Source organism: Xenopus laevis, chromosome 3S, assembly GCF_017654675.1.
Source record: "Xenopus laevis strain J_2021 chromosome 3S, Xenopus_laevis_v10.1, whole genome shotgun sequence".
NCBI lineage: Eukaryota > Metazoa > Chordata > Amphibia > Anura > Pipidae > Xenopus > Xenopus laevis.
Window position 1 is genome coordinate 99,033,412 of NC_054376.1, and position 63,074 is coordinate 99,096,485.

Sequence of the window (63,074 nt, forward strand, 5' to 3'; positions counted from 1 at the left end):
TTAGTTCTCCTTTAAAAGAGCCTATGACTAAGTGTCCCTGGTAGACATGAAACTTGTCAGGCCTGGTTCTTAATTATGGAAAATAAAATGTAAGCTTTTTTAACTCTTTTACAATCTGAGTCCGGCTTCACTACTTCGTGGGTTCAGGCTTGTGCCAGACTCTTTTGAGATTTCCTGGTATTTGCTCCCCTTGCTGAAGGTCTGGGGCGTGTGCACCTGGGTCCACCGTATACAGTGGTAAGCTCAAACAATGCATCTAAACTTAGCATATGCTTGTTACATAATTGTATGCTTTGTACTCCTTTAAAGGGGAAGGAAACCTAGTCGGCGCAAACCCAAGGGGAAGGAAACCTAGTCGGCGCGATCTTCTTCCTGCTGTGAACGGCGCATGTGCAGTAGGATCATTTCGCCGGTACGATCTACTGCGCGTGACTTTTGGCGCATACGCAGTAGATCCGTACCGGCGAAATGATCCTACTGCGCATGCGCCAAAACGCCGTTCACAGCGGGAAGATCGCGTGGAAGAAGATGTAGTCTGTGAACTCCCTGGACTGGACCTGCGCAGAAGGGTAAGTAACAAGTTAGGGGCATTTGCCCAGCGGGACGGGTAGGCCAGGGGGGAGGAGGGGCAACAAACGAGTGGGGGGTTTGCGCCGGCTAGGGTTCCTTCCCCTTTAAGAGAAACCAGATTCTAGCAAGCTCTGCATAAGATGGAACATGTTGTTAGTCTGACAAACCCTTTGTGTGGCTTCTAGCATCCCACCCATATGATGTTAGAAAAGGGTATTTAGGCTGATTCTTGCTTACACAGACAGCTTGCATAACTCCATATGGCATGTTGTGGTTGGAACTCGCAAAGTCTTGATGGGGATGGTAAACTTAAATAGTATCTGGCTGTATGATATAACTAAAAATGGAGTTCTTATCCCTACCATTATCTTAGCCATAACACATCATTATTTTGAATCTTTTAAAGTGATACGAACACTAAAAATTTTCTTTTCAAAATATTAATCTACATTAAAATTTTAATGTTGACTGTTTTTTGCTGATAGCTCTGTAAGTAATTGTTAGTTGCAGTTCCTAAACCTGACTGTTTTGCTGACCTGACTGTTTTCCTTCTCAACCTGTCAGAGTTTCTAACGGACTCCTGCTGCACAAATATGGCAGCCCCCTCATAGAGGAACACGGGGGAAAGAAAGGTAATTTAAAAACATCAGGCAAATACTTTTATGGCAACATTATAAATAGCATTCAAAGACAATGTTATGATAGATATAAAAAAAGGGTTATTTTCTGATCTCAGTATCTCATTAAAGGGGGCCGTGTCCCCAGAAAAAAAAATTCTTCCAAATCCTATTTTATTACGATAGTCAAGCAAAATGAACTTTAATTACACTATATAAATTATGTGAATTTAGTTTCCTTCGGTCTGGGAACTCAATTATAACAAGAAGGCAGGAGCCATTTTGTGGACAGTGTTATTAAGGCAAGCCTTGCATCATCTCAGGATCTTGTTTGTGCACCAGAACGGGGGACCGGATGTCCATCCCCATGCACTGGTTACACTATTAGATGGTAAAGAGAGAGGGGGGGTGGAGTGCAGTGACATCTAGTAAGTGCTGAATGGAAAGTGAAAGTAGTTGCCTGCCCCACCTCTAGAGGAGGGGCAGACAATATTTGATTGACAGCTGAGATTTCTAACTTAGTTTACAACAGCTATGAATACTTTAATAAAAAATAAAAAAAAAAGAATTTGGATTTCATGTTTAATTTGAAAAGGACTTTAATTATATAGCTTTGGGTGACAGGTCCCCTTTAAATGGCATTTTTTGAAATATCGCAACGAAACCAAAAGAGAAGTGTGGTACAGTTAAATTAACAGTGGGACATCAGTCTTGGAAGAAGAAACTGTTTTGCCACATCTATTATGCTCCTTCTCTTATACAAATTAGAGGCTTGTTTGAACGAACATCACATTTAAAGGGGTTGTTCCCCTTTGGGTTAACTTTTAATATGATGTAGAGAGGGATATTCTGAGACAATTTTCAACTGGTTTTCATTTTTTATTATATGTGGCTTTTGAGTTATTTAGCTTTTTATTCAGAAACTCTCCAGTTTGCAGCAGGTCCAAATTACCCTAGCAACCATGCATTGGGGACTGGAATATGAATAGGAGAGGCCTGAATAGAAGGATCAGTAATAAAAAGTAGCAATAACAATACATTTCTAGCCTTACAGAGCATTTGTTTTTAGATGGGGTTAGTGACCCCCATTTGAAGGCTGGAAAGAGTCAGAAGAAGGCGAATAAAAGTTGCTTAGAATTACCCATTCTATAACAAACTTAAAGTTAACTTAAAAGGTGAACCACCCCTTTAAGGGTTTTTGTTGTCAGATGAGAAAAATGCCCAAACTGCCATTTGTTCCTGTGCATGCAGTCAGTGACATGAATAGCCATCCGCCTGTCAATAGAGTTTCTCTGCTGGCAGTGATACCACATTAGCCTTACTGAATTTAAAATACATGAATAAATGTACAAATATATCAAACAAATGATCATCTTCGAAAATAAATGACAGGACAATTATTTGTTAAAAGCAGAGTATTAAGAACTAGCCCCTGTTAAAGGTTTTCATGGCTTCAATGCACTGATAACAATTTAGTACTTACAAACCTAAAATGAACAGGCCGCATTCTTTACCCTGCTTCTAGCACCTCAATCACAGTGCCTTTATGGCATCTCCAGCTGCACACAACCTGCATTTAAAGGACCAGTAACCTCATAAAGTTAAACATTTTTTACCAGGGGAGGCCCATTTTTCAAAGGTTGAATTTCTAATTTTAAAACGCCCATGAACTTAAAATTCGAACAATCATACTGTCCCCACCCACCTTTTTCCTCTTCTGTACCCCTGAATTTACTTTACAAAATTGATAAAAAAAATTATTTACTAAGAAATTCGAACAATCTAAATGTATTATTAAAATCAAATTTTTCAGAAACTCGGGTGTATAGGATCGATCCGAAAACTCGAATCCCTGGACGTCTCCCATTGACTTAAACAGCGATTGGGCAGGTTTTAATTGGTGAATAGTTGAATTCGAGTTCTTAAAGGGCCAGGGTATGATAAATCTCGAAAATCTAATTTTTTTGAAAAACTTGAATCGAATTCCCTGGTCGAATTTGACAGTTTTGACCATAAAAAAAAAACCTAGAAAATTAAAATTTCTAATTTTCAATTTGAAACTTGATAAATCTGCCCCTTAAAGTCTGCATCTGCCCATCCAGCACCTACAAATAATTATTCATTCTACAGTTCTGTAGAAACCCATGAATGGCATTTATTTACCTTCTTGTAATCGGCTGATTTCATACATGCCAAGCAGATAAATGCCCAATGCTGCCTGTTCAGACTGCCATTGATTTTAATGGCAATCTCATTAACACACAGACCACTCAAAAAAGCATCTTTAGACCAGAATCCACCTATATGCACAGATATAGCTGGTTTTCCATAAGTCAACTACAGTCTGCACAGGCGGTATCTGTATCTACAGTGTGTGACATTACTAAGAACTTAAAACCATTGTATTCTACACAGTTTATCTGCTATGTAAAAAGAGTGCTTTACAGACCTATGTCAACTTGAATGGCTGCCCCTTGGCTACATAGTAGCATATTTAGATAAACTGCAGTAGTGCTTGTAAAGCAAATACACAGTTTTAATTAGTGCAAAGTAACAGTAAATTATATTGAAATTCATAGAAAACCTTTAACTTTTTTTGTGTTACTGATCCTTTAATATATACAACACAGACATGTTCCTGAGAGACAAACAAAAGAGAGAAGTTGAAAGAATGAAGGGTTAGATTTAACAGATGTGGAATACTTTACTGTGAGGTTCAGTGCAGTCAAAATTATCTACTCTATGCAGAACTCTAGTGAATACACAGACAAAGGAGACAATAAGGAGGTGGTTGAATCCCCCTTTTCACTGGCCACCAAATGGGGGGGGAGGAGCAATAAGCCACACAATCCTACAACAACAGAAAGTTTTTTTGTTCTGTAATCAGAATCAATTGGTGAATATCTGGGTTTCCTATAGAACACTGGTTCAGCTTCAATGCTAAATGGTAATTTGTCATGGGGCCTTTTCTGAATATAAAGCATCAGCCTTGTGCACAAAAAAATACATTGCCTCGTTTGTTTGTTTACATTTTTCCCTCAACAGTCACAATTTCTAAAATGAGAAGACACAATCACAAGCAAACATTTGCATGTGAACCACCATCCCATAAGGTCAGCGCATCTTTCCAAAAGCCATCAATACAAAAATAAATCAATCCCACAGCACCCTTTGTGTAAAGTTCTGTAACTCATTTTAAGAGGTGGTTGTCAGCTCCAGCTCTTAGTCTAGGGAAAGGAGAAATGTACTTGGTGGTACAGATGACCCAGCCCCAGTATTTTCTTTAAGAAAAAATAAATAAATAATACACAGCTTTTTTTTTTTTTTTTTACCCTCCTCCCCTACACAATTCCTATCTGTCATGAAGGTCAGTAGAATGCTCTTTGAGCATGTCTCAGTTGGCCACCAGCAAGCATCCAAACACTCTCCACCAGACATCCCCTTTAGTATTAGATATCCATTTAAAGACTGAAGTTTCCTGAGAGTGCTAATTCTCCTCGATTAAATTTAAATCCAGGTCTGCGAAGTCATGCTGGAAGAGCATTGCCTGGGGACAGGAAGCGTGATCTCTCCGGCCTCTCTCTTCGTCTCTAAGTGCCAGTGTGCATGTAGGAACAGGACTCCCAGAAGTGCAAGGAGACTCCCGATGACAAGCCGTAAGTGAAGAGGAGCTGCCTTCATCTAAGTTGTCCAAAAAACACATAGCACCAGCATTCTGAAAAACAAAACCAAAAACAGTTTTATTATAAGGAGGGAAGTCATTTCACACTTGGTGGTGCCAAATGTTAGGCACCCCCAAATTAATGTATTTATTCACAGAAAACTGCACCGGCCTGGGGTTATTCCAGCAAGCACCATGGACCGATCCTCTTCCAGCTTCTTCTAATTTCCTGGAGCAGACGCATGCGCTACAGAATGATATAGCCGGCTTTGTAGTTAAAGTTCTGCTTTTCACTCTAATGGGCAGCTTTAAGAAGAAGCCAGGAGAGGAACGCTCCGTGGTATGCACTGGAATAACCACGGGCCGGTGCTGTTTTCTGCTGATAGGAGCACCGGCCCGGGGTTTCAGGTAAGTAGATACATTCACTTGAAGGTGCTTAACATTTGGCACCCCCAAGTGCAGGATGACTTTCCTTCTCCCTTCAGGGGGAACTATCTCGAAAATGAGAATTTAATACAAGTTTCCTCATACTGAAGTAAGAAACTTTCTAAATACAATGAATTAAACATTCTGCATTGGTTCTGAAATAATCAAGTTTATGTTCACTATTCCTCTCTCAGCATCTGTTTCTCCTCATTCTGTCTTCAGGAGTTGGCTGTCAGATGAATGATCCAATATATCTTATAGGGGGGGGGCTTCCTTTACTAGCAGATGAATTAGAACTCACTCAAATAACTAATTCCAATTCTAACGAAATAGCTGCCTTTTTGCACAAATTCTGCATGTAGAGAGACATGATGTCTGGCGATTTTAATAGACTGAGCTCTAATAAATCTTCTAGGCAAAAGTAGCCCCCTATAAGATATATTGGACCATTTATCTGACACCCAACTCCTGAATGAAGACAGAATGAGGAGAAACAGATGCTGAGAGAGTGATAGTGAAGATGAACTTGATTTCAGAAACGACACAGAATTTTTAATTAACTTTATTTAGAAAGTTTCTAATTTCGGTATGCTGAAGCTTATATTAAATTTAAATTTTCGCGATAGTTCCCCTTTAACATGCAAACACATTTGGAATGCTAGAGCCAATTCTCTACTATGCACTTTACCTGGTTCATCTTGTAGAAATCCAAAGAAGGACGGTGCCATCGTGTATCCTCTTCATGCCTCCTTTTAATTCCGCACTTTCTGGTATCCAAGTCACAAGGTTGTGATTGGCTGCGTGGCAGACACTGCTGCCGCCATACCATCTCTGGTGTTGACGGTGGAGAGCTGCTGGTTGAAGGAAGGAACCGTCCTGCCTCTTTGATGAGTACAGGTGAAAGTGAAAACCGACGCTGCAATGGGAAGCAGCTTGGCCCTTCTGAGTTCTCCCAAAATACACTGGTTGGTGAAAGGGTATATGGGCCTGGTGACTCTCGGCATAATGCCAGGCTGAAGAAGGGGGGGCTGTTGGCTTGGATGCAGCGTATAGAGGCACTGGGGTCATGTTGAAACCTGAGACTGGAGACCCCTTGGGATGGGCTTTGAGTCTGCACTGCCAGAACTGCTCCAACACCACCACTGTTACATCTCCTCTTGACAGGAGTCCAAACCTTAGAGCCACTAGGCCGCCAAACAGGCCTCCAGCGAGATAAGTCCTCTGGCACAGAAAGAGATCTACAGTGTCTTTTGGTAGGTGGAGCTGGAGGAGCAGCTGAATTGCCAGCCTCGGGTATATGGGAAGGGCTTCTACGGTGCGGTGAGTTTTCCCTGCTTAAAACAGGAAAATGAAGGCTCAAACTGGAATGGTGATGGCAACCAAGTCGGATTCCGTCTTCAAGTTCAATTCTTGGACAATGACTAATAAGTCCCCAAGAACGATCTTCTGCAAAATAAGACAGATTTATTAGCACTAGCCTCTTGTAATCAGTGTGCAATATATTATATTAAATGATACTAACAGTTGCAAGTTATTTTGGTCTTCCTGGCCCTGCTACTTATAAATGACTCTCCTTGCTCCTTGAGTTGATTGTAAAACATAAACAGACTTTTTCAATTGCTTTCTATCTTTTATTTTTTACGGTTTTGACAAACTTTAAGTTTAAAGTTTGTGTCTCAATTTGGCAGCTCAGTGATCCAGGAAAATTCTGAACTGTTACTGTTGGATTACGTGTGGTTTTTGAGTTATTTAGCTTTCTATTCAGCAGCTCTCCAGTTTGCAATTTCAGCAATCTGGTTGCTAGGGTCCAAATTACCCTACCAACCATGCATTAATTTGAAGAAGAGACTGGAATATGAATAGCAGTGGCCCTGAATAGGAAGATGTAAAAAAAAAAAAGTAGCAAGGACAATAAATTTGTAGCCTTACAAAGCATTTGTTTTTAGATGGGTCAGTGACAGTGAAGAAGGGAAATAATTCAAAAACTATATAAAAGAAAAAATGAAGGCTGATTGAAAAGTTGCTTATAATTGGCCATTCTTAGCATACTAAAAGTTAACTGAAATGGAGCCACCCCTTATATTATTTACCAGTTGCATTTACCTCACTGTTGTTCAGGTTAGTTGGATTAAGTTCGCTCATCTCTATTTTCGAAGTTTCTCAGATTCACAGAAGGATTTATCAGTGCATTTAGATCAGCGCTTTAAATAGGACGTTTCTAAAATATTTAATTGTTTGCCCTAGAGCAGGGGTGTCCAAACTTTTTGCAACGAGGGCCAGATTTGGTGAGGTGAAAATGTGTGGGGGCCGACCATTCAGCCTGACATCCATTCAGAGGTAGCTATCTTGCGATCAGGATCATTCACTCCTGGAGATGGACACGTACACGGCGAGTGGAGTCTGTTTTGGACTTATTCTCCGCTCCTCATTTAAACAAGATATTGCATAGCCGTAATATTTGGGCACATGATTAGTGAAATGATGTGCCACTTGGTCTATACTGCTGCCCGTGTGCTGAAGGTGTTAGCAATAGACACATACTGGCACGTAGTGACGCACCGCACTCGCATACGTCTTTAGTTTACTGCACTGGCACATCAGTACTTCTATTGCACCTTCAGCCCTAAAGCAGTATGCAAGAGCGGCGCGTCACTACCTGCCAGTATGTGTCTATTGCTAACACCTTCAGCACACAGGCAGCAGTATAGACCAAGTGGCAGATCATTTCACTAATCATGTGCCAAAATATTACGGCTACGGCTATGCAATTACTGATTGCATCATGCTGGGGGGCCACATTATTATTAATTTCATGATGGAGGCTGAGGGCCGATGTAAATTTGAAAACGGGCTGCAATTGGCCCCTGGGCCTGACTTTGGACATGCCTGCCCTAGAGCCACTCCATTGTTACATTTGCCTTTTTCTGCAGAATGAAACAATCTACCTTGTAGTATTTAACTGTATTTTGCATCACCACAACGTTTCATGGTAAGTATGCTGTGTGCTATGAGGGCAGTGTTAAATTTGCACAACACTTTATTTTCAAGTCTCATTTCACCACAAAATATTTAGGGGGTTATTTATCAAGGTCCAAATTTATCGCAGTATAATATAAAACTTTGAACAACTCTGAATTCCCGAATGGACCATGCTTATGAAGACAAAAGCCGAAAAAATAGGGTCGGGCAAACTTTGTAGCTTTCACTGAAAACTCCAAATTGTTCGGAGTTTTGAGCAAAAACTACTTTTTTCTGAGTTTTTTGCACAGAAACCACAAAATTATCAGCTATCAGTACGGACATCAACGCAGACACTGGAACCTTCCCCATTGATTTATACCACTGCCGGGGTTTCGGATTAAGAGTTTTTAGACCATTGGACTTTAATAAATCTCGAAAAATTTGTAGTTTTTTTTTTGCTCCAAAAACTAAGAATTATTCGAGTTTCGGATATTCGGAGTTGATAAGTAACCCCCTTAATAACTTAAGTAGCTTCCTGCTGTTAGCGTGCATAAGAGATCTAATCCAATTGGTGCACAAGCACCATGTGATCAGTCTAGAGCAAACATGACTAGAAGAATAGCTAAATTCAGCTACAAATAGTGTTTTTTTTAAAAATTTGAATAGAATTTTGACTATTCCCTAGTCGAAGTACACACAAAATAGCTCGAAATTCTAATTTTTTTCATTTGAAAATCCACCTCAACCTTTGATAAATCTGCCCCTCAGTGTAACAGAATACCAAGCCACAAACTATATATCAATGTTGTCTAGTCAAGAAAGGAGGCTTCCACCAGAAAAAGGATTCAGCTGAATTCAAAGGCAATATATTTTATATCGATTTGTATTTTTTTTCTGCATCTTCTCATTAAGAGAAATTAAGTTCAGCATAGAATGTGTAGACATTATACACCATCTATTTTGCACTTTTGTACCAGTTCAGTGCCACCACAACTCTTAAGAGTCAGTAGTTTCCCATATTATTTTCTGCTGATTCACATAAGATGCACTGGGTTGTTGTTCCGAGATACCCGAGATTTGGGACTGACTTACAATATACAGTATATATGCAATGTCAAATTCATGATAGCAGTTAACATTAGGAATTAATTCAGATCCACATTACATGGCAGCATGGCAGTGCAATCTGTCATAACAGTGCAATCTGTCAGTTCCCCTTTTGGTCTATCAAATTTCTGGTTGGCTAAGCCAGGTCTTAAAGGAACAGTAAGATCAAACAATAAAAGTGGTTTCAAGTAATACAAATAGAATGCAGTGTTGCCCTGCACTGGTAAAACGGCTGTGTTTGCTTCAGAAACACTGCTATTGTTTATATAAATAAGCTGCTGTGTAGCAATGGGAGCAGCCATTCAAAGTAGAAACGGCTCAGGTTACACAGCAAATAGCAGATAAGCTCCATAGAACACAATGGTGTTATCTTGTATCCAGTGTTGGACTGGCCCACCAGGAAAACTCACGGTGGGCCCAGGTATCAGTGGATCCTCATGCTGCTAAACATTTAGCTTATTTCATGGCCATTCCCTATTTCTATGAGTACAAAAGGCCAAATAGATGGAAAATATAGATTATAGTATTTAAAGAAAAAAAAGACTAGGAGAATAGAGGTTGAGTGAGGAGAGAACGAATAACAGTTCTGAGAGGGGCCTCTGATCTAAGGTTTTTGGGCTAGCCCCTGGTGTCCCAGTCCGACACTGCTTGTATCCACTATTTAACCTGTGCCATATAGCCTTTTTTCAATTGCTACACAGAGGCTTGTTTATAAGAACTATAGTAGTGTTTCTGAAGCAAACAGAACAATTTTACCAGTGCAAGGCAACACTACATGATATTTTGAATACTTTAAAACATTTTTTTTTTGTGTTACTGTTGCTTTAGCAGTAGATAGAATAATAGCAAACCAGTACCATTGCTTGGGCTGCAGGAGCTTAAAACAGCAGCCTCAGAGGGGAAAAAAAGGACATTTTGTTGGGGTGAAAGAATGTAGGGACACAAGAAAAGCAGAATGCAAGAAAGTGAATGAAGGTTTGCAGAGAAATTAAAGTCCACATGAAAGTGGAAATACATACAAATATGAAGTGGAATGGAGAGCACAAAAATTGGAAAAAGTAGAGTTAGGAAGGACACAAGAAGGCAAAGGGTAAGGGAAGAAGAATAAGAAATGGGAAACAAGATAAAAGAGCAGTAGGGAAACTGAGAATATAGAAAGTAGAACCTCTCGTTATATAATGCGCTAGGGGTGCCGATCCACTGCTTCTTGATGTCATTCTTTTTTTTCATTGAAAGTGTATGTCTGGCAGTGGTTAAGTATTAGGATATACTACATGTCAACAGTGGCCCGAAACAATGGGTGGGTGGCCACGAAGTTTAGAACATAAAGTCCTAATATATAGATACTGTCATGGGAAAAAATGTTTTTTTTTTTTTTTAAAATGCATCAGTTAATGGTGCTGCTCCAGCAGAATTCTGCACTGAAATCCGTTTCTCAAAAGAGCAAACAGATTTTTGTTATATTTAATTTTGACATCTGACATTGGGCTAGACATATTGTCAGTTTACCAGCTGCCCCCAGTCATGTGACTTGTGCTCTGATAAACTTCAGTCACGCTTTACTGCAAGTTGGAGTGATATCACCCCCCCCCCCACCTACAAACAGCATAAAAACAGAACATTGGGAAGGTAACAGATCCTTAACACAAGATAAAAGCTGCCTGGTAGATATAAGAACAGCACTCAATAGTAAAATACAGGTCCCACTGCAACACGTTCAGTTATATTGAATAGGAGAAACAACAGCCTGTGAGAAAGCAGTTCCATCCTAAAGTGCTGGATCTTTCGGAAAGCACATGACCAGGCAAAATGACCTAAGATGGCTGCCTACACACCAATATTACAACTAAAAAAAATACATGCGCTGGTTCAGGAATTAAATTTTATATGGTAGAGTGAATTATTTGGTGTAAATAGTGTAATTTAGAAATAAAAACGACATCATAAAAATCATGACAGAATCCCTTTTAAAAACAAGGATGCACCAAGGCGGAACCCAGGATTTGGTTCAGGATTCTACAAAGTCCTACCACCTTCTCCAGGATTAAGGTATCCAAAGTGTTCAGCTGAACCATATCCAAAACTTCTGGAATACTTCTTTTAATATGACAACTTTTGTTCACAATTGCAAATTGGGGTTCAGATTCAACATGGGGCAAATCTTTTATAAAGGATTCAATATTCGGTAAATGCAAAAGAATATGGTTTAGGTGCATCCCTTCTAAAAAAAAAAATAAAAAATACTAAAGTCACAAACACTTTGCATGCATAATATCAACACGAAGCATGCAAAATGTCAATAGAATTGTTTACAAGCTGCAGGTTGTCACTTGACTTCTAAAAAGTGTGTACAACCCCCTCCCCCAAACATTCTTCACTTTTTGTTTGGTTTGATGAAGAGCCTATATTTTACCTGACACAAAGTGGTAAGGGCTGCTGCACCCTTCAGGATCTTGATGGTCAGGCAATGGCTGAGAAAGTACAAGAGAGAAAAAGAAAGACATCAGAGTTGCAAGAAAGATAACATAAGACATTATTTACCTTGCATTGGCAGTGTTGGGCTGAGTTAATGGGACAGAGACAGGATGGTCTGGGACTAGAACCTCTCCATTGTCTAATTGTGCCAGGCATGCAAGTAGAAAAGGACATAAACTAGACCAAAGCAAGTTGTGGGTGCACAAACATGCTATGGCTATTTAAAAAGGGTAAACTAACTTTGAAATATTTTAACATTCAAATACAGTGATGTCATGTTTGTAATGAAAGGAATGCGTTAAGAAGACCCTTGTCATGCTTCCAACATTTTCATACATACTGTACATCTGTTTATACTAATTAGAACTATGAATACCCTAAGAGCAAGGCCAGACATGGCGTATTTGCGGCGTTTTTACGTTGTGTTTTTATAAAAGAACAGCCAGGCATAAATAATCATAAACTGCACTACCACTGAAACTAATGGAAAACGCACTGTTTCAATTCACACAGGGAGCTTGCAAACTGAAATCCGCCACAGGACGCCAGTATTGGCGGGGGGGATTTTTTTTAGCAGAAACGAGAATACTTCAAGAAACTACCAAATCAATAGACTCGATGGGATCTGCATGTTTGAAACCACACTTTGCTTAAATACGCAGCGTATTTTAAATATGGCGTCCAAATTCTCAATGAGAAGTGCATGTTGGTAAAAGAATCCTACGTGCTGAAAAACACATGTTGGTTTCAGTGACGTATTTACACCTGACTTTTTTTTTTTATAAAAAACGCAACGTAAAAACGACGTCTGGCCTTGCCCTAAGTAGATTAAAATAAACAGAATACCAACTCTGCCTAGAACTATTACGTCCTGTATACATAAATGAGTGAGCGCTACCATAGAAAGCCCTCTTCAGGGGTAAGCTAACCACAAAATCAAAATTTTCCTAATAAAAAAAATATAATTGAGTAAAATTCCAATATATGCTTATTAACCCTTTGCCAGCCAAGCACTTACGCGCATGTGCTGGCAGGCAAGGGCTTTAAGTGCTAAGAACGTACCTTGTATGTTCTTGGCAAAATCAACGCTGTACTCTGCATTGGCAGCTTTAGCTGATTCTGCAGAGCCTTCGCAGCATTAACAGCACCCTGGGCAACGAGGCTGGGGGGCTGTCATGTCGGTCCTGCGATAGGATTGTCTTGTCGCAGGGCTGACCTAAAGGAAGCAGACGCATCAAATTGTGCATCTGTTTGCTCATCTGCTTCCTCCTTCTTACCTCGTGTTCCTGCCCGCGCACTTCCCGTTTGCCGAGACTCTGCAGACACGCTTCTCCAGGACCCCTCCAGCCATCAGATCGTCCAGGAACGGTAATCGGCCTTTATTTACACACACTTACATACATTTATACACTCTTACACACATATTTTAGTAAATATTCTTTTTGCAGTTTTTATTTTGCATTTATATACACTTATATGCACATATATACACACTTACACACGGTCACACAACTTTTGGAAGTGTATTATCCAGTAACTGCAGTACTCTGATAATTATGATGATTATTCCATATTATAATTTTATTGGCTCATTAGCTCATGTAGACAAAAAATGGCAACGTTTCGGGCCTCACAGGGCCCTTTATCAAGCCTCAACTTTTGGAAGTGTACACACATTTTATTTTTTTTACATTTCATTTTACCAATTTGTGGTTTTTTTACCCCTAAAAACTGTTTATTTTGGCAGTGTGACTATTGGGTAATCTATTTTGGCCATTATTTTGTTATTTCATTGATTTACACAATTTTTGTGGTTTTATTGCAATTGTATCCCTGCATTGTTGTTCCTTATGTATCTTTAGTATAGTTTTGCTGTTTGGTGCTTTGGTATAGAAAGATTTATTTAACTTTGTTTGATCCGTCAGAATATGTACTCCAAAAATATTTATAGTTTGGGGGTCTTACAACACTAACGCATAATCGGGGCTCTGTTTTCAGCAGCTGAGTTGGCCAGCGTGAAAATTCATATGAACGTTTTTCATTTGGACATTGAACTATTCAGTAGACCTCTGATGTCCATATTCAGGGTGATCTTTGGACGCAAAACATTGTGTTCTATAAATGAGGCAAACTACAACATTTTTAGGTGATTTTCAGAAATGTTGTAAAAACCTCTACGTTTAGAAAAGCTTTGCAGTTTGGTGTAGAAAGAGGTTTTTATCTATGTTGGATGTCAGAATGTGTACTTTCCAAAAATATATGGTTTTGGGGGGGGTCATTGTGCTGTTAGGGTCTTGTGGCACATAATACACAGTCACGGGTCTTTGTTTACAGAAAGCGAATCGGCAGCAGAGAAAATTCATATGCACTATTTTTATTTGGGGTCCGTACATGCCAGCTGCTTTGGTAAGAAAAGGGAGGTGCAACTGTGAACTTCTCTGGTTCCAAAAAGAGCAATTTCCCAACAATGAATTGTTGACTGAAATTGCCATCATTATTTTCCCAAAACAGTAGCAGAAAAAAACATTTACTAGCCTTAATTGAGATTGCTAATTTTGAAAAACATTCATGGAGAAATAGAGACTAATCTGGCAATGAAATTCTTATCTAAATCATTTGTGCACCTGCTATAGTGGAATTTCTAAACTAAGCATGACAGTGTTGATGGTTACTCTCTACCAGCTCCATTGATTCTAGCCATAGCTCCAGCAATGCTGGGTCAAGCACCACCTGCTATGCAGCATGCAAAACCATTATAGTATTAGAACTGCTAAAGTATGACAGTGGAAGGGGATATGGAGAATTATGGTTATGGATCTAAAGCCAAGAGAGAAATCTGCAGATCCTTAAAACTGGAGTTAAACTGATAGATTCGTATGAGATTCAAACTTGCCATACACACAGCTTGCCAAATTGCACACACCGGCCACCTTATCAGATCGCAGATATATAAGTTGCAATATAATTGCAAACAGGGTCTGTTGGGTTTTTTTTTTTTGTTGCCTGGGGGTTCTACACAAATGGGTGGAGTGTGAAGCAAGTCCAAAATTGAATAGATTAATGAACAGGACAATCTCCTGCTCACCTTTATTAAAGGAACAGTTCAGTGCACAAATAAATACTGGGTAAATAGATGGGCTGTGCAAAATTATAAATGTTTCTAATATAGTTATGTCAGCCAAAAATGTTATCTATAAAGGCTGGAGTGATCTGATGTCTAACATAACAGAACCCAACTTTCTGCTTTTCAACTCTCTAACTCCGCAACTTTAAGGGGGGCCACATGTTTAGTGAGTTAGTAATTGATCCTTAGCATTCAGCTCAGATTCAAAAGCAACAGTTATGGCTAGTGATGGGCGAATTTATTCGCAGGCGCGAATTTGCCGCCAGCGAATAAATTAGCAATATTGACGTGAAAATTTATTGGCAAAAATTCGCCAGCGTAGAAAAAAAATAAATGTGATGCCGGCGCTGGCTTTGACGCTGCCGTCAATAAACGGATGCCCATTGACTTGAATTGTCGCAGGAGTCAAAATTGCTGATTTGTGTTTTTTTCGCCAGTTTCACGAATTTAGCGGGAAATTTGCAAAATTCGTGTAGAAGTGAAACAGGACAAATTCGCCCATCACTACTTATGGCCCATGTGGACTAAAAGATTGAAGCTCTAAAAGGAGTTGTTTTGGTTCAGCAGCCACAAACATAAAATAAATGCCTTCACTCATAACTGCTTAGGTTAATTTATTTTTGCATTATTTTAAGCAACACTAATTTAAGCACAATTTAAGGTCATCAGGCACATATAGGAATGCATGATTTGCATAAGGCAAACAGATTCTACATGCTGGAAAACTGGACAGACACATATATAACCCTGCAAATCTAGAATGGCCACAATTAACACAGCAAAATCAGGCCACGGATTTACGGATTTTATTCATACCAAATACCGCTACTACTTGTTGGTGGTTTTTGCTCCAGAGGACATGTGTCAGCACACTTTTGTAGATTAACATGACACTGACATTCATTTAATAATCTCTCTGAAATCACCACACCCTTTCTCTTAATGGTAAAGAAAAGCATAATTTCAAGCAACTTTGCATAATACATCAATTAAAAAATATGCAGACTTTTCATCATTTTTAATTGTTTGGAGAAGTTCCCTAAGCCTGGCCCTCCTGCTCTCCTGATCTCTCCGACTACTTTGCTGAGCTGGCTGACTACTGTTGCTTTGTATCAGCAGCCATCTGTCTTTAGCCTGCATCCTCCAAACCCCACAGTACAATGGAACATCACAGTGCAATGCATCAGAGTTTAGTCCCTCCTTCCCTGCCAGAATTTCAAATGATGCAGAAAGAGAAGAACTGTTAAACAGCTGGATTTCAGCATAGAAAATGGCATTTATTCATACTTTTTGAAAAAACAGGTAACTATGATGGGTATATTAGGGGTTTCTGTGTTATGTGTGCCTCTTTATCAAATTTTGGTTTGGAAGCCGGAGTTCCCCTTAAAAAAATTAACACTGCGGCATACTAAGTACTCCAGTCTATTGGTAACATTTACTTAGCTTTAAAGGAGAAGTAAAGCCTAAAAAATAGATGACTAGAAACTGTGTATTTTCTTTATTCAGCTTACTGTACCAGTTCAGAGGTTCAGAAGCATTATAATATTAATACATACTGACCCTCAGAGCAGCTGACTGTCTTTGATGTTGTTAGGGCATTTTTTGCAAGTCCGTGGGTAAAAGTGGCCATAGACACAAATATCCGTTCGTTTGGCAATTCGCCAAACAAACGGATCTTTCCCTGATATTCCATTGACGAGCATGGCTATATCGGGGGGTGTAATCTGAACGTTCGGCCGTATGCGCAATGGGCTCCGGCGGGATCGGCTGGAGGAAAGATGCCAGCACTCTACACACACGATCTGAAAATCGTACGAATCGTCGATTCGTACAATAGGATCTGTGTGTCTATGGCCAGCTTTAGCCCAGACTTCTTGTTTTTTGAGCTACTGCTAAAAAGCTAAGCTTAGGTGGTCATCAAAAAGTATCAGAATAAATAATAGTATACTTATATTGTGTATTGTGAGTCAGTCCCTTACTTAAGTAACAGACATTAGTCCAGAGAGCATTCACTATGAAGCACCAGAAAAGAAGAAGAGGTACTGGGGCATATTTAGAGGCACAGATCTTCACTGCTAAAGGGTTGTGGTGATCTTGGGTTGATTCAGAAGTCCAAAACAGAAGGTGTAACATGTCTAGACATTCCTGTGACGAAAAGTCACATGATTTTAAGCATTAAGATTCGGTTTGGCCGAATACCAAACTGAATCCTGGATTCGGTGCATCACTAATAAAGATATTTGTCAACCCCAATAAAAACAGCAAGTATGAAAACACTTCACTGTGTACTACACTGGAAAATTCAGAGGGTTGGTACAGTAAACATTTGGAAATATTGCAGAAATGTTCAAACTTATGACTAGCTTAAACAAGTTGTTTTATCAAACTGATTTTTGTTGGAGTTCCTTTAGTGTACTGGCAGTAGTGGAGATGTGTCTAAAGTTGTAAATCTGCATTACCTTGGGCAAGATATCTCCCAAAAATGCCTTCCCCTTGCCTAACAGCAAGTAAAACATATTTGTGGTGATCCATATTAAATGGGTTGTGCACCTTTGAGTTAACTTTTAGTATGATGTAGAAAGTGATATTCTGAGACAATTTGCAATTGGTTTTCATTATTTGTTTTTTTTTTTAATGTATTTAGCTATTTATTCAGTAGCTTGCCAGTTTGCAATTTCAGCAGTCTGGTTGCTAGGGTCCCAATTACCCTAGCAACCAGGCAATGATTTACATAAGAGACTGGAGTATGTATAGGAAAGGGCATTAATAGAAAGAATAACAATACATTTGTAGCCTTACAGGGCATTCATTTTTTTAGATAGGGGTCAGTGACCCCCACTTGAAAAAAAAGGCAAAATAATGACAAAACTATAAAAAAAACAATTAAGACCAATTGAAAAGTTGCTTAGAAACTGCTATATCATACTAAAAGTTTATTTAAAGGTGAACCACACCTTTAAAATGCCAGAAAATGCCTTGTCTGCCAGTACCCCAAAGCTCACCATAGACGTTAAGATTTTTCTTTCCTTAACGACCGATTTTAGTGCGATCCGACAAATCTGTCAAATTAATGTGAGGTTAGCGGGCACTGAACGATTGTGCATGTAGCGATTTTTTGTCCGACATTGGTCAGGAAATTGATCGGGCAGGTTAGAAGATTTTCATCGGTCACAGTGAAATGTATCCATTGTCCAATTGTTTGCTGGGTCAAGCAGTCAGCTACCCACGGTTTTCCTGGCTTCAACTAGACAATATTGCTTGAAATTGTCTTGTACATTTAAACAAAGTTTCAAGATAAGCCACTTTAAAGAGGCTATAGTGCAAGGAGCACTGATTAGGTATAGCCAGGGCCATCAGGGTGGGACAGAGGGAGAGTGCCACGGGGGAAGAGTTGGTTCAATTTTCTCCCCACTTTCCTTATTTGACAGGGTCCACTGCCCAGAGGGCCATGGTAGGTGGTGGGCCCTCTGCAAGTGGTGTGGGGCCCCAGGATTTTTGATGGCAGTCCTATTATAGTACAAAGCTTATGCTAAACTGCAACTGTGATAAAAACACTCCATTCAACACCGCTACTGAGTGAGTGGGATGAGCAGTTTTCTGAGATAACTGGTAAAAACATAATATACATTTTTACTTATGGTGAGACTAATCCTACAAAGACACCAGAGTGCAAAAATAGAGAACAATACTCTTGGGTTTGTTGTCTATAAATCTGGCACAAAGTTAAAAAAAAGTTACTTAACACCTCTGATTCCCATATATAAACAAAGGAACCATTTACATGACCCTGTTAAGTCACCTACATATAAAAAGCTGTATCATGAACGTCCTTAAATTAAACATGGAACTGAAATTTTTTTCATTTTTATTTAAACACCCATACCGGTTATAAAGGTGTTTAAATATCCGAGCTGTCAATCAAATATTACGTGCCCCACCCCTTATGCCTGAGGCACAATGCTGCTCTATTACAAATTCCAACAATCTGCAGCATTTTATCATGATGTTAATGCGTGATGAGAGGTGTAGTCCAACAATCATAAGAGGTTTAATTCTTAAAGCAACACCGCACAATAAAATGTCTTGTTAGCACCAGCAGCCCTTATGCATCAAGAAGATCCTACAATGAGAAATGTGCCCTCTCTGTTTACAACTGACTTCGCTTTCTTTTGTAGTTTTTTCCGTAGTGTCTTTAGCTTTATACTGAAGCAGCAATTTTGAGGCAGCAGCAACCTGACCACCAGAATATTTTCATGACATCAGTCACAACGAATGGACTGGTTCTGGGGCTTATTGCAACTAGACATGGTGCTGTAAAAGAAACTAGATTATGGAATTCACATTACTGAATTTAGATCACACCAATCATTTTATTACTAAGTTTATGAGTTTTATATAAAGGCACCATAACTGGTAGCAAAGCGATAATATTTCTAAACCTACAGAGCAATACTCAAAGCTTACAAAAGCAAAAGTTTCCAATTTAGGTTTATGTCCTATATAGGGGAATGATGGTTGAGATAAACTGAACATAAGGTATAATTTCTGAATCTGGGTTTCCTTTTAAACTTTGATTTTAAACACTGCATTTAGCACTTTCCACAAGGATAGTGTGCATAAATGTATAGAAATTCCTTGACTTCATCTTATTGCTTTCCTCAAGTCAGAACATGAAGTATGGATATGGTATGGAAGAATGGAAGACTGACAGAACACCTTACCAGACTTATACTGAAAGACTTGCATTTTAGATCCTCCAGACTTTGTTTCTGCAATTGTTCTGTAATCATTGAGATCATGATGGCCAGGTCTGGCTGCTCATTTGTCGTTTTAGTAACGGTTATAGCACATGATGGCCCCTTAAGTGCCAGGATCTACTGGGCCTGACCCAAGAGGAAGCTCAAATCGACCCCATCACTCCATCCTGCATGAGCCAAATACACATACATATCAGTAAACAGCCTTACAATTCTGCACATTTAAGATAAGTAGCAACAAGTGACATTCCTGGGATGATGCAAGAGTTTTATTTTCGTAAGTTAGTCCAGAAACTGGAGAGGACTGATGATTAAGAAGTCTACTTTACCTAAAGGTAATATCTGGACAGTAAACCAGCAGATCAGGAATGTCCAATTTATATCCTGAATTCTATTTCCTAGCATCACCAGAGATATCTGGCTGTTATTATATATTATGAATTCACTATTGTAGTAAAACATGAATTCAAAGACTGCAACATTGACACCTTTCCAATATATATTTTTATGACACTGCTAGTGTGGACGTCTGTCTTAAAAAAGGGACCTCATTTCCTAACAATAAACAAATTGGTTTATTAATGACTTCATTTATTCATGCATATTACTAACAAACTACCTATTGCCAAAACACAGTTCTGTTTCTGGTCTCTGTACCTTTGCTATGCTTTCAGATAGCAGAACTGGAAATTGTTTAAAACTGCAATGTGTTAAAAAAAATGATGATGGTGATTTTAGATTGTAAGCTCTGTTGAGACGGGTCCTCCATACCTCCCACACAGATCAGTTTTTGTATGCAATCTGTATATTTCATGTATACACCCAGTTAACTGTACAGCCCTACTGAATACAGTGGCACTTTAAAGGGATACTGTCATGGGAAAAAAATGTTTTTTCAAAATGAATCAGTTAATAGTGTTGCTCCAGCAGAATTCTGCATTGAAATCCATTTCTCTAAAAAGCAAACATATTTTTTTTTTTATATTCAATTTTGAAATCTGACATATTGTCAATTTCCCAGCTGCCCCAAGTCATGTGACTTGTGCTCTGATAAACTTCAATCACTCTTTACTGCAAGTTGGAGTGATATCACCCCCATCCCTTTTCCCCCCCAGCAGCCAAACAAAAGAACAATGGGAAGGTAACCAGATAGCAGCTCTCTAACACAAGATAACAGCTGCCTGGTAGATCTAAAAACAACACTCAATAGTAAAAACCCATGTCCCACTGAGACACATTCAGTTACATTGAGAAGGAAAAACAGCAGCCTGCCAGAAAGCATTTCTCTCCTAAAGCGCCGGCACAAGTCACATGAACAGGGGCAGCTGGGAAATTGACAAAATGTCCAGCCCCATGATTTGAAAATTGAATATAAAAAAAATCTGTTTGCTCTTTTGAGAAATGGATTTCAGTGCAGAAGTCTGCTGGAGTAGCACTATTAACTGATTCATTTTGAAAAAAACATGTTTTCTGATGACAGGATCCCTTTAAAAATACATGTTAATAACCATTCAAATTTCTATGTTTAATATATATATATATGATCACAACATGACATAGGCCTCAGAGGCCAGGCAAAAATAGAATGGCAGAACAGGAGCTAAATTGTATGTTTTGCAATGGGTGCACTGTACATATTAGTAAATAACACCAGCAGCAGCTTTATTTATCTGCCAACTATATGAAAGCTCTAGAAAGCTGACGTTGTGTTTGAAGGAGGATGGGGAAATGTATATGTCACCCATTCACGTCAAGGTAGTTGTGCTGTCTGATAGTAACATATTAATGTGCAAAAACCAAACTGCTACGCTGAGGGCAACAGTGGGGCCCGCTGTCCTGTGACTGCATCTCTAATGTGGGAAATAAAGAGTTAACGGTGTGTTTATCTACCTCTTCAGGAGATGGCCTGATCAGCGCCTACAATGGGGCCGCATACCTTACCGCCCGCTTTTCAGAGGCCTCGCGCTTCTGACAACCTCCCCTTCACCTCCAGTCCCCATCTGATCTTTTTCAATTACCTGTTTCAGCAACGACGCTCCCAGCGACCCGGAGTAGCTCTGAGCCAGCAGCGGCCCTGCAGCGCCCTTAAATACCACCCAGAATGTACCACTAAAATAGGGGATGCTAGTTTTTCACAGTACTACAGGTTTAGAGGCGAAATCCACAATACCGGCTTACTATACGATCATTGATTTATAAATATTTCCTAGTTCCCCAATATTCCGAGATACAAGCAGGGTGATTGAGGTCAAGAAAATCGAGGCAACCCTGAGTCGGCCCGATATCCCTGTCAGATGAATGAGCTGCCCCGTCCCCATTGTGGGAAAAACCATCAAGCTTCATAGACGGGGCAAATAGCGGTATACCTACCGACTACCGGTGAGGCGGATGAGCTGTGAGCATCAGCATCAGATCCGCCAAAGGTAATATTGTGTGCAAAACGCCTAATCACACCTTGCGGCCAGAGGCGCTTTAAGCGTGGGCGGTTCGCCGTAGCCACTCTTTCGCTCACCCCCACGCCGGAGAGCTTATGCGAAAGCAAAGGTTGCTGGGATATGTAGTTCCTCGACATTAGAATAGTGCAGCGTATTATGCGTTTTTCCACTTGCACGCTGGCTGGGTTATGCGTGGCCCTGCAGCTCAGTATTCAGAGAACATTCACCCCCAGAGCCAACCTCGTTTGTATGGTGCCTGTTTATGCGTTATTATTTATTTTTATTAGGCAACTTATGGACGCTTGGGTAAGTAGGGGGGGATAATGACGGCTCTAATAATTGGAACATTGCATTGGAATTAAAAAAAAAAAAAATAGCCAAAGCCCTCTGAACTATCTCCAAACACTTAAAAATATTCTTAATATGATCACAGTATGCTTTATAGTAGAATGCCATCACTCACCTGAAAATTAAAATAGAGCTACCTAGGGCTTTTTTTACAACTGTAAAAGTTTTATAGAGCTGGTAAGATCCTCCTGTTTACATTAGAAAAATGAGACATTGCCTAGCAAGGCTAGGCTCTAAAGGAGGGGTTAAACCACCAAAACCAGTTTTGCACTGTGCTGATCTTGACATATTTAAAGGGGGTGGTTCTCCTTTAAGTTAACTTTTAGCATGTTGTAGACTGTCTTATTCTAAATAACCTTTCAATTGGCCTTCATTTTTTTATTTTTAATCGATTTTGAATTGTTTGCCTTTTACTTACTCTTTCCAGCTTTCAAATGGAGGGGGTCACTGACCCCATCTTAAAAACAAATGCCCTGTACGGCTACAGATGTATTGTAATTGCTGCTTTTTATTACTCTTCTTTCTATTCAGGTCCTCTCCTATTTCAGTTTCTTATTTAAATCAATGCATGGTTACTATGGTAATTTGGACCCTAGCAACCACATTGCTGAACTTGCAAACTAACAAAAATTGAAAACCTATTGCAAATAGTCTCAGAATATCACTCTCTACATCGTACTAAAAGTTAATTTAAAGGTGAACAACCCCTTTAAGCCACCATCAGCCTTGCAGCAACTGAGAGTTTTCATTCATACCATCATTATAAAGTATTTAGTTTAGTGTACATCAAAAGTTTGCAGAGTACTATTGGTAAACACTTGTTTAGAATTTTAACCTGTTCTGACAGCACTAGTTAACATTTTGCAGCTAAAGCATTGTTTGCTCCTGCCCCACTACTGCTACTTAGGGTTGCCATCTGGCCGGTAAAAATTATGGTTGATACCAATGTTATTAATAGGGGAAAAAAATAGAAATATAGTAAGGCTGGTTTTTTTCCCCCCCCAAAAAAGATTAAAAAAAAAGCAGCCTACTTTTACTGGACTACACCCCCCCCAAATGTTTTCTAGTAGCACCCAGTATAACCAGATGTAGATTTTTATAAATGTTACACTAGTTATATTGTGCAGCAGCTTCCAGCCCTATTGAATGTAGAGATTGATAAAGAGTACATTACTGTATTTAAAAAATGTATAGACAAATTAAATTGCCAACACCTTATACATTAAAAATTTGATTGTGGGAAGTTCTCACTCAACACAATAGTGATGGTGTATCTCTATTTACCAAATACAAAGATAAATGTAATAAGCAAAAGACAGGAACACCAAACACCTGCTCACTGCTGGACAGCAATCCTCAAGCCATTTGTTGTCGTGCATCTAGTGCAAGTTAAGCACATCATAGTGCTAAGTTAGTCAGTTATTAAAATGATAGCACTTCTATTGCCTAGGTAATAGTTTAACCCCAAATGAGAATACTGACACAACACTTTGAGTTCAGTCATTTATAGACATTTATAATACCAGTTAAGAATAATGCACCAAGCCATTTATTTGTTGGAAGGAGACAAACTTCAGCGGAAAAGGTTTGCAGACAAACTAGAAAGACCCTGTCTTCCAGGATGCTCTTTTAGAGCATGTGGCTTTTAACGTGTTCAAAAATTAAGTGTCGCAATTAAAGTACTGAGCACAGAAATAGTTGATATTCAGAAAAGAGGAGTCATCTCAATGTATCGTGGTCTTGTCTATAAACCTATCCAGTGTGGGTAGGTGTAGTCATTTGTGTGACCACGAAACTGCAGCCAATCAAAAGAATTTTGAATCTGATCTTCACTGTACCCCAAGTTCTGTAGAGAAGAGAGCTGTGGGAGAGAAGACATAAAAAAGTAACCCATGTCACAGTATTCAGATACATTTGTCTGTAAGAAGAAGTTGGACATACCTGCTAAATGTCCTACCAAGGAGGTAGGACTTTGAGATTTTGGGGTAGACTAAGCATGATTTAAATCACTTGCAGCTATTGGCTGCAAATGCTGGCACACAAGTAAGCAAGGACTGCCAGGGATAATCAGTGCTGTTTAAAGGTGTACAACCCCCCCAAAAAAATAAAAATAAAAACCCTTTACAGAAACACAATGGTCCAGTCCTTAATACAGTCTACTACTTGAAACAGAGGGAAAGATATAGAATGCAAGCTCAGTTAATACTTATCACATGCAGAGGAATGGCTATAGCCAATAGTACTCATGTGTGTTTTAAAATACCTGTAAACCAAGCCAGTCCATGTCTGGGTTTTGCAAAGAATTGCTTTCCTGTAGCCAAGATTCCAGTAGTCTCTGCGTTTGCTTAAAGGAATGATCCTCCCTGTATGGTAAATGGTCATAAAGATAAGTCTGTAAATACTACATAATTTCAAATAAAATGCTGCACAGACTGCAGACCTACCCATCAATATTCCCTAAAAGCATTGGATGGGGGGGGGGGGTTGGGCTCTTAAAATTAACTGCATGGAGCAAAACATAAGCCCATATTTGCAGGTACCATATGCCATTTTAAAAAGTTCAGTAGTATAAAAAGATTTTACTTACTAGTCACTATGCAAAAGGAAATTTTGAATTAAAAAAAAAAAAAAAAGTTTCATAAAATTGGAAGACACAAGATACTTACTGAAACGAGTTTTGTGAAGGGGGATCCCAAGCATGTAAATCACGTCTCCAAAGTTTTATCTGCATGTCCCAGGAGCGGCGGCTGTATTTCTTAGATTTGTTGGGGGTGCGGGGGTGAACCCCTGACTTCCTTTCAGTCCTATTTATGAACACAAAAGATAAAAAAAAAAAAAGTAACTACAAAAGCACAAAATCAGTTGCAAACCCCATTTTTTGCCCGCTGTGTCCCCCCCCCCCAAAAAAAAAATCTGCATCAATTGCTGCCATCTGCCAAGTAGCACCTACTACAAATTGGTGTAAACATTGGTAAACTGCATTCAAGTTGCATTTGATAGCATCAATATGGGTGTGAATCGTGTGGATGCTTTAAGCATAAACCTGCATTAGCATAAAATTAGTTTGAACCAAGTTAGCTGCACGTGTAGCCTAACAAGTGTTAAATCTTAGAGCTGCTAGCATTCTATAAAAGGAAAAAGGTAAGCATAAAACAGTTTATTTTTAAAGGGGCACATTTATCAAGGGTCAAATAGGAAATTCAAATTTGATTGGTCAAAACGTACCAATTCGAATTGGGTATAATTGAAGCTATTTTGAATTTCGAGATTTCTCAAACCTTTTCCCTGGGAATAATTTGAATTCAGCTATTCACCACCTTTAACCTGCAGAGTTTATGTATTATGTCAATGGGAGAGGTCCAGTGACCCATTTGAATAAGTTATTAGCCTTTACGGACAATTTTTCCCCCAGAGGTAAAAAAACCCAAAAATTTTGACTCAAGTTTTCTGGTCTTTAATATTAGTTCGAGTTTGATTTTTTTTTAGTAAATAACCTTCCAATCGAATTTAGAGTATATTCAAATTGGAGTTAAAAAAAATTCAGACAAATTCGCCCTTTGATACATGGGTCTCCCAAGTGCTTTATATGCATCTGTGGAATGTTGCATCAGATACTGTATCAAGTATAACAGCTGCCTTAAATCTCAGTGATAATGCTCAGCAGTGCCAAAGGTGTCAACTATTGTATTAAGTTTAAAGTCAGCAACCCCCTTCCTAAGAAGAGGTTTAAAAGGTCTTCAATATTCGACAAGAATAAGATAAGACTTATTTAAAAAAAAAAAAAAAAAAATCCTTATTTCTGGTATACCATCTGAAGAAAAAAAAAAAAACAAACTTTTCCTGCCACCAGCATAGGTCTAGAGCTATTCTTTCACCTCAAACAAGATCTATAGCCATAGGAGTATTACATAAGCACTGAAAATATTATAGTGTATAGCAAAGTTGGCTGCACTTCTTTAAGGAACCTGGGTGGGTTATCAGTGTGAGATAATCAATATTGTATAATTTAGTTATAGTTCCATTACCCACTAATCTGCCATTTGTATGGTTTTGAACTTAAAGCAGGCAAAATAATTCTATTCACACAGCACACACATATATAAAATGCTCACTTGGGCACCTGTTGAAGGTAGCACTGATAACCAACTGTATTCTTCCCATAGTCTATTTGTTTCTGCCGTCTGTGCAGAGTGGCTTCATCTGTCTCATATCCGACAGCATCAGGAGATGTAGCCATTCTAGAGAAGATGGGAAAAAAACAAAAAACAAAACCACCACAACAATGGGGGGGGGGGGGGAATGTTAGAATCCAGAACAAGTAATTGTTTTGCAGAGCTCTTTTCCTAAACCAGTGAATACATTTCAAAATTCTCAGCATTACCAGTAATGTGTGTGAATAGTATAAATGACTGCACAATGCTAATCAATATACCACCGCATTTGTACTCACAAGTTAGGAAAGTTAATTTTACAACATTTTCAACACTGATCATGGGAGAGCAGATATTCTTTATACATTTCTAGTAGGGGGTACATTATGCATATAATCTACATTGTGGCGGGGGTCAAGAGTCAAAATTCTGGTCGCCAATTTGGGCGCGACGGCGTCAAATTCAAAGGCCTGGGGCCTGTTATAAATGGCGCGTTCTGACATCAGAACGAGGCATTTATACACATACAATTTACAGTCTGCTCCCATAGGGAAATGAACAGACTGTAGAATATATATCTACAGGTACTCCTATAATTCTTTTAAGACTAACTTCAGTTCCCTGACAAAGAAAATTCAAGTGACAGGAAAAATTAAGCGCTGCACGTGTTCTCACCAGTGATTTACATTGCCAACGTGAAAGCACTTAGCGGGAAAACTATATAACTAGTCCTATAATGACAGGCCTGTTTAGGGACATTAGGAATTTATTCCCAAGACCACTGCACCCAATCAAGTAACAGAACGACAAATTACATTTCCTTGATTCCTCAAAGTGCCACAGATTACTTATAGCTTCCTACAGAAGCTTGACATGTTTGCTTAATAAAAAAAAAATTTAAATAAATAAAAACCTGAAATCTGAGCGGCCAAATTCCAGAAGGTCAAGTTCTGTATCAACACCAACACTGACTGTATTTGCACCATACGTTTGCTCAGTGCAGGAGATAGATTCAGCAAACTCAGACCTGCAAAAGAATTTAAATGTCTCACCAAAATGAATGATATACTGCAAGTTTGATGACCCTAAGTGCAAACACTAAAGTTTAGCACAACACGCCAGGGCGACTAGCATACGTCATTCTAACAAGTCTTCTGCATACTGTATGTAATGTACCTCAATTCATTCCCAGATAAGTTCAGAGGGCACTCTTCCTTTGACAATAACCCAGGAGCACTAAGAAAACGGGATCTGGAAGGAACACTAGTAAAAGACGTAAAGTTTATATATCATTTACACATTATATACAGTATTTCTAACATAATAGTGAAGTGAGAAATATATACCTGTTGAAGTTAAAAAAATCAGAAGTGCTGGCTCTGGAGGTGAATCAAAGCAAAGTACAAAGCAATCAGTAATGAAATTCTACCACCAAAGGATATGATTACTTTTATAATAAAGTTTTTGTTAAATAGTGACCTTTTCTAAGCAGCAAGTGCAGTGTTGCAATTAAACCCAACCCACCAGTGCAAATATATAGTAGTGCAGACCTGGGGATTGAATGTCATTATGACTGGTCCTAGATCCTCACTGGGCCCCCTTCCATTGTTGTGTGGTCTGTTAGCCCTACTGTATCAAGGGTTAATTGAAATCCTTCGACTTCGAATATCGAAGTTGCAGGATTTACCGCAATTTTTCTTCGACTAAAAAATACTTAGAAAGCCTATGGGGACCTTCCCCATAGTCTAACATTGACTTTGGTAGGTTTTAGTTGGCGAACTATGGGGGGGGTCGAATTTTTTTTTTTTTTTTTTAAAGAGACAGTACTTCGACTATCGAATGGTCGAATAGTCAAAGGAGCCCATTCGATGGTTGAAGTAGCCAAAAAAAATTCGAAATGCGAAGATTTTTTTCCTCTATTCCTTCACTTGAGCCAAGTAAATGGGCCCCTTTATATTTAATCTTTAATAGATCAAGGGAGAGCATGATGCAAATGTATAAAAATAAAAAGACAAATAATATTTCCATTATAATCGAAGAACTGCAGTTTAGTGGGTTGCATATATCTTGGACATTGTCTTCATGTAGACAAAAGTTACATATGGCAAGTAGCCAAATAACACCACCAGTTTAATTACCCAAATAAATCTTCCATGGCAGTATTGCCATTTATCAGCATCCAGGGTTCTGGGAGCAGAGTCTGTGGCATGCCATAGAGGGACTCTTGGGAATGGCTCACAGGAGGCACACATACTTCCAGTTGGGGCACAAGCCTACAAAGAAAAATAAGTGGTATTTAGTAATAGGACGCCTCAGATATAGGGCAAACAAGTTAAAAAGTTTACACCAAGTTAAAGCGATCCCATTTCTGAAAACCAGTAATCCAGAAATCTGCAAATAACAGGAAGAACGTTTCGTCAGAATCAACTTTACACAAATAATTATGTCCTATTTTCCTGTGACAAGACAGTACCTTGTAGTTGATGGTAACGAAGCTGCATGAATACATATTGGCGGCAAACAATTCTATTGGGTTTATTTAAAGAGATTGCTTAACTTTAAATTAAGTATGATGTAGAGCAGGGGTCCCCAACCTTTTTTCACCCATGAGCCTCATTTAATTATAAATTCAAATATCATTTAAATTCAATTATCGGAGAGCAACAAATGAATGGAAAAAAAGTTGCTGGGGGTTCCAACTAGGATTGTGATTGAGAATTGGAAGCTCCTATGTGGACTGGCAGCCTATGGCTCAGTTTGGCAGTACACCTATTTACTATGCAACCAAAGCTTGTTGACAAGCCACTGATTCAAAATAGATAGGCACAGCATTGGTAGGTTGAAGTGCATCAACTTCTCTCTGCTAAAACTCAGACAAAGTGAAAGCAGTGGAGTGTGTCATTAGCTTTTTTCTTGCAAATGACACTTTACTACTATGGCCAGTGGTGTCACATCCCCACAGGTTATGACAACTTGCCATACTTTAATTGCCAACTCTATGAAGTGATTATATGATACATATATGCTCAGATGAGCATATTTGTACCACCGATATCTCAGTTTGTCAATTTGACATGTTGGAAAACGTCCTCTGCCAACAGTTCTGGTCACTCAAGCAATTGGCCAAAAAACAGAATGGGGTATTACTATATATGGCCATATGCACTGTATCCATCCAGCAAGCTCAGTCGAATACTATACAGTGTTGACCAGAAGTCACATTTCCAGTCCCTACATCACTACCTGGTAGTCAATAAGGTCAGTGCTACAGTGCAAGTGGATGATTGCGGTCTGTGCATGTGCCCTACCGCATAGCAGTGTTGAAGCTCTTAAAGGAAAACTATAACCCCTCAAACAACGTAGGTCTCTAAAAATATATTGTATAAAACAGCACCTATGTAAACAAGCCATTTTAATATTTTTTTTAGTAGTATGTGCCATTGGGTAATCAAATAGAAAACTGCCTATATATATATATATATATATATATATATATATATATATATATATATATATATATATATATATATATATATATATATATATATATATATATATATATATATATATATATATATATATATATATTAAGAACAGCCCCCTGGGATCCTAGGATTCACAAACATACCAAAACAAACTATACATGTTAGGTCACATGACCTAACAGACAGAGTTTTGTCTTTTGCTTAAACACTTCTTCCTGTTACAGTTATAGTAATTTCTGGTCAGGTGATGGGGGCTCATGGCAAGATGTAAAGGGGATTTTTTATATATATTCCAGTTTGACAAGATTCTTTAGTACGCTTTGATAAACCCTCTAGTTTTCATTTTGGGGGTATAGTTTTCCTTTAACCTCCACAGAAATTAACAGTTTGCACAAAAATAGGTCTTTAAATTTTTTTTTTTTAACCGATAAAGGGCATCGGTTGACCAGCTTCTGTTTGTTGGCTCCTTTTGACCCTCTAACACTTTCAATTTTAGAAAATTTGTTGTTATCTCAAAGTTTGATTTAAAAAAAAAAAAAAAAAAAGGCTACAAAAGAAAGCTATAACAATGGTGCCTGGACTCACTACTGGCAGTATGAGGATCACATTCATAAGTTATAAATGTGCAAGTCATTCTACCTGTGCATATATGATTGATTTTTGGGGCTGGGGGGGAGGAAGAATTAATTTTTAGGTTGGGTGGGGGGGGGGGGAAGGAAAATTTGCACAATGTATGTATAACATACCTTAAAGGAATTGTTCAGTGTAAAAATAAAAACTGAGTAAATAGATACGCTGTGCAAATAAAAAATGTTTCTAATATAGTTAGCCAAAAATGTAATGTATAAAGGCTGGAGTGATTTGATGTATGACATGTCAGTCAGAACACTACTTCCTGCTTTTCAGCTCTCTTGGTTTACTCTTGGTGCTGACTAGCTCAGAGTTAGAGAGCTGAAAAGCAGGAAGTAGTGTTCTGGCTATTATGTTACACATCCAGTCACTCCAGTCTTTATACATTACATTTTTGGCTAACTATATTAGAAACATTTTTTTATTTTGCAAAGCCTATTTACACAGTTTTTATTTTCACGCTGAACTATTCCTTTTAATACTTCCTATGCTGTCCTGCAATCTCAAAATTAAGTGGGTTGTTCACCTTTGAGAGTTCATTTTTAGTATGACGTAGAAAGCGATAGTCAAACAAAAATTTTTTTTTTTTTTAAGTTATTTAGCGGCTCTCTGGTTTTGCAATTTCAATTTGTTGCTAGGGTCCAAGTTGTCTTAGCAACCATGCATGGATATTAAGACACTGGAATATGAATGGGAAGTAAATTTGTAGATTTACAGAGCATTTGAAGAGCAGTTGAAAAGTTGCCTATAAGCCATTCTATAACAAAACAAAAAAGTTAACTTAAAATAATTGTCATGATTTCCATTTCTAAATCACACACTTGATATTGGGGTTTATTCTTACTAGAGAGCTGTGCTTATATCTACCAGGGTTCGGTGATCCAGTTAGATCCCATTGTTCTGGGCTGATGGGCTACAGGAGGGTGAAATCACTCCAACAGCAGTACATCAGTAAAAAGTGACTGAAGTTTATCAGAGCACAAGACACATGATTGGGCGCACTTGGGAACTGACAATATATCTAGCCCCATGTCAGATTCAAAGTCTTTTGGGAAAAAAAAAAAATGGATATCAGTGCAGAAGTCTACTGGTCTGATGCATGGGGGGGGGGTTTCCCATCACAGTATCCCTTTAAAAGGCAACCCACCCCTTTAAGAACTGTACAGAAGATTGTGGCGGTGGAGAAAGGGTAAAAGCAGCTGCACAAAGGGCTGGAGGCAATTAACTATGCAGGTACTTCACTAATTGGACATTTCGCTTATAGTGTGCATTCTGCCACTTAGCATTTCTACAGTGTTACCAAACAGAGAAATGCCATGGAGAATAGATAAGCCCAGGCAAATTCAGACAGTGAATTTATGATAACATTTTAGAGCAAAGGACCCTTAGCAGCATACACAATCCAGCACTGAAAACCAAGGCCTAAATTAGGCCCTTTGTTGACATGATCCATTTGTTTAGCCAAGGGCTAGACTGAAAGTAACTAAAAGCAGGAGGAATCTCTTACCATTCTGGACTTGTTAAAGGGGTGGTTCACCTTTAAGTTAACTTTTAGTATGTTATAGAATGGTCAATTCTAAGCAACTTTTAAATTGGTTTCCAATATTTGTTATAGTTTGTTTGCTTTTTTTCTTTCGACTAGTTACAGCTTTCAAATGGGGGTCACTGACCACATGCTCTGTAAGACTACACATGTATGGTTATTGCTACTTTTTATTCCTCATCTTGCTATTCAGGCCTCTCCTATTCAAGTCTCTTCTACAAATCAAATCAATGCATGGTTGTCAGGGTCATTTGGACCCTAGCAACCAGATGGAAGAAATTGCAAACTGGAGAACTGCTGAATAAAAACCAATTGCAAATGGTCTCAGAATATCACTCTCTACATCATACTAAAAGTTAAATGAAAGGTGGACAACCCCTTTAAGGTCTCCGCCTTTCACAATGCTGCAAAAAAAATAAATAAAAAAGTCTCAATTTCATACAGTTTTCATAATGTGAAAGTGAATGCATTTGCAGCCATATTAATAAGTGTAAATCTGATAAAATGTTAATTTCATAGACCAAACAGAATTAGGGGGAAAAAAAACTAATCTTAAAGGGGTTGTTCACCTTTAGATTAACTTTTAGTATGAAGTAGAGAGTGATAGTCTGAGACAATTTGCAATTGGTTTTCAATTTTATTACTTGACCTCACTTTTTTATTCAGCAACTCTTCAATTTGCATTTTCAGCTCTGGTTGCTAGGGTGCAAATTCCCCTAGCAACCATGCATGGATCTGAATAAGAGACTGGAATATGAATAGGAGAGGGGCTGATTAGAAAGATGAAGTACCAAGTAGCAATACATTTGTAGCCTTACAGAGCATGTTTTTTTAGAAGGGGGTCAGCGACGCCCATTTGAAAGCTGTAAAGTGTCAGAAAAAAAGGCAACTTATAAAAAAAAAAAAATGAAATCCAATTTAAGAGTTGCTTAGAATTGGCCATTCTAGAACACACTAAAAGTTACCTTCAAACAAAACAATGACCAGCATTTCCACCGTTTAAATATAACATTGTCCAACCTCAAAGCTCAGTATCTCTGATGGCTGCCAGAGTGCCAGCAGCTACCAAAATTAAAAACCCATAGGTCTCTAAACCACCAAGAAAACACAAAGAATTAACAAAACCACTTAATAAACAGTGAAAAGCTACAGAATGGGGGGCGCCAGCAACTCCCAGTTCACATGCCTACTATAAAAAAAAAATACCAACTCCGAATACATTTCATTTCATCCCATTACCGCTGCATGGCTCAGACAACAGCTGATTAAAACCATCACGGCCATTGCTCTTTAAATGCACCGCTAACGCAAAGTGGGCGCGGCCCACACGTATCAAAAGCCCAATTGGAACCCGGAAGAGCGTGGAAACATCTAAACCAATGAGAAGCTGCACTGTCGGTGACGCGCGATTATCAGCCAATTATCATAGAGATCTGTTTCAAACAGCCCGCTCTGCAACCTATACCAACGGAGCTCCCTCTACTAGTGTCTTTCTGGGTGACCCGGATGCTGTCTTGTGATTGGTTACTAGATTAGAGCGGAAGATTCTAATTTTGTGTTGAAAGAAAAGAGAACACAGATGTCGTAGAGATAGATGGAAAGGGCTGTGGACACATCACATGCAGAGACTTGGCATGAAGAGTCGACTTGAATGATTAAGGAGCGTGTAACACCCCCGTATGTGAGCTGATCTGGTTACATTTGTACTCACTTTTGTCATGTGTGGGTTTAGTGAAATACACTGCCTTGGTGATGTCAAATGGAGACGTGTGAATAGTTCTGTGTAGTGGGTGAGATTCTTTGAGGTACTCGAGTAGAACATAAGTCATATATCTGTACTTTGTGCATTACAAGTCACAACACATAACATTCACTGCTGACATATAACAAGGGACATTGTGTTAAGGTTGCCACCTTTGCTGATGGCTAAAGCTGAACACGGGGGGGGCAGTGATGTAGGAACAGGTATGATGACGTCAGAGGTGGTCACAATGATGCTGGTGGTGTTATGACACCAGGGCAAGGTTATTGCATCACTACGATGCAACTGGCTGGATTTCTATCCAGTATTCTCAATGTTTTAAAGTGTCGATGCCCAGTTCAAAACCACACAGGTGGCAACCCTATCTCTAGCTATATTCTGCTTTAATTATAGGTATGCGATACATTATACAGAAGTCGGTTATCCAGAAAGCTCAGAAATACAGTAATGTTAATTTAGAAAAAAACAGTCTTATTTTTGATTGATTTGCTTTTTTTTTTCTGTGCATCTGTAATAATAAGAAATAAACTGTACTTGAGAGTAACTAAGCCATGTTGAGGTGAGTATTTCCATATTTAAATGCTTTTCATGTATTGGCCAGATTATTGTTTGCGTTTCATAAGGCTGAAAACTGAACAGATTTCATAAGGCTGAAAACTGAACAGAAAGTTCAGACCCGAACAGGCCTTCCAAAAACCAAACTGTTCTGGTCAAAACCGAACAGGTGGCAACCCTACATTGTGTTGTGTTTAATGTTGCATTTAACAGACCAGTAACATAATTTTAAAAAAAAAAATAAAAAAAAAATTCCTTTCTACTTAACGGGGAAAAAAAGCAGTTAAGGCAGTTTTAACTTTCTATTCGCAAAGTCTTTTTTTAAGAAATTACATACCGATTCTCTGTTTGCGCTCGTCTTCAGAAAGGGCGACCATCCTTCGTGCAAATCTCAATTTCTCCTCCCTGCCTTCGATAGGAGATAGCCAGGGAGGAGAAATTGATGCTCAGATAGACTAACAGGATGGTTTAAAGTGGTGTTTTATTACATTAAGTTATAGAATGGTATTGGGGATGACACGTTTTAAATGGTAGAATATAGCAATCATTGATGCTTGGTTTTTAAATATATTATCGTTTAGCCACCTAGATGTATGGGTATCTGGGATAAATAGCATTACTAATCATTGAACACAGTCCTGTAGTTACCAGAGGGGGATGGGCCAAAATCCAGGGATCTCTCATGCTCCGGACATACAATAATAAGGGATAAGGATGGTGTTTCACCATTTTCAATACAGGGATTACCTCTGAACCTGGTCAGATGCTATGCTGCCCCCGTTGCAGGCCAGTATCTGCTTTCTGCTGGCTGGGAGAAAATTAGGCAAGGCGCGTGTCTGTCTACTGGGCCCTGCAGCACAGTTAACGTTTTTTTTAAACAAAATAAAAACAAATTGACATCCCCATGGGCCGCTCAGCACTGAGGGCCCCTAAGCTATAGCCTAGGTTAGCCTATGCATTAATCTGCCTATTATATATATATATATATATATATATATATATATATATATATATATATATATATATATATATATATATATATATATCTATATATATATCTATATATATATCTATATATATCTACTACAAGTAGGTCCGCACTCTCAGGACTTATAAAAATCATAATATTTATTATAAATGACTAACGTTTCGACTAGGTCCCTAGCCTTTCTCAAAGTAACAAACTGAACATTAAACCGCCTTAAGTATGCACTGTGGCGAGAACAAACAGCTGGTAAAAGTCATATGATCAGTAATTCAAATACTATTAGTACATTCACTTTAAATACTTAAATTATCTAAAATCCATAGTATAAATCAAAACTAGACAATATATATCCCCTAGTTTATTTCAATTACAGTTAAAAACAAGACATTTGTAACCACTGATGTTTAACTATTTAGTTACTTTAACATGAAACAGATTAAAATATTGTTACAATAATGTCCAAAACTCAGAGTATATTTTGCACTATGTATCAATCTACCAAACTATCATGGGCTATTGCATCCATAGTTAATTTAATTGAATCCTATTATAAAAATTCTATTTCCCCATTCTTTGGGAGCTCTCTATATGATAAGGTGTCAATGGTTGGACTATTACATATCCTTATTTATTTTGGCAATACTGGTCTTGCCAGTCGGTATGTGCAGCAAGCCATAGCTTCACTTCACGTTATCAGTTTGGGCTTGTAGCAGCCTAGTGTATTTTGCTGAGGTGTCAGTTAAAGGAGAAGTAAAGCATGACTAAAGAAGTAAAGTATAACTAAAGAAGTAGGGCAGAAATGTTGTACATTATGTTTTGGGCCTTTCTGCCAGCCCAAGGCAATCACAGCCCATTTAGCAGTAAAGATCTGTGTCTCCAAAGATGCCCCAGTAGCTCCCCATCTTCTATTCTGACGATTCACTGTACATGCTCCGTGCTGCTGCCACTTACTGAGCTTAGGGACTGGCCCTCAAGCTACAAAATATATATCATATAAACATCACAGTGTAAGGCTGGGACTTTGTAAATAAATATTGGTACAAGGCAGCTCAGAAACCTGCACACTTGGCATAAGAATTTAATAATATGCCCTGTAGCATCAGCTTATATGACAGGTAAACCTCATTTTCTGCTTGTAGATTTGTGACGACCCCTAAGCTTAGCTTCTCAACAGCTGCTCAGAGCCCACTGAGCATGTACATATTGCTGACGCTTCTAACAAAATCCACGATGGAGAGCTCCTGTGACAACTTTGAAGGCCTGGAGCATTACTACTATACAGATGCTGAACCGTCCAGCTAGTGCAATAAGTTTAGTATATAAAATATGGCATTTCTAGACATATTCATTTTTAGGGTTTAGTCCTCTTTAATAAACGACAGTTTTGATTCCTGCAGCTTGCTTTCATTCTAGGGCAGAGCGAGTTATGGTTATGGCTGCACATGATGTGCTTTTAAACCGCTTTCCTTCATTGTTTCATAGAGTATATGAAAGTTAAACATGTTAATGAGCTTTGTATAAAATACATGTTTTCAGATCTTTTGTTTTCTTTTGCACTGTAACTATATATTCTATTTGCACCAAATTTTTAGGTTCCAGGCAAGTGGAGGTTCTGGTGTAGTCATGGCAGAGAGTCACATAATGTCATCAGAAGCACCCCCAAAGTCCAACCCAGGCCTGAATATCCGTACTAACTGCCGAATGATTTTGAACCTGCTGCGTGAAAAAGATTGCTCTGTTACATTTTCACCGGAACAGCCTTTGACACCTGTGACTGACCTTGCTGTTGGATTTAGTAACCTAAGTACTTTCAGTGGGTAAATATCACCTTGGTCACCCATGAACAGAAATTTGCTTGAAATTACCCCCCATTGCCTGCAATGGTGACCTAAAAACTGTTGTTGCAGAAGATTCTAAAGGGGATTTCTCAAAAATGTTGGTAATGGAAAATGTCATGAAAATTTTGTTTTGCAAAGACTTGTTCACTGACCAATTTTCCAACAGCAATTTTCCAGAAATGTTGGTAAAAGTTGGCATGGCTATTTTTGTGTCCTATGTAAGACATTTTTAAGAAGTAGTTGTCCCCACAACATTTTTACAGACTTTTTTTACCCAAAATGATTTTGCCATAATGAAAATGTCTGTTAAAAATGTTGATAGTTTAATCTGGCTTAAGCCTGTATAGAGATTTATTTTTTTTTGCCATGTAAACAACATTTTCACAGCACAATAATTGCAGTTTTTACTGTGTATATGACACTTTTTAAAATGTGGTGGCATTACAAAAATCCATAAAACGAGAAGATTCTTTCTGTATATATGTTTTGCTTACAACGTTTTTACAGTTTGACGACTGAAGCTTTAAGAACGTTGTACAATTATCGGATCTGTTATCCAGAAAGCTGCGAATTACAGAAAGACCATCTCCCATAGACTCCATTATAATGAAATAATTCCTATTTTTAAAAATGATTTCCTTTTTCTCTGTAATTATAAAACAGTAGTTTGTACTTGAACCTAACTAACATATAATTTATCCTTATCGGAACCAGCCTATTGGGTTTATTTAATGTTTACATGATTTTCTAGTAAACTTAAGGTATGAAGATCCAAATTACGGAAAGATCTGTTATCCAGAAAACCTCTGGTCCTGACCATTCTGGATAACAGGTCCCATACCTGTACTTACTGACACTTTTGTGAAACCCTCCCCCCCTAAGAAGCAGACAGAAATTTAATGATTTTCCTTTGATTTGGATTGATCAGTGATCATAATACAGGTTAAAGCATCATTACTCTTTGGGCATTTCTATTTTGTTTTTTGCTTTTATTTTGCCCTGCTTCTTTTTAAGCCTCTAGAGACGAAAGGTCTTTTGAGGGCCCCATACACAGGCCAATAAGCTGGAGCGCTAGAGACAGCTTTTCCAAGCCCACGTACAGCCATCTTAAGCTCAACCTTAACTTAAAGGTGACATATAGGATAAATAAAACATTTTGTAGGCAATAATGAATACTTTGATGCTGGTTTTACTTTTGGCTTAAAATGAATATTATCTTTAAAAATGTCCCCATTATTGAAGCTTTCTATAGATCTGCTATGGTCCCTTTTTCAAATGATGGGTGGGCATGTCCTAATGGTGCCGGCCAGCAGCTCCATAGGTGGGGGATAATAGCCAATTGCAGCCCTGCAGTAACACAAGCAAAGACAGGTCAGCCTAGTTGATGAATTGGTTCCTATCCTACAGTGCAATGAGCTGAGTGGGGTTTTTAAATTTTATTTTAAATGAACTTGAAACAATACTTTTTAAAGCACATTTCTATTTAAAATAGTATAATGTACTGGCACACTCTTGTTTTTCACATATGTCTCATTTAAACAAAGAAGATCGATAACAAGAGAGGATAATGGAGATATCACTATAAATGGTGATTGCTAAACTGCAGTTAGGGAGCAGGAATGCTTGGATCCTGGGATCTTCATGATAGTGATGATATGTTTTGTAAAGCACAGGAGAGATTAAATTGCCTGTGTAGGGAGAATATGAATTCTACAGGAGCAATCCTTGTGCTCCTCTGTTCTCATTGTCCTGGCCTCCATTCACTGTGTTTATAGCATGGTTTTGATTGTACTGGAAGATACAAGAACAAACTTTAGTATTTTGCGCACTTATGTTTTTTTTTCTCCACTATTAGTGAAACTCCCAAACGCTGCCTTGACTTGTCCAACCTTGGTGATGAGACTGCACCATTGCCAACAGAGTCTCCTGATAGAATGTCATCAGGTATGTATTTTTTCAGTTTCTGATTAAATAAATAGGGAAAAGTTTTATATATATATATATATATATATATATATATATATATATATATATATATATATATATATATATATATATATATATATATATATATATATATATATATATATATATATATATATATATATATATATATATATATATATATATATATATAAATTTCACATAGAGCCGCACACCAATTTCTTCTTCATAAATCAAGTGATATTTATTTGCATAGATTTGTTTTCCAATGCAAATAAATATCACTTGATTTATGAAGAAGAAATTGGTGTGCGGCTCTATGTGAAATTTGTACATAATATTTGAACCAGCACCCACAATTGCAAAATCCGGATCCGAGTGCGGCTGCCTGCAGAAAATTTTATATATATATATATATATATATATATATATATATATATATATATATATATATATATATATATATATTAGTTTTATGGCCTAGGGCTGCTGTGACACCCATGGTTATTAACCCTATGACTGATTTCACTGGTTTGGAAAGCTTCACATTCATTTTTTTTATTCCCGGGGTGGGGTGATCGTTATTGCATTTTCCATTTTAGAAGGGGATGCTTAGTAATTCAAAAACTAGGGATCCAGGATTATTAGGTATCCTAAATGAATCACAAAGCACAATTGCATCCAAAATAGCACAATGCATAGCTTAGTATTGGGAAATACCAAAAAGAGTAGCAACTGGTAGAGACTTGCCGTAACTAATGATTACTGGCAAATTGGTCTAGTCTTGGGTAGAAAGTTCCCAATTCATCAACCAGACGGGGGTTACCTGGTTGTCCCACCTCCGGATTGATGTCCCTTCCAGTGGACCCCGGGTTGGGTGATAAGTAAACCCTTGTGGGTTCAGGATGGATAGCGGGTCTACATAGGGTGTATAGAGGGGTGGGGGTCAGGTTGTAGGTCAGCGGGTCTGGGTTGGGAATAGGTCTGCCCAACCAGACCTGTGCAGGATTGTAGCAACTGGTACAGTGCACCGTTTCTAAGTACTCCAGCCATTGTTGTGGATTTTTGCAGTGAGTTTTCCACTGTAATCATTGTGTTCCTTATGCAAGTGATTCTCAATTTACAGGTAAGCTGGAGTCTCCAAAGACACAATTTGTCCAGTTTGATGGCCTGTAAGTAAACAAAACTTTGCCACTAGATTTTTTTTTTTTTTAATGTGATTTGTCACTCCACAGACATGATTTTCTCTCAACAATGACATTTTGGATAGCAATAAAGGTCACAATTAAACACACAATCGTGTGATTACACAATTCGTTATCCATGTTAGGATCAAAATTAATTAAAACACCATCCATAAATTAGCTACCCAAATTCATTGCGTGATTAAATATGTGAGGTAAATGCCTTGAGTAAAACTAATTCATGGTATATTTCATGAGCCCCAAGCTAGCAGTACATTTTATCTATATGTAAATTTTGTGTTCTGCAGGGGGCTTTCAGTGGTTAGTGACTTGTACTAGTAAAATAGTTCCTTCCCTTCAAACCCAAGCTACACAGAGTATTGTATCCTTAGGGAGGTATCTAGCTGCAATTTGAAAGTATTTCTATTTTCTTCTGTTTGACTTTGTACAGATTTACACCTGATCTCGCATGGAAAGCAAAGTAAGTATAAAATTTGTGATCGTTTTACTTTACCGGCCTTTTTATTCCTATTTGGCTTAAAATAATAATAATAAACTATTTAGTCATTATTGCCTTTTCCCTTTGTAGAATGGTAGGGGGAATGAGGCTGGTGGTGGTGAAAATATAATGAATTTGCTTAAGTGCACAGTATCTGTGCATCTTGTTTCATTCAAGTTTTTTTGTGTGTGCCCCCCCCCCCCATTTTGGCATTTTAATGCAATGATGAATATCTAATTACTGCAATTCATGTTGAATTCAAATGATGTAATTGCTTTAACCCAGGAGCAACAAAGAAATTATCTGCAGTGTTTCAGCACTCATTCCAGCCTCCAACCCAGATACTCGTACATAAGCCTTTGTGCAGCTCCTCTTTTCCTGGAAATAGATTATGCAGAGTATCAACAAATCACATATTTGCTCATCCCACTCTTTCTCTGTTATGGCAACTTACATCTAGAGACTTGGGTATCTATCTACTTCTTCATATGAACAACTAACACTTCTTTCCTACAGGAAGTGTCCAAAGAGAAACATGAATTCTGTTCTGGTGAGTGGCCTTCTATAGTGTAATTCCTTAAATTTTTGTCAAAGCTGTTTGTATCTTCATACTGGTATATTTATCTCCTTTTTAGAGGTTTTTTTAGAGGTTCTTCCAGTTGTCTTGTAATCATTTAAGTTTCTTCCACTTTCTTTCTTGCACAAACGGTAACTATTTAAATCACCTCCAGACAGAATGGAGAAATATTTGGGCTTCTTATGAAAATTTAGTTTTTCTACTTTTTCTTCAATTTCTTTTTAATTCAGTTTACACTGCAATATATGGAACTGCATGATTTTCTTTGAAGTAGTAGTTCTAATTTGTGAATTAAATATAACTTCAAATGAACAGTGACTTCAAATGAACATAATTGGTACTAGTCCATTTCTCACTAAACACACACACATTTAGTTTAAGACTCTTTTGTTAACTACAGCATGTTTTTCTCTGCCTTACCCAGCCACAACTTCTTTGCAGCACTCCAAGTTTTAAAAAAGCCTCCGGAGGACAGAGAAGCTTGTCCAATAAAGAAAATGTAAGTGAGTTTGAGGATTTTTTGACCTCAGAAAGTATGGTGTGAAAGTTGTTTGAAAATGTCCCATACTCTATTAGTATGTGTGTCTTAAGTTTTTTAAATTTATTTTTTATGGTTGCTATTTTCAGGAGGGTGAGCTGTTTAAGAATCCAAACTGTAAACCTGTTGCTTTGCTGCTACCACAAGAAGTAGTTGATTCACAATTATCTCCAACACCTGAGAACAAGGTAAGTGCCATGATTGCCCTATCTCAATATGCATATGCCTTAAATGTCTGTAGAATAAAGCAGCAAGCTGGCACATATTTTTCTGTTGAACAAAACAGAAAAATGCAGTATTTTAAGTCCATAGTTTGTCAATAGCTGCAATATCTACTACATAATTAATGAGCATAGAATTGTCTTAATACTGACTGCAACTTATCATAGTGTCTGATTTTGAGTGAATCCAAGCCTGGGATGAGCTAAGTACTTATCTCGTTGTATTATATTTTCTTGGAAATTTTTATAAAATAGCTTAACTTTTTTTGTAATATGTCAACCCTCCATTTTAACAAAACCAAGGGTGCTATCCTGTTAGTGCATCCAATATATAAATGTAGCCTTTCAATGTCAGCACAAACATGTGGGAAAGAACAAAGTGCTTATAATTGTGTCCTGGCAGGTGGATATCTCCCTAGATGAGGATTGTGAAATGAATATCTTGGGATCCCCCATAAGTGCTGATCCCCCTTGTTTGGATGGAGCACATGATGACCTCAAAATGCAAAATCTTGATGGATTTGCAGATTTTTTTTCTGTTGACGAAGAGGAGATGGAGGTACATAGTTTTGACCTTTTACTGACAAAAATGCAAGTACGTTTATGTGAAAAATGTGTATCCTTGGTATAAGAGCAATGCAGACTTGTAGTACAGGTATGGGATCCCTAAACCAGAAACCTGTTATCCAGAAAGCCCCAAATTATCGGAAGGCCATCTCTTTTTATTGAAAAAAATTAATTAATTATTTATTTTTTATCTGTTATAATAAATCAGTACCTTCTATTTTATCTCAACTAATATATAATGTAATTCTTATCGGGTACAGAACAATCCTGTTGGGTTTAATTAATGTTTAAATGATTTTGAACATTTAAAACACAACTATAGTTGTATAAACAAGCTGTGATTGCATCAGGATCTGCACCCCTTTGGGCTCCACCACAGCTTCAGGCACGCGCAAATATAGTGCGAATGCTGCATCTGGAGGCGGGGGGGCCAGGCTGCACATCTTGCACCCGGGCCTGTCCGTTATTAGTTATATTACTGCCAAAATATAAATTAAAGTGCCAATATACCCCTTATTCAAAATATATTCATTAATTGGGCTTGTGCTGAACATACTCTTTACTTATTGTATTAATAACAGTCATTTTTGTTTGTAAATTCTGAAGCTAAACAGGGCACACAGGGAAACGGAAGCTACTCCATGTTTGGTCAATGCGAGGTAGATAATTTGATTACCAGTGTAAAATTTTTTTGACAGAGAATTATTTGTGCACTGGCAATCTTATTGTCTACCTCACAAGATCAAACATGGAGCAGCTTCAGTTTCCCTGTTTAGCTCAAGAAATTACAAAAACAAAAAACACATTTGTTTCTTATATTTTTTTTTTGCCTATAATGAAAATTGAGCAGTCTGTTACCTCGCCTTTTCTCGGCTGCTTTTCTAGAGACAGCTGTATTGACCAGCTGCCTGACAATTTTAATTTTATGGAGCCCAGTTATCTACAGTTACATATCAGTTTCTGGTTCCAGGGCGTAGTGGCTGCAAGCCTGCTTTCCACAGGGAATGTAAAGTGGCCTCACTCATGATCAAGAATTAATTTCATTTGACTTTTTTCCGGTAAACACTAGAGCTACCTATAAGTGAATGGCTTTTATTACTGAAAAAAAAATATTCCTGCTTTTTGCTAGTAAATTCCATTTGTATTTCCATTGGACTTGTAGAATCCTCCTGGAGCTGTTGGTAACTTGTCCTGTAGTATGGCAATTCTTCTGTCGGGGCCCCTTCTAAATCAAGATGTAGAAATCAGCAATGTAAACAATGTAAGTAATTTAAAGTTATTTAAACTGAATGAATTGATATAAATACACATAGATATGCATATATAACTAATACAATATAACCTCAGGGTGTTATGACAATATGGCCCCTCAATGGAAAGTAGAAAGAGAATCGCACGGACACCAAATATATTGCAGGTGGGGAGCATCCCCTGTTTTTTTATTGTGACCACCTGTGCATCAACGTTTCGGGGGGGATTAACCCTCCCTTCGTCAGGACAATATGGCCCCTCAAGTCACTAATTGGTAACCAATAAGAGAGCTGCAAAGCAGGAAGTAGTGTTCTGGCTATTATGTTAAACATCCAGTCACTCCAGCCTGTATAGATTCCATTTATGTCTAACTAATTATATTGAAAACATTTTTTAATTTGCACAGCCTATCTATTTTCCCAGTTTTTATTTTTCACTGAACATTTCCTTTAACAAAAGGAGTGTTGTGGTGTCACTTTACCTATCATCTGCTATACAAACCTGATAAACACTTGGCCCACTGGCAACACCCCACAGAAAAACCTTTCTTGTGTGATCGTTACCATTTTTCCCACAATGTTTCTTCTTCACTCTGAGACCTCTTTTTTCTTGTCCTGGTGAGTAGTAGATCCAAAAGTTTGTTCTGTGACAACACATGTGTGAGTCCGCTTGAGAAGAGCTTTTGTTGCAACCATTTTTGAAGTGGGAACACACCTAGTTTTTCCTTCAGTGTGTTTTGGCTGGGTTTGGGTATTAGGTTTGGAGTTGTTTTTATTTTTAATTAAATTCCTCTTTAGATATATGTCACACAAAGATACTTCCCCCCCCCCCATAGGAAAATGAGTGATCTAAGTAAAAAGGAAGCTAAAGCTACAGAACACACATTAAATACAACTTCAATAATTTCCTCTTGAGCAGATATCTTTAAACAGAAGCCGCCTTTACCGCTCACCTTCTATGCCAGAGAAACTTGACAGGCCAATGCTTAAACGCCCAGTGAGGCCGCTAGACAGTGAAACACCTGTCAGAGTGAAAAGGAGACGTAGTACCAGCAGCCCCCTTCAACCTGAGGAAGAGAACTGCCAACCACAGAGGAGGGTAAGTCATGTCAATAGATCCTGTGGGCCAAATGCTTGCATATTTTCTTCAAATTCGGTTTATTCATCGATGTGGAAGTATCTGTTATTTATGTATCATCCTATGTTGCGGTTCTGTTTTAGGGTACTTCTCTTAAAAAGACACTTTCTCTTTGTGATGTGGATATCAGTACAGTTTTGGATGAAGATTGTGGTTACAGACAACTAATTGGAGATTTTTCAAAGGTATTTTTGTCTTGTCTTTAGGAGACTTGACTCAAGCCTGCAAAGTATTATTACACTTTTGTAGATGCATGTTGCGCTTCCCCCATTTGTTGATGTTTAAAACTGATTTCCCTGCAGATCAGAATTTATAAGGCAGCTTTTTTTTGTACATTGCCCCAGTTATATTGAGAATTTTTCACCAGCTGGGACAGTATAATTGTGTAAAACCACTCTCTGTATAATATACACATGATGCTCCTCTCACTACGTACATAGACTTCTATATTGCCTTCACTTTGGGATCCCACCAGTGCTCTGGAAGCTCTGGCTCCAACCATTGTATCCACATTGATTTTTAGCAGACCCTCGGCAAGAAAATGTTTTTCAAAGCTATGAATTTTGCCACCATCTTTACTTGAGGATTCCTCTGGGTCAAGGTGACTGTAACCCTCATAAATTAGTAAAGGGGATTAAAATGCCTTTGCCCTTTTTCTTAACATTGTGTGCAGAGTCTGATCCTCTGTATACACATGTATTTATTTTGTTGTGCAGGTTTATGCTTTACCCACTGTTACTGGCCGACACCAGGACCTCCGATACATCACCGGAGAGACTGTAAGTACTGCCTTGTAGCTTCAGCTCTCAAAAAAAAAAAAGGATAGTATAAATATTATGGTCAAAGTTTGAATATTATAGGGATTTAGCAACACAGTGAGGTTCCTGATTATAGTGTGCAATATGGTGCATTTTTTGTTTTGGCTGGGCAACATGATCTATAGTTACTACTAAAACATAATTACTTTGCTTGCATAAGTGTAATGCCTTGTGTTTGCTGCTGCTATTTTTCTGGCAAAAATCAGTAGTTTGTGTCTTTGCCTTGCTGCAGGGAGCAGGGATTTTAGCCATACATATTTAATCATAGATGCTAGCACATGATCTACAATGCTCCCACTTGCAGAATATAAATATGGTTCTATGGATGCTAGTGCTGGGGATTGAGTGCATTTGTATATAAAACCCAGGTGTGCAGGTAGCCTGAAAATAAATCCAGAGACTTGGCAATGGCAAGTTTTGGAAACTATTAACATTTTGAAATTGGGATATCTGAAGTCATCTATGATTTCCATACGCACAAAATGGCACATGCATGAAGGGGCAAGTATCCTTATACAGGTCATGGAACTCCAAGGTGTCTTAACTCGTGTTAGATTTCTTAAAATACACAAAATTCAATGTGATTGATGACATTCATAATTGCTGTTTCTAAACATATATATTTTACAGGTTATTCATGATCTGCATGTATTATATAGGGGGTAATCCACCTCCTATTGTAAAATATAAGGATACTAGAAGAACATGGGTCATGGAACTTAGAGACTGCTTCTAATATGCTGCTGTTTTATAGCCGTCGGGTGCATTAGACAAGTTTCAGTAAATCATGTGACCAAGCATGGTTTTAATGGATATCTTTTACAGGGAATTTTGAAGATCTAATGCAAAAATAATGTATGTGAAATATAAGAATAGAATATAAAGGTGCATGAAGCTCCTCATTGAGTAGGGATGGTTATGGCTCCCAGCATACATGATAACCTTGAATACTTCCCACATACAGGGAGTTCTAGCCCTGCTGGAGGTGCACAAAACTAATTTCTTTGTACTGCACGAACATTTAGAAAACGTATGTCCTAAATAGATTCTTTAAAGATTTATTTTTTCTAGTAAAGGTTTTGGATATTGAGCATAAATGCCATGGACTTTCTTCCTTCTCTTTCACATGTACTAATCCCACTGAGCACTAACCTTTCTTTCTGCAGCTGGCAGCCTTAATGCATGGAGACTTCAACAGTTTAGTGGAGAAATTCTTTATAATCGATTGCCGTTATCCTTACGAGTATGATGGAGGACACATCAAGGTGAGCCTATGTACTAAAGCAAATACATGTTGGTAGCTGAGGATAGTTATAAAGTTAAATCTTGTGTTTTGTTCCTCTTTATTTCAAGAAAGTGTGTGTATATTTCCCTTTTGATTAATACTCCTACAATTGTTTGCCCGTGGAACCCAAATGAGCACTCCTTTGTTTCTGCAACTTATGCTTTTTTATATGTTTGCTTTGCCTTTGCAAGAGTGCATTTAACCTTCACCGGCAAGAGGAGGTAACGGACTACTTTCTGCAACAACCACTGACCCCGTTGATGGTACAGAAGAGATTAATTATAATCTTTCATTGCGAGTTCTCTTCTGAAAGAGGCCCAAAAATGTATGTATTCATAAAGTTTGGATAAAAAGTAAACATTCGGCGCATTGGAAATAAATTGGGGCATCCAATTTTACTATGACTTTACTATGATTTTGACTTTTAAATTGCTGTATTTAGTTACTTAACCCAACCTATTAATTCACTACTTTATCAATATAATTACTTTGCACTAGGTGAAGCAAGTATTGAAAACGGACCGAAAAATGGCCTTCAACATGCTTTTGCTTTCCCCTAGTCTTGATAAACTAGCTTGCTGTACAGATGTTCTTAATGCCAAGTTTTATTAGATTTTTGGGTCAAGTGATCCAATGATACAAAGTTATATCTTTATAGTGTTGATTATAGGGCTTTTTATTAAGTTTGTCGGTTTGGCTCGAACAGACAAGATCATTCCATGTATTGTCAATCAGACAATAAGTTGTTTTCAGATTGTTCACCAGAAATAAAGACTTGTTTTCATTTGGTTTCTTTTTTTTTTTTTTTCTTTTATACAGTTTTTTTTCCAAAATCTAAGGTCCCTGTCTCTGGTGTTTGAGTCTGCCAGCTCAGTAATTCAGATGCAGACTCTAAACTTACAATTCGCTACCTATTGTTGATACATTTCTCAGCAGTATCTGTGGAATATTAGCAACTATTGTATCCATTCTAACAGCTGTCTTTAATGAAACCCAGAGATTTTGCTCAGCCGCGACAAAGAAAAGATGTGTATCAACTAAATGTATCAATTTAGAACAGTTTAGAGAGTCTGCGACCCCCTCCCAAAGCTGCTTTAGAAGATGAAAAATTAAACTTTACACTTCAATATTAGAAAAACAGTCACAAATAGAAAATAGAAAGTAACTGGAAAAAGTCTTTATTTCTGATGAACTATCTGAAAGCAACTGAACTGAAAAAAGTGTTAGAAGGTGAAATTCTCTGTGCCTAATGATCATTGCTTTTTCATCTTTATGTCCATCTTAAAAGTAGATTGCATGCCTATTTAGATTCCAAGGTCCTATTTTTCCTAATGGTGGTTTTTCAGCAGATAAAGAAGCACCAGAATCTGGTTAAGGAATCACCTGTCTCCTAGCAGTGACAGACAAAATTAAGCCAGGAAACACATCCATGAAGGGGCACTTATGTAGACTGTGCTGTGTACATAAGTAGCATTGTTTCTATTATAGGCAATGGCAGGTTCCTTGGCCAGATCCAGGTCCTTTTCCACCATCCAATTCAGTTCTCTTCTATGAATGTTAGAGTTTCATTAGCAGTTGTGGTTTTTTTTGGAATAAACATGCCCCTAAATGTAAATATGAAAACTGGAAATTATTGTGTCAGAGCCATCTTAGCAATCAACAGTAAGTCCCTAATTAACACAAGGACAATTATAATAAAATATATAATACATACTGTATATGTGCCATTTTGCACCTGGCAGAAACTCATAGCAACCATCAAAGGATTGCTTTGTGTCCAGCCTGCAGTTGGCTGAAAAAGGCCAATCGCTTATTGGTTGCTATGGGTTATTTCCCAGGAGCAAATTAGCCCAGTGTTTATAAATACGTTTTGTGCAATAATACAAATCACTAAACATACATATAATCTTTTCACATAGTAACCGTAGTGTCAAAGTAAATCACTGCTCTTTTGCTTTCTGTCGACTCCTTCAATCTATTTTATTTTAGGTGTCGGTTTCTCAGGGAGGAAGACAGAGCCAGTAATGATTACCCAAGCCTCTATTACCCAGAGCTTTATCTCCTTAAAGGCGGTTACAAGGATTTTTTTCCTGAATACAAGGTATCGGTTTTATTATTCTTTGTCAGCACACCATCTAACAGCCACTATGTAGACAGCACAGATTTTAGTGGGTGGCATTAACTGCCACAAGTAAACCTTGTCGGGTGGGTCACAAAATAAATGGCATTGTTCAAATGTTAAGGTTGAGATGGTGAGATGTGTGCATTTGTACTTTTTTTATGTTTCCTAGCTGTAAGCAGCTGTTGCTCACTATAGCTTTCCAAATTTACCAGCTGTTTACCTCCCACTCAACGAGCCATTGCCCAGCTGTTTTTCTATGGCTGGAGCCACCAACTGCAAATGAGTGCTACAAATTTTATTGTAAATACCCTGTATGTAGGGCAGTGGTTGTCCAACGTTTTCATTTCATGCACTCCTTGAAAGTATTTGCATTGTTTTGCCCCCCCCCCCCTTAGCTTATGAATAGAGTACAGACAGGAAAATATTGGTGTAATAGTTTATTCAGTCATAATTTCAGGAACATCTAATCAGTATTATTTTAACTGACCCTCAAGCTGTGCTGGGTCTAGGAGAGGAAATATACATTATCCTAATTCTCTCCCTGCCTTTAGTTAGTTCACAGCAGTTTGTAAACAGGAATAATGAATGGTTCTTCCCTTTGAAGTTTGTGTTTTCCTCCCAACAGGAGCTATGTGAACCGCAGAGTTACTGCCCAATGCACCACCAAGATTTCCGCGAGGACCTGCTAAAATTCCGAACAAAATGTAAGACTTCTGTTGGCGATCGAAAGAGGAGGGAACAGGTTGCCCGCCTGATGAAGCTTTAATCTCCGGGCTACTCAGCTCATGCGTTGATCTGTTGTCCTTTTTCCTAACAAAGGATTTAAAGCTCTGCCAGAATTTTAATTCTCTTGTACTACAACCATGAACACTGCTGCAGAATGACAAATATTTACCTTGTTTACATCTTTGTCACTGTGAATTTAATCTTATTATTTTTACTGTGATCGTTCTAAAAATAGTGCGTGATGGATGAAAAGGTACCTATACAGCTAATTGCTGGCAACACTTGTATGATTAGTCCACTAGGTGGTGCTGTATATTTATAGATGCATTGTACACTTTATTATTCGGATGGACACTCTTATAGAAACATTTAATAATGGCTAAAATAGAAGCGAGCCAGTGAAAACAGACATCAAGGAGAAATATAGTAAACCATAAGATTATTTGAAAAATACTTGGTCTCTTGTCTCATTATTGAATCAACATCTAATGCAAGCCACAAAATGGTTCCATGGTGCAATCCACTATATCCACCTGTTGCTATTTACCACCAGCACTGCCATACAGGCACACAAATTGCTTGAATGGTGTCACTTTAGGCAGATGCCATCTTATACTGAAAGTATTGGATTGATTAATAGCTTGAAGCTGGTAAAACATAAATGTTAATGTATTTATTAAAGCTAGTTTACCATCAAATGCATTTGCTCTATTACAATGAAAAGGGAATCCATTACATGTAAATTGTTTGCTTAGATGGGACTTTCTGAAAAATAGCATTCCTGTATTTCAGTGCTTCCTGAATAAATCATTTTCTGGATAATTAAAGCCCATACCAGTACTATAATTTAAAGGGATACCGTCATGGGAAAAGGAGTTTGGTTTATTTTTTCAAAATACATCAGTTAATGGTGCTGCTCCAGCAAACTTCTGCACTGAAATCCGTTTTCAGAAGAGCAAACTGAGTTTTTTTTTACATTTAATTTTGAAATCTGATGGGGCTGAACATATTGTCCGTTTCCCAGGTACCCCCCAGTCATGTGACTTGTGCTCTGATAAACTTCAGTCACTCTTTACTGCTGCACTGCAGGTTGGAGTGATATCACCCCCTCCCTTTCCCCACCCTCCACAAGCCTATTAACAGAACAATGGGAACTGGACCAGATACCCACTCCCTGGTACATTTAAGAACAGCATTCAGTAGTAAAAACCCATGTCCTGCTGCAACCCCATTGTGTAGGAGAAACAACAGCCTGTTAGAAAGCAGTTCCATTAATGCAGCACTGGCTCTTTCTGAAAGCACATGACCAGGCAAAAGGACCTGGGATGGCTGCCTACACACAAATATTACAACTAAAAAAATACACTTGTTGGATTAGGAATGAAATTTTATATGGTAGAGTGAATTATTTGCAGTGGAATAAAAACTACAAAAAATCAGAATCCCTTTAAAGGGGACCCGTCGCCCAAAAAAATAATTCCATATCCTATTTTATCATGTTAGTCAAGCAAAATGAACTTTAATTACACTGTAAAAATTATTAGAATCTTGTTTCTTTCCATCTGGGAATTAATAATTAGAAGAAGCAGGTAGGAGCCACCTTGCATCATCTAAGCATCTTGTTTTGCACCAGAATGGGGGACCTGATGTCCATCCCCATGCCCTGGCTACACAATTAAATGGTGAAGAGAACTGGGGGAATGTGGGGAGAGCAGTGACATCTAGCAAGTGCTGAATGGAAAGTGAAAGTAATTGTCTGCCCCGTCTCTATGCCTAAGGCATAGAGGAGGGGCAGACAATATTTGATTGACAGCTGAGATTTTTAAATGAGTTTACAACAGCTATGAATGCTTAAATAAAAAAATAATTTGGGTTTCATGTTTAATTTGAAAAGGACAATTGTTATACAGCTTTTTATGTCTGGGTGGCAGGTCCACTATAAGAAAAGTGATTAAGTATAATGTTTAAAAATCGGCACCTTGTGTCCGCTACAAATATATTTGCTTTATGGCTTTCCTATTTTACTTTGAAAGCAGTAAGTAAGTTGCAGGTAAAACTTAGTCCCTTTGTAAAATGTATAATGAAGCAATAGAATTCTTAATGAATCAGATAAAATTGAGCATAGGACTGGCCAGATATGGGATGACTTTGACGTAGTTGGCCAGCTTAAATATATTGCAATATATGCACAATATATATGTTTAAAGGGTAAGGCATTTTTCAGTAGCAGTATGCACAAAATGTCTCTGTCTTAAATATATTGATAATGGGTTGAGTGCAGAGGACTCTTGTATTTGTCTATATGTATTTTGTGGTCACAGCCTCATTGCACCCCTGCCTAATGATTTTAAAAATGAGTGGTGAGCACAACTTTCCCTTGTTAGTTATACAGGAGCAGTGACCAGCTCCATGTTGTAGCTCCCACCCTTCCCAACTATAGTCAGGTGATCCCACTGGTGTCTAATAAAAGGGCAGCCAAGTTTGGGAGTTTTACTTTGAAAGCAGCAAGTAAGTTGCAGGTAAAACTTAGTCCCTTTGTAAAATGTATAATGAAGCAATAGAATTCTTAATGAATCAGATAAAATTGAGCATAGGACTGGCCAGATATGGGATGACTTTGACGTAGTTGGCCAGCTTAAATATATTGCAATATATGGACAAACAATCCCTGTTTTGTTTAAAGGGTAAGGCATTTTTCAGTAGCAGTATGCACAAAATGTCTCTGTCTTAAATATATTGATAATGGGTTGAGTGCAGAGGACTTCTTGTATTTCTCAAAGTCAGCTTGGGGGACACAGGGACAATGGGGTATAGCTAGTACCATTAGGAGGCAGGACACAACTACAAAAAAGACAACTGGCTCCTCCCCCACTGGCTATACCCTCAGCAGGCTGGAGAAGAGCTCAGTTTTAGTTGTGTCCTCAGGAGGTTAGGACAGAAGAATTTTTTATTTTATACTTATTGTCTAGTCAGCTTTGCTGACACCAGGGGGTTGCTTGAACCTTTACACTGTGTAAAGTACCTCATTGGCAACTTCCAACGTGGGATCTGTCTCTGGGGTCACAGGTGTTTTACACAGACCACTCTCCTTCACAGGAGGAGACCAGGCTGGCCGGCAGACAGAACTGGGAGAGCGGTCTCCAGGACAGGTAAGTCCCAGTGGGCTCTCTCTCCCCCTTCCCTTCTCCCTCCCCTAACTATGGAGGGCAGATTGGATTCCTTTCAACCCCTAACAACCTCATTGGAGAGGTAAGGGGAGGGATTTTTTCCTACTCTGTGTTTCCCCTAAGTCTCTCGAGCAGGGAGGGATTCCCTGATAACAGCGCAGGGGCCTCCTACCATTTCGCGGCTCCTGCACACAGGGGAATCGCCAGCCGCAGAGAGTACTCTCTCTCTAAGCCGCTCAGATGCGGTTGTATGCGCTCCGTATGCGCAGTTTAGCCGGACACCATTTTGTTTATTGCGGAAGTACATTCCCGCGGTCCCTGGCCTCTCGCGTGATCATCAGCGCGCCCTCCTCACTCGCGGCCGCCATCTTAGATCGCGCACAGGGGATTAGCCACGCACAGACGCTGCTCCCACGCTGCGATACTCTGGTAGCAGAGACACAAGGCACCACTGCAGAATTGACAACTCGATTCTCTCCTACTGCTCAGCTAAGTGTCAGGCTATATTCTACTGGGTTATTCTCCCAGGCATTCCCCTTATATTTTTTCCACTATGTCTGATGGACCCAGAGCCAACCTCTTTTCTAGGGGGGCAACCACAGCCCTGGTGTCAGGACTGCCAGACGTACCCGACCCAGAAGTATCCGACGGCGCTGTTAACATTCCCGGCGGTCACAGTGAAGATCCAAGATGGCGGCGCCCATGCTGAACACATGGCTGCAGCGTCGCTGTATGATGATGTCATCTCTGGTGCCGGGATCTCATCATAAAAGGGCGCCCAAAACACTGTGACGGCGCCCAAGAATAGGATTTGCTGCCATTTATCCTGGGTTCCTGTTTGTATTTCCTGATTCCTGATTCCAGCCTTATTCCAGCCTGTTTTCAGCCTGTTTCCAGCTCCCAGCCTGAATCCTGCTCCCAGTCTGTTTCTAGCTCCTACCTTGGTTCTGACCCCCTGCCTGAACTCTTGATATTTGCATCTGATCTGCCTGCCCTCGTTAACTCCTGCCTGTGACCACTACTACTGATTCTGCTTAACCCTTTGGATACCGCGACCTTGCTCCCTCAAGAGGGCTTCCTCCTTGATCCAGACTACCTCCCTGGAGGGAGCTCCCGGCTCCCTGACATTATTCTTGGGCCATGGATCCCACTGAGGAAGCTCAGCCAGATTCGGCAGGGCCTTTCGAGGTCTGCATACTCGCATGGAGGCGTACGAAGCTCGGCAAAATTATGTCGGACGCACGCTGGAGGCGATTTTGGAAAAGTTATCTATGCTGACGCCGACTACTCCAACGCCCACGCTAGTTGCTGCCGACATGGCTACACAGTTCTCCACTTCTGGTCCACGTATTCCTGCACCGCCTCTCTACAGTGGCGACCCTCAAGCCTGTCATGGTTTTCTGAATCAGTGCCAGATTCGGTTCGCCCTGCAACCTGCAGAATTTAACTCTGAGCGAGCAAAGGTTGGTTTCGTGATCACTCGTCTGGCAGGGAAAGCGCTCGAATGGGCATCTCCGCATTGGGAGAAGGAGTCTCCTTTAATTGATGATTCCAAAGCCTTCCTTCAAGAATTCCAGACTGTGTTCGATGCTCCCGGTCGGGTGGCGACCGCTGCTTCACGTCTGTTCCAGATCCGCCAAGGAAATCGCAGTGTTGCAGAATATGCCATTGAATTCCGTACTCTCGCTGCAGAGACTTGTTGGAACAATGATGCCTATCATGCTGCCTTCTACAATGGTCTCTCTATCCGCCTCAAAGATGACCTGGTCTCTCGTGAATTACCCACGCAGGTTGAAGACCTCATTGCTTTGTCTGTCAAGGTGGACACCCGTCAGAGAGAACATCAAGCTGATAGGGACCGAGTCAAGAAATTTCAACCCATGTTGGCTCCTCGCTTTCAAAGACCTCTATTACCTCCTACCCCCCAGCAGCCTTCTGTTATTCCTCCGGAGGAACCTATGCAAGTTGGAAGAGCTCGTCTCTCTGAACAGGAGAAACTCCGGAGACGTACGGCTGGACTTTGTCTCTACTGTGGGGGTCAATCTCACTTTGCCAACTCCTGTCCTGTGAAGCCTGAGTTCCTCTCTTCAAGGTAACCTTGGAAAGACTCATATAGGGGGCGTTACTCCCAAGTCACAAGAGAACTCTCACAGGTTTCTTCTGCCTTTACAGATCCATCTGTCCACTAAGACCATTGTTGGCTCAGCTTTTATTGACTCTGGAGCTGCCGGGAATTTCATGGACGCTCTCTTTGCCAAGCATATGAATGTTCCCCTGTTTCCATTGACTCCTCCACTTCGAGTAACCGCCATTGATGACCGACCCCTTGAATCCGAGTTTATCTCTATGACGACTGGGGAATTGCCTGTGCAGGTTGGGACTTTACACAAAGTTATCGTTCCTGATTATTTCCTGTCCTTCTGTTCCAGTCGTCTTGGGGCTTCCCTGGTTACGCCTGCATAACCCTATCATTGATTGGTCCTCGGGGCAGGTTTCCCGTTGGAGTCCATACTGCCAACAGCATTGCCTTCCTGCTGAACCCATCCAGAGGGTGAATATTTCTACGTCAGATTTGAAGACGCTTCCCTCCTTCTACAAGGAATTCTCTGATGTCTTCTGTAAAAAGTCTGCAGAATTTCTCCCTCCTCATCGTCACTACGATTGTCCAGTTCATATCCTGCCTGGAACCATGCCTCCTAGAGGTCGCACTTATCCTCTCTCCCCAGCAGAGACTGCTTCCATGAAGGAATATATCCAAGAAAATCTCCAGCGGGGTTTATTCGCCCTTCTACTTCTCCTGCAGGGGCTGGATTCTTCTTCGTGGAGAAGAAGGATGGAGGCCTACGTCCTTGTATTGACTACCGGGGTCTTAATAAAATCACCGTTAAGAACCGGTATCCCTTGCCTCTGATCGCAGAACTTTTTGACCAACTGAAGGGGGCTAAAATCTTCACTAAGTTGGATCTCCGTGGGGCGTATAACCTCATCCGCATCCGTGAAGGTGACGAATGGAAGACAGCATTCAACACTCGTGATGGGCACTATGAGTACCTCGTAATGCCCTTTGGTCTCTGCAATGCCCCCGCTGTCTTTCAAGAATTCGTGAACGACATTTTCCGGGATCTCTTGGGAAAGTTTGTTGTCGTGTACCTAGATGACATCCTGATTTTCTCCAAGGACCTTGCAAGCCATCGCTCCCAGGTGAAGGAAGTACTCTCTCGTTTGAGGAAGAACTCTCTCTTTGCCAAACTGGAAAAATGTGTGTTTGAAGTGTCCAAGATTCCTTTTCTGGGCTATATCATCTCCCCAGAGGGTTTCGAGATGGATCCTGTGAAAGTGTCTGCAATCCAAGAGTGGCCCCTACCGCTGAGCACTAAGGAAATCCAGAGATTCATTGGTTTTGCCAATTACTACCGGCAATTCATTAAGGAGTTCTCTTCTCGCATTGCTCCTATCCTGGCCCTCATCCGAAAAGGGGGTAAACCCAGCTTGTGGCCCCCGTCTGCTATTGAAGCCTTTCAATCCCTGAAGGATGCCTTCACTTCCGCTTTGGTTCTCCGCCATCCTGATCCGGAGTTACCTTTCTTCATCAAGGTGGATGCTTCTGAAGTTGGAGCTGGAGCTATCTTGTCCCAAAGACATCCCTCTGATGGAAAGTTGCACCCATGTGCATATTTCTCTAAGAAGTTCTCTCCTGCCGAACATAATTATGATGTAGGAAATCGAGAACTCCTGGCTGTCAAGCTTGCCTTAGAAGAGTGGCGTCACCTCCTTGAAGGTTCCTTGATCCCAGTCACGATCTACACAGATCATAAGAATCTTGAGTTCATTCAATCTCTCAAGAGGCTGAATCCCAGACAAGCAAGGTGGGCTCTCTTCTTCTCTCGATTTAACTTTGTCTTGACTTATCGCCCTGGCTCCAAGAATCGGAAAGCCGATGCTCTGTCTCGAAGTTTCACTCCGGTGGATCGTACTCCTGAAAGACAAGAGCCAATTATTCCTCCTGTCAAGATCATCGCTTCTCTATACCCTCAATTTGCTGATCAAATTCTGGCTGGTCAATCTTCTGCTCCTCCTGATACTCCCATCGGAATGGCATTCGTACCTCCTGAACTTCGTCTGCCTATCCTGCAACAGACTCATAGCTCCAAGCAAGCGGGACACCCTGGTCCTGCTAAGACTCTAGAACTTTTACGGCGTCTAGTCTGGTGGCCGACTATTCGTAAAGATGTCAAAGACTTTGTTGCTGCTTGTACTGTTTGTGCCACTTCCAAGCCTAGCCATTCTCGCCCTAGCGGGTTACTACAGCCTTTGCCTGTCCCCTCTCGTCCTTGGACGCATTTGGCAATGGACTTCATAGTCGAACTTCCTCCCTCCAGTGGGAACACCGTGATCTGGGTCGTCATAGATCGTTTTAGCAAGATGGCCCACTTCATCCCTTTACGGAAGCTTCCATCTGCAGTGCAGTTGTCACAGTTGTTTATTCAATTCATTTTCCGCCTGCATGGCTTCCCGGCGGAGATTGTCTCTGACAGAGGTTCACAGTTCACGGCGAAGTTTTGGCGTTGCTTATGCAAGGTCTTGGGTATTGCTCTCCAATTCTCCTCTGCCTATCATCCCCAAACGAATGGGGCAGCGGAGCGAGTGAATCAAGCCTTAGAACAATTCCTGAGAAATCATGTCTCCCTCTGCCAAGATGATTGGTCTGACCTTCTCCCGTGGGCGGAATTTGCTCATAACAACGCCTGTCATTCATCCACTGGAAGATCTCCATTCATGTCTGTGTATGGCCAACATCCTCAAGCCTTTCCGCAAGACTTTGTTTTGACTGATGTCCCAGCCGCTGATGACCATGCGGCCCATATGTCCGCTATTTGGGATGCAACCAAGTCTAATTTGGAGAAGAGTGCTCTTGTGCACAAGACCTTCGCGGATCGGAGACGTAGGTCCTCTCCTCTCTTCAAGGTTGGTGATAAAGTTTGGCTTTCTTCGTCTGAAGGTGCCATCTCCCAAGTTGGGTCCGAAGTTTGTGGGTCCATTTCCCATCTTGGAGATGATCAATCCTGTGGCTGTCAGACTTCAGCTTCCCCCTGAGATGCGAATCCCCAACGTGTTTCATGTCTCCTTGGTGAAACCCGCTACCTCCAACCGCTTTTCTATTGACCAGTCTCCCCCTCCTACTATCTCTGTGGATGGTCAACAAGAATATGAGGTTGAAAAGATCCTTGACTCCAGAATCTCCAGGGGTTCTCTTCAGTACCAAGTGGAAGTACCTTCAAGTGGAAGGGCTTCGGCCCTGAAGAATGCTCCTGGGAAGGACACTCTGATGTTCATGCTCCTCGTCTTGTGAGGGATTTCCACGCCAGGTTTCCCCAAAAGCCTTGTCCTGGTGGTCCAGAGGCCCCCCGTGGGGGAGGGGGTACTGTCAGGACTGCCAGACGTACCGACCCAGAAGTATCCGACGGCGCTGTTTACATTCCCGGCGTTCACAGTGAAGATCCAAGATGGCGGCGCCCATGCTGAACACATGGCTGCAGCATCGCTGTATGATGATGTCATCTCTGGTGCCGGGATCTCATCATAAAAGGGCGCCCAAAACACTGTGACGGCGCCCAAGAATAGGATTTGCTGCCATTTATCCTGGGTTCCTGTTTGTATTTCCTGATTCCTGATTCCAGCCTTATTCCAGCCTGTTTCCAGCTCCCAGTCTGTTTCTAGCTCCTACCTTGGTTCTGACCCCCTGCCTGAACTCTTGATATTTGCATCTGATCTGCCTGCCCTCGTTAACTCCTGCCTGTGACCACTACTACTGCACTACTACTGATTCTGCTTAACCCTTTGGATACCGCGACCTTGCTCCCTCAAGAGGGCTTCCTCCTTGATCCAGACTACCTCCCTGGAGGGAGCTCCCGGCTCCCTGACAGCTGGTCACTTTCCTGTCTTGTGCCAAATGCCGCAAACATTTGCCCACAGGGCACAAATCATCCCTATGCAACCAGTGCTCTCCACAGCAGGTTTCTGAACCCTCACCACCTTCTCCACCTCTGGTGAATCAGGCTGCCCAGGGGGATCCCTTAGCATCCAGCCCTGAAGCTTCCCCACGCCGAGTACAGGCAGCAACTGAGTGGGCGGCCCAATTGGCCACAGGCATTCCAAAACTAGCACAGTCGCTAGACAAATTGCTCTCTCGCCTTGACAGTCATAAACCTAGACCCTCCAAATGCAGGGCCCCCTCCCCGTCCGAAGACGATATCGATTCTCCTCCGAGGATTTTTTCACCTCCTGATTCTGGGGATGAACAGGATCATTCAGACGGGGAATGTTTTTCTGATTCGGACCAAGATGATCCTAAAATTTCTTCTGACACCGTGGACTCCCTTATCTCCTCGGTACTAGAAACCCTCCACCTCCAGGAACCGGAGGTCCGTGCGGAGTCTTCCAAGTATCTCTTCAAGCGACGCAGCAAGACTTCACCGATGTTTCCTTCCCACAACCAGCTTGAACAAATTATCCAACAGGAGTGGGACACACCCGAGAGACGCTTTCAAACAAACCGTCGTTTCCTGAAGTTGTATCCTTTTCCACCTGAGCTTACTGAAAAATGGGCTGCTCCTCCATCCGTGGACGCCCCAGTATCCCGCCTCTCTAAGAACACGGCCTTACCAGTCCCTGACGCGTCCTCCTTCAAGGACTCTATGGACAAAAAGTTAGAGAGTTTACTACGCTCATCATTCGCAGCTTCCGGATCCTCGCTGAGGCTGGTCCTAGCGACGGCATGGGTTAGCCGAGCTGTTCAATCCTGGTCTGACACTCTTATCACCGCCATTTCAGACGGAGCACCACGTCACAAACTCTCACAGCTGGCATCTCAAATCAAAGAAGCCAATGACTACGTGTGAAGCCTTGCTTGACGCCACTCAAGCTATCAGCAGAGCCTCCGCTCTCTCGGTGGCAGCCCGCAGATCCTTATGGATGAAACTATGGTCAGCGGACCTGTCCTCTAAGAAGTCCCTGACCTCCATCCCGTTCAAAGGGAAGCTCCTATTCGGACCTGATCTTGACAAGATCATTAGTCAAGCTACCGGGGGTAAAAGCACTCTTCTCCCCCAACCCAATGCACGTCCCTCCTTTCGGAAGAACAAGTTTTTTCGTGGCTCTCAGACCAAGAGCGCGAGATCCTCTCTCCCAAGACAGTCCTTTTCAAACAAAGGGCGTTTCGGCAACAAACATCGAACTCCCTGGCAGAACCGAAAGCACTTCTCAAAGCCCACCGACAAGACTACTTCTGCATGACACCGTACTCCCCGCCCCGAATTTCATAGGGGGGAGATTGTCCCACTTTGCAAACACGTGGGTATCTCTTGTTCAGGACACCTGGATTCACGAGGTGGTTACTCAAGGCTACCATCTAGAGTTTTCATCTATCCCACCTCACCGATTCTTCATGTCAAGACTTCCTCAAGAATCAGGCAAGCGTACAGCCTTTCAGAGGGCCATCTCCAACCTTCTCCTAGCAGGAGTGATTACTCCCGTCCCCCCGGACGAACACTTCAGGGGCTACTACTCAAACCTGTTCATAGTCCCCAAAAAGGACGGCTCAGTCCGGCCGATCCTAGACTTAAAAGAACTGAACAAGCTCATTCGTCTGAGAAAATTCAAAATGGAATCCCTCCGATCTGTCATCGCAGCGATGTCCCCAGGGCAATTCCTAATGTCTCTCGACATAAAAGACGCTTACCTTCATGTTCCCATTTTCCCTCCTCATCAGAGATTCTTACGCTTTGCCTTCCAAAATTTCCACTACCAATTCACAAGTTTACGATTCGGCCTCACGTCAGCCCCCCGGGTCTTCACGAAGATCATGGCGGCTGCCACTGCACTGATCCGCAACGAGGGGGGTCTCGATCACCCCGTACCTGGACGACCTTTTGATCAAAGCGCCTTCCCCCCAGGAGGCCCAGTGGTCACTCCAGGTCTCCATGGAGAAGCTACGGGAGTTAGGTTGGGTTCTCAACCTACGCAAATCCTCCCTAATCCCCAGTCAATCCATGAACTTTCTAGGCATGAACTTCAACACTCTGACTCAGAGGATCTCCCTCCCTCAGGAGAAGATTGTTCATCTCCAAGCATTGGTTCGATCACTGCTGCAGAAGCCACAGCATCCCGTAAGGTTCTGCATGAAGGTACTGGGTGTCATGGTTTCCACCATAGAAGCGGTCCCCTTCGCCCAATTTCATCTCCGGGAGCTCCAGTGGAACATCCTCAGCACCTGGAGACGGAAGTCCTTACTACAAGAGATAATCCTCTCTCCTCAAACTCGGACGTCTCTTCTGTGGTGGCTCAACTCCACTCACCTCTCAAGGGGAAAGCGCCTCGGGGACCCTAGTTGGCGCATTCTCACGACCGACGCAAGCCTCTTCGGCTGGGGAGCAGTGCTCGAAGGCAGGTCGGCCCAAGGACAGTGGAACCTCACCGAAAAGAAGTTGCAGATCAATATGCTCGAGATCCGCACAATTCGCCTAGGCCTCATCCATTGGCAGCAGGACCTCACGGGGCAGGCGGTGAAAATACAGTCGGACAACTCCATGGCGGTGGCCTACATCAACCACCAGGGCGGCACAAGGAGCAGGGCGGCTCTAAGCGAGATAAAAATCATATTCCAGTGGGCCGAGGCTCAAAGCGTACAGCTGGGAAGCCGACTTCCTAAGCAGGCAATCCCTGGACCCAGGCGAGTGGTCACTAAAGGACGAAGTATTTCGAGAAATAACTTCAAGATGGGGCATTCCAGAGGTGGACCTCATGGCGACCAGGCACAACAGAAAGGTACCACACTTCCTAGCTCGTTACAGAGACCCACTAGCTCTAAACATGGACGCTCTGACAGCCAACTGGCCCTTTCATCTGGCGTATGCCTTTCCGCCCACTCCTCTAATTCCCAGAACGATCAGAAAGCTCCAGCGGGAAAGGTCCACCCTCATCCTCATAGCACCGAGGTGGCCTCGACGAGCATGGTTCACGGACCTTCTCAACCTCTCTGTCGCAGAACCGTGGCCTCTGCCTCCTCTTCCAGACCTTCTCACTCAGGGTCCGATTCTACATCCAAACCCGACCTACCTCAACTTGACGGCGTGGCTCTTGAGACCAAGATTCTGATTCAAAAGGGATTTTCTCGAGCCGTGGCACGCACCATGTGTGCGGCTCGGAAGCCGGTTTCAGCCAGGGCATATCACAGGGTCTGGTCCACCTACCGTCAATGGTGTTTCACTCGCAAGGTTAGCTTCCGGCTATTTTCTCTACCAACCTTACTGGAGTTCCTGCAGGAAGGCCTATCACTAGGACTGTCTTTAGGTTCCCTCAAATCTCAAATATCGGCTCTATCAGTACTTTTCCAGAAAAGACTTGCCCTGCTTCCTGACGTAAAAACCTTCATGCAAGGAGTGGCTCATGTGACTCCGCCTGTCAGGGCTCCCGCACCTACCTGGGACCTCACGTTAGTGCTCCGGGCCCTTCAACTTCCTCCCTTTGAACCCCTGGGGTCGGTGCCCATTCAGTTCCTGACCTGGAAAACAGTTTTCCTCCTGGCTATTGCTACAGCAAGACGGGTT

At 40.2% G+C, this 63,074-nt stretch overlaps 3 protein-coding genes across 17 annotated transcripts; 1 reads left to right on the forward strand and 2 right to left on the reverse strand.

The window, feature by feature from the left end:
- Positions 1 to 3,871: 3,871 nt before the first annotated feature.
- On the reverse strand, positions 3,872 to 22,285 carry fam53c.S (family with sequence similarity 53 member C S homeolog). Of its 6 annotated transcripts, none has more exons than XM_018254461.2 (5): positions 22,069 to 22,206; positions 19,663 to 19,865; positions 11,756 to 11,813; positions 5,963 to 6,720; positions 3,872 to 4,902 (listed from the first exon to the last, which is right to left on the reverse strand). In XM_018254461.2, exons 2-5 carry the CDS (start codon positions 19,738 to 19,740, stop codon positions 4,675 to 4,677), a joined length of 1,122 nt encoding a protein of 373 aa, XP_018109950.1. In that variant the 5' UTR covers positions 19,741 to 19,865; positions 22,069 to 22,206; the 3' UTR covers positions 3,872 to 4,674.
- A 1,685-nt stretch (positions 22,286 to 23,970) lies between these two features.
- Positions 23,971 to 33,648, reverse strand: XB5920187.S (oocyte-specific histone RNA stem-loop-binding protein 2-like S homeolog). Of its 7 annotated transcripts, none has more exons than XM_018254141.2 (9): positions 33,530 to 33,647; positions 28,771 to 28,905; positions 27,979 to 28,011; positions 27,809 to 27,895; positions 27,546 to 27,659; positions 26,594 to 26,719; positions 25,148 to 25,285; positions 24,745 to 24,844; positions 23,971 to 24,342 (listed from the first exon to the last, which is right to left on the reverse strand). In XM_018254141.2, the coding sequence occupies exons 1-9, from the start codon at positions 33,535 to 33,537 to the stop codon at positions 24,226 to 24,228; spliced, it is 858 nt and encodes a 285-aa protein (XP_018109630.1). In that variant the 5' UTR covers positions 33,538 to 33,647; the 3' UTR covers positions 23,971 to 24,225.
- Positions 33,649 to 33,656: 8 nt separating this feature from the next.
- Positions 33,657 to 50,755, forward strand: cdc25c.S (cell division cycle 25C S homeolog). 4 transcript variants are annotated; one of them, XM_041587482.1, is made up of 17 exons: positions 33,658 to 33,971; positions 37,188 to 37,412; positions 39,289 to 39,377; positions 40,504 to 40,549; positions 41,013 to 41,042; positions 41,577 to 41,610; positions 42,062 to 42,136; positions 42,265 to 42,363; positions 42,800 to 42,955; positions 44,126 to 44,224; positions 45,133 to 45,312; positions 45,435 to 45,536; positions 46,068 to 46,130; positions 47,336 to 47,434; positions 47,646 to 47,779; positions 49,444 to 49,555; positions 50,202 to 50,753. In XM_041587482.1, coding segments are annotated over exons 1-17 (1,686 nt in total). In that variant the 5' UTR covers positions 33,658 to 33,969; the 3' UTR covers positions 50,343 to 50,753.
- Positions 50,756 to 63,074: the final 12,319 nt, after the last annotated feature.

Coding starts and splice junctions, on each gene's coding strand:
- fam53c.S (XM_018254459.2), bottom strand. CDS start 22,270: ATGTCGAGGAACTACATATCCCAGCAACCTTTGCTTTCGCATAAGCTC. Junction 6,721..22,068: donor ATCCGCCTCACCGGTAGTCG/GTAGGTATACCG, acceptor CTTATTTTGCAG/AAGATCGTTCTTGGGGACTT. Junction 4,903..5,962: donor ATTTCTACAAGATGAACCAG/GTAAAGTGCATA, acceptor TTTGTTTTTCAG/AATGCTGGTGCTATGTGTTT.
- cdc25c.S (XM_018254020.2), top strand. CDS start 33,942: ATGATTAAGGAGCGTGTAACACCCCC. Junction 41,611..42,061: donor GAAACATGAATTCTGTTCTG/GTGAGTGGCCTT, acceptor TGCCTTACCCAG/CCACAACTTCTTTGCAGCAC. Junction 47,780..49,443: donor TCTGAAAGAGGCCCAAAAAT/GTATGTATTCAT, acceptor ATTTTATTTTAG/GTGTCGGTTTCTCAGGGAGG.
- XB5920187.S (XM_018254140.2), bottom strand. Junction 24,845..25,147: donor CCTTCACAAAACTCGTTTCA/GTAAGTATCTTG, acceptor TTTACCATACAG/GGAGGATCATTCCTTTAAGC. Junction 24,343..24,744: donor TGGACTGGCTTGGTTTACAG/GTATTTTAAAAC, acceptor TCTCTCCCACAG/CTCTCTTCTCTACAGAACTT.